The 72,089-nt window shown below is 38.8% G+C and overlaps 3 protein-coding genes and 3 pseudogenes across 3 annotated transcripts; 5 read left to right on the forward strand and 1 right to left on the reverse strand.

Moving 5' to 3' along the window:
• Positions 1 to 5,606: 5,606 nt before the first annotated feature.
• LOC123948820 lies at positions 5,607 to 6,131 on the reverse strand (annotated as a pseudogene).
• Positions 6,132 to 6,285: 154 nt separating this feature from the next.
• On the forward strand, positions 6,286 to 19,703 carry LOC123948821 (olfactory receptor 8B3-like; the record flags this gene model as incomplete). The annotated part of the gene is made up of 3 exons (XM_046015958.1): positions 6,286 to 6,437; positions 11,935 to 12,841; positions 19,686 to 19,703. Coding segments are annotated over exons 1-3 (1,077 nt in total), but the record flags the coding sequence as incomplete, so codon positions are not given.
• Positions 19,704 to 33,233: 13,530 nt separating this feature from the next.
• LOC123949415 (olfactory receptor 143-like) lies at positions 33,234 to 34,190 on the forward strand. Its single transcript, XM_046016848.1, has one exon. It carries the CDS (start codon positions 33,258 to 33,260, stop codon positions 34,188 to 34,190), a length of 933 nt encoding a protein of 310 aa, XP_045872804.1. The 5' UTR covers positions 33,234 to 33,257.
• A 5,159-nt stretch (positions 34,191 to 39,349) lies between these two features.
• On the forward strand, positions 39,350 to 44,524 carry LOC123948822 (annotated as a pseudogene).
• Positions 44,525 to 53,165: 8,641 nt separating this feature from the next.
• On the forward strand, positions 53,166 to 60,093 carry LOC123948945 (olfactory receptor 8B3-like). The gene is made up of 2 exons (XM_046016161.1): positions 53,166 to 53,190; positions 59,156 to 60,093. The coding sequence occupies exons 1-2, from the start codon at positions 53,166 to 53,168 to the stop codon at positions 60,091 to 60,093; spliced, it is 963 nt and encodes a 320-aa protein (XP_045872117.1).
• A 9,801-nt stretch (positions 60,094 to 69,894) lies between these two features.
• Positions 69,895 to 70,704, forward strand: LOC123948823 (annotated as a pseudogene).
• The last annotated feature ends 1,385 nt before the right edge of the window (positions 70,705 to 72,089 follow it).

The following is a 72,089-nucleotide window of genomic DNA, read 5'->3' on the forward strand; positions in this document are numbered from 1 at the left end:
AGAGAGCCCGATGTGGGACTCGATCCCAGGACCCTGAGATCATGACCCGAGCCAAAGGCAGCGGCTTAAACCACTGAGCCACCCAGGCGCCCCTGCCTCCCTGATTTTAAGCTAGTTTTGAATTGGGTTTTCTATAATTTTAACCATGAAATTTGCTATACTTTTAAACTGAAATTATTCACTTGCAAATATTACATACGAAAAAAGTTGATATTAAATGTTGGCCATCACTATTGGTGACAAAAACAGAAACACATAGCTTAAATAGTAGAGGTGAATTTTTGTATTATTGTTTCTCTGGGATTTCTTTGTGTGTTTATGTCAACTTCAGTTAATTTCCCCTAGACTTGAAAAGTGGAGTCAATATAAGTCAAGTTATCTAACACCCAACTCCTATCCTTTGTAAAATTACTGACCCATCTGGCTCAGTATTATGTCTTTGAGGATGCCATGGAAAAATGTGGATGGACCTACTCATACTGATATTAGTGATTAGAGACATGTAACAAAAAACACATAGTAGAAGCGTCTGGGTGGCTCAGTCAGTTAGGCATCCAACTCTTGATTTCAACTCAGATTATGATATCGGGGTTGTGAGATTGAGCCCTGCATTGGGCTCTGGACTCAGAAGTCTGCTCGAGATTCTATCTCTCTCTTTCCCTCCCACACATGCCTGTGCTCTCTCGCTCTCTCTCTCTAAAATAAATAAATCTTTAAACACACACACACACACACACACACATTAGTTTTCTCTAAATACTGATAGATCTGATGAACAAAATATTAATATATTTATATTCAATCAATATTAAATCAATATTAAAATATTGAGCTATATACATTTTTACACAAATACATTTTACTTACAAAGTTTTATAAAAATGTCTCAACTTTTGTTTAATAAGGTCTAGCTTATATATAGTAAAATATACAAATATGCAGTATACACCTTGATGACTTTTTGGCCTAAGTATAAGCTCAATTTAATCACCACCCAGAAAAAGATACGGAACATATCCATGAACTCAGAAATTTTCCTCATGTCTCTTTCTGGCCAACAGCAACCCACATCTACCACTTGAGGGAAACATTGCTCTGAGTTCTATCACTTTAAAATAGTTTTGCCTGTTTTTAAAAATCTTATAAATAAAATCATACTGTTTGTGCTTTTTTGTGTCTGTCTTCTTTCTTTGACATAATCATTTTTATATTTTAACTATATCAGTGCATATATCAGAAAATTACTTCTATCCCATTGAATGTATTTTATCCAATTTACTCATCTATTCTCTTATTGATGGAAATTTGGGTATTATACATAAAACTTCAATAAATATTTTTGTATAATTTCTTTTGGATATACCTTAATTTCTCTGGATATATAGTTAACAGTGGAATGTCTGGATCCAAGGCTACATGTATGTATATCTTTATTAGAAAACTCCAATTTGGGGCACCTGGGTGGCTCAGTTGGTTAAGCCTCTGCCTTCTGCCCAGTTCATTATCCCAGGGTCCTGGGATTGAGCCCCACATTGGGCTCTCTGCTCAGTAGGGAATTTGCTTCCCCTCTCTCTCTGCCTGCCTCTCTGCCTACTTGTGTCGAATAAATAAACAAAATCTTTAAAAAAAAAAAGAAAAAGAAAGAAAACACCAATTTGTTTTCCAAAGTACTTGTACAATTTTACTGTGCACACTGTACTTTGTATGTGTACTGTGTACACTGTACTTTGTACAGTGTACCAAAGTTCTAGCTGTTCCACATCCACAGTACATTTGGTATTTTAGCTGTTCTGTTGTGCATACATTGGTATCTCATAAGAGTTTGAATTTGCATTTCTTTAGGTCAAAGGATGCTGAAATAAAGTCTTTCAGATTTATTCATATTTGAGCCTGTATTGCTTCTTAGAATGACAACTTTAAAAAGTTTGCTAAAAAAATAAATAAAAAGTTTGCTAATTAGACAGATTAGAATAAAAATAAAGCTGTCTTTGTACTCAGATGACATGATTGATTATCTCCATAGACAGTCCCTCAAAATTGATAACAAGAACAACTACAAAAACAGACAAACAAAAACTCAGAATTAGTAGGTGACTAAAAGCAAGTCACAGGACACAAAGTTAATACAAAAGTTAATTTCTTTACTATATATCAGCAATTGGGTAATTGGAACTTGAAATGAAAAACACAGTACTGTTCATACTGCACCCCTCTCACCATCCCTAGTAAAGAAGAAATACCTAGTTATAAACTTAACAAAATATGTGTCAGATCTAGATGTAGAAAACTACAAAACTTTAATAAAAGGAATCATAAAAGATCCAAATCAATGGAAAGATATTCTATGTTAATGGATTGGAAGATTCAATAACATTAAGATATCAATTCTTCTTAACTTCATCTATGGAATCAATGTGATGCCTATCAAAATCCCAGTAAGTTTTTGTGGATAGCAACATACTGATTCTAAATTTATATGGAAAAGTAGAAGAGCCAGAATATCAAATACAATACTGAAGGGGGAAAAAAAGGTTGTAGCACAGACATTGTACAACTTCAAGATCACTGCAAAGCTATAGTAATCAAGACACATAGAACAATGGATCAGAATAGAGAGCCCAGGAATAAACCTACAAAATGTAGACAACTAACTGGTTATTGACAAAGGAACAAAGACAGTTCAATTGAGAAATAGTAATCTTTTTAACAAACAGTGCTGGAAAAATCATTTTATGTCTAAAGGTATTTAGACATAAACTTTATACTTTCAAGCACACAAGCCTCAAAATAGATGATAGACCTATTGTAAACTCAAAATTCAAAGTGTAAACTACAAAACTTCTAAAGGAACTCCTTATAGAGAATTTAGGTGAATTTGGGTTTGAATTTGAGTTTTTAGATACAACACCAAAACATGATATGAAAAAAATTGATAAGTCAAATTTTATTAAAATCAGAAACTTCAGGAAACAGTCAACAAAACAAAAAGGCAACCCACGGAATGGGAGAAGATATTTGCAAATGACAGTACAGACAAAAGGTTGATATCCAGGATCTATAAAGAACTCCTCAAACTCAACACACACAAAACAGATAATCATGTCAAAAAATGGGCAGAAGATATGAACAGACACTTCTCCAATGAAGACATACAAATGGCTATCAGACACATGAAAAAATGCTCATCATCACTAGCTATCAGGGAGATTCAAATTAAAACCACATTGAGATATCACCTTACACCAGTTAGAATGGCCAAAATTAGCAAGAGACACAACGTGTCTCACACAACGTGTGTTGGAGAGGATGTGGAGAAAGGGTAACCCTCTTACACTGTTGGTGGGAATGCAAGTTGGTGCAGCCACTTTGGAGAACAGTGTGGAGATTCCTGAAGAAATTAAGAATAGAGCTTCCCTATGACCCTGCAATTGCACTGCTGGGTATTTACCCCAAAGATACAGATGTTGTGAAAAAAAGGGCCATCTGTACCCCAATGTTCATAGCAGCAATGGCCACAGTTTCCAAACTGTGGAAAGAACCAAGATGCCCTTCAACGGATGAATGGATAAGGAAGATGTGGTCCATATATACTATGGAGTATTATGTCTCCATCAGAAAGGATGAATTCTCAACTTTTGTATCAACATGGAAAGGACTGGAAGAGATTATGCTGAGTGAAATAAGTGAAGCAGAGAGAGTCAATTACCATATGGTTTCGCTTATTTGTGGAGGATATGGAATAAAACGGAGGACATTGGGAGATGAAGAGAATGGAGTTGGGAGAAATTGGAGAGGGAGATGAACCATGAGAGACTGTAGACTCTGAAAAACAATCTGAGGGTTTTGGAGGGGCGGGTGGTGGAAGGTTGGGTGAACCTGGTAATGGGTATTAAGGAGAGCACATATTGCATGGAGCACTGGGTGTGGTGCATAAACAATGAATTCTGGAACACTGAAAAGAATTTAAAAAAATAAATAAAAACTAAAAAATAAAAAAGTAAAATATACTTCTTAGGTTGCTTTTAAAAGAGAAAAAAATAGAAGTGAATAGGTTTGGTTTGGTATATCTGTATAGGGGAATATTATTCAGACATAAAAAGAAATGAGCTATCATGCTGTGAAAAACATGTAGAAGTATTGAAGACGTATTTCCAAGTAAAAAAGCCATCTGGAAAGGCTACATACTATTTTGTTTCCAACTGTATGATATTCTGGAAAAAGATCAGTAACCACTTTTTCAGGTTTTTGGAGGGAGCCGTGAGGGATGAATAAAAGAAAGATTGGGGATTTTTAGGACAGTGAAACTATTCTGTGTGATACTGTAATGATAGACAAATGATGCTATGTATTTCTTAAAACTCATAGAGCATTACAATACAAAGAATGAGGCTTAATGTTTGAAAATCTGTGAAATCATTTATGAAGTCAGGACAATACCAGGAGGGAACACAATAATGAAAGGAGAATCTTAGTGTATTACAAAATTATGAAACTTCAGTGAAGGAGGTAAGGGGAATAGGAGCTAGAAATGAGTGAAATTTGTAAGACTAAAAGCAAAGGAACTGCTCATAAGCACTGTGCTCTGGTTGCTAGGTTAGAACCTTAGCATAAAACTTTTCTTGCAATATGATTTGATATAATATGAACTTCGGAGTGTTTCTTGTTCTTACATCACCTAAATAAGAGTTCTTAACATTTCTATAGAAAACACATGTTTTAATGAATCTCCAAGGTCATCATCACTGCTGCGGCCCAAGGAATGTCTGTCTTGTGGGATATATTTCAAATTTGTACTGAGGAATGTTTAGTTCCCTTGGAATTTTGAGGAGTCTGAACATAATAATTGGAACCCATTTTAGTAATGATTGGGTTTTAAATTATCCTAAGTATAAAACCCATATGAGGGATTTCCCAAATATTTTTCTTTCTTTTTTTTTTTTTAAAGATTTTATTTATTTGTCAGAGAGTGAGCACAGGCAGACAGAGTGGCAGGCAGAGGCAGAGGGAGAAGCAGGCTCCCTGCTGAGCAAGGAGCCCGATGTGGGACTCGATCCCAGGATGCTGGCATCATGACCTGAGCTGAAGGCAGCCACTTAACCTACTGAGCCACCCAGGCATCCCCCAAATATTTTTCTTGACCTTTGCTCTTTTTCTCTTTACTCTCTCTCTGATTGAGTTTACATAATGTCATGGCTTTAACCTTTACAGAAATAATTCTCCAAATCTTTTTTTCCCCATATTCTGGTCTTTTGTCTTGAACTTTATTTAGCCTTCGTTAGGCTGTGTACTTCTACTTGGATGTCCAGTTGGCAACTCAATTCCACCATGTTCAAAACTGAATGTATACATTTACAAGTATTTGTACTCTTCCTAAGCTCTCTGTGTTTATAGTAACACCATAGCTTATCCAAACACCTATGTGAGTATCTTTGGGAATTTCTTGTCTATTTCTATCCCCTTTGTGGGAAGTCCTGAACACATAGTGTAATGGACAAAAACCAGACAATGTCTACCTGGACCTTAACCTAAATGTGAAATTGGGTCCACAGGGATACTCTTCACCACTTTTCCACAGAAATGTGTTGAAAAATTTTTACAACTCAGAGCTATGGCTTCCAGAAGGGTTGTAAATCAGTCTGTACTGATGAACTAGTTTCTGTTGAAGTAGCTACGTTAGGGGACACTGTAGTCGGTCTTGGGAGGGGGGGCTCTAGAGTTTTGTGGTGGGGGAATTCTTCCACACAGGAAGTTGATGAAATCTCTACCAATAGTTCAGAGATTTTTAACCCAAGCCAATGCATCCCTATTGCATAGCTGAGTGCCAGTATGAATTCTAATATCAAAATTTCACTGATGGGTCTCCATGCTTCTTTGTAGAGTCTGGTGATGGCAGTGGCTGTGTTGGAAGGGGACCCAGAGAGAAAGTCCTGGCTTCTGACACATTCAGTCTTTGTAGGGCTGGGCCATGGTGGTGACTGAGTTTCCGAAGACATGTTACAGCTTCTGCTGCTTGTGCTATGGCAGCGTGGTGGCCGCCGCCTCCTCCTGCATTTTGGTTCCCACTTGGAGAACCAGTGCTTGGGCCTCTGCTCCTGGTTCAGGGCCTCACCTTCCTTCTTGTGCTCCTCCATCCCCTGCGACCTCTGGTGGCTTAGATACCACACCTGTGGCCATGTGCTCCTCATGTGGGGCCCCCTCCACAGGAGTGCTGTCATTGAGCAGCCTGGTCATGACTCTTTGTTGCCACCCAGGCCTCCAGCACACCGCAGCCCCACGCAGCCGAGGATGATCCCCACCCTGGGGCTTCCCCACCTCATGGGCCCTGCTGAAGGTCACCTTGGACCTATGGACCTTCACCACCCTCGCTTCCCCAGCAGAGCCATCTACCACACCCGCCATGGTGCTCCTGACCACCAGGCCCACCTGGAAGACTCAAGGTATTGTTTCTCTTTTATTATACTTTTTTTGTCTTTGGTTTTTAGAAATTTGACTATTTTGTGTTTTGGTGTGGATTTCTTTGGGTATAATCCTGTTTGAATCTGTACATTTGTGTCTTTTGTCAAATTTGGGAAATTTTGAAACTTCCCGCAAATTAAACACATTTTTTAGTCCAGTTTCTCTTATCTTTGCAGGACTGTGGTGACATGAATATTGGATTTTTTTGTTATAGTGCTATTGCCTCTTAGACTCTGTTCAGTTTTTTTCCAGTCACTTTTTCATATGCTCTTCAGATTGTGTAATCTCTTTAGTTCTACCTTCTAGTTCATTGATTCTGGTCCATTTTGCTGTTGAGTCCTTTCACAAAGTTACTAATTGGAGCTAAAATTTTTCCTTTTGTTCTTCTTATTTCCTTGCTGACATTTTCTGTTTCTTAGCTGAGACTTTGCATTTTTTAATTTGTTTCAAGTGTGTTCCTAATGTTTATTGAAGCATCTTTATCATGACTTTCAGGTAAGTCTAACATCTCTGACCTCTCATTGTTTGCATCTGTAATTGTCTTTTTATCATTTAGTGTGTAGTCTTCTTGGTTCTTGGTATGACAAATGACTTTTGATTGAAACCTGGCCATTTTCATATTATATTATGAGACTCTGGATCTTATTTTAATCTTCTTTTTAGTCTGTGTTTTTTTGTTTTGTTTTGTTTTGTTTTCCCCTAACACTGCCCCAGTAGTAGAAGGGAGGGATTATCTCATTATTGCAGGTTGAATTAGAAATTTATGTTCCCCTCTCAGCCTTTGTTGACATTCAAAGGAGGAAACCCCTCAATACTACTGAATGGAAAGAGGAATTCTGGCTCCCCACATATTCTTCACGGATGTTGTGGTGAGGGTGGTCTCACCGATGCTGGGTAATTAGAAGTCCTGACTTTCCTCTAGGCCTCCTCTGACCAGTTCCGAGCATGCATGCACCTGTGTGTGTGTGTGTGTGTGTTTTATTGATACAATTTAACATAACCTCATGAGGGTAGACAGGTTCCCACTCGGTCTTTGCCACCATGAGTATAAGTGGAGCCAGTTTTTTTTTTTTTTTAAATTATTATTTTATTTTTTTTAGGTTGTCCCATCCTGGTCTTTTGCCTAGAGAGAGGTGGCTTTTGTCTGGCCTTTATCAATTTGTCAATTTAATTTTTAAAAATATATGTGCTTATTGAAAATATTTGTTGCCGGCTTCTCCAAATTTGGGATGTAGGATGCAAAAAGTAATCCAGGGAACTCACCATGAGTCCTCAGTTCTGTTACAAGTGTATCTCTTCCTCTCTACCTTTACGAAATGTCTTATGTTTGTTTTATATATGTAATGTCCAGGGTTTTTAGTTGTGATGAAAGGAAGAATAAGAGAAAATGTACTATCTCCACCCTCCCAGGAGCAAGAGTCCCATTTGATTCTTTTCAAATTTTCTACCTGTTAAAGTACTTTATTTTATAATTTAAGAATATTTGTCATTGCTTATTGAAACAGTTTTATGTTTATCGCATTAAAATTCTTGTCAAATAATTCTAACATCTGGATTATATATAGAGAGAAAAATATAGAGTGAGAAAAAATTTTCGCTAATGAAAATTTTCTGTTCCTGGATCCTAGTAGGATTCCGCAATGCATATAGTTGTTATTTCTCCTTAGTCTTCCCTGATATCTATTTTTTCAGTCTTTGCCTTTTTTTAATGACTATAATGATTTTGAAGAGTATAGGTAGATATGTTGAATAATGCCCTTATTATTTGGGTTTGTATGCTGCTTTTTGATTATTAGATTGAGATGTATGTTTTGGGAAGAATAATGTAGAGTGAAGCATCTGACATGGTCTATAGATATCAATATGACTTATTGCTGGTGATGTTAACTTTGGTCAATTGCTTAAGGTGGTATCTGTCAGGGAGAAAAATACACTGTTTTTCCCCTTTCCATACTCAGTCCTTTGGAATCAAGTCATTAAGTCGAGGGGAGAGGAATTAAGCTCTATGTCCTTGAGAGGAGTTATTTGAAATTCTTCTCAAGGAACATTTGTTCTTTCTCTCAGTACAATACAATAAAGATTCATGGATATTGAATTTTTTTTTGGGCATCATACTTAGTCAAAAAGCTAAACTCAGGTGTACATTGACAGATGACTGGATAAAGAAGATAAGATACACACACATACAATGGAATATTACTCAACCGTCAGAAAGAATGAAGTCTTCCATCTGCAACAACATGGATGGAAGTAGAGGGTATTAGGCTAAGCAAAATAAGCCAATCAGAGAAAGAGAAACACCATATGATTTCACTCATATGTGGAATTTAAAAAACAAAACAGATGAACATAGGGGACGGGAAGAAAAAATAAAATAAGATGAAAACAGAGAGGGAGGCAAACCATGAGAGAGAGTGAACCCTAGGAAACAAACAAGGTTGCTGGAGGGGAGGGGAGTGAAGGGATGGGGTAACTGGGTGATGGGCCTTAAGGAGGGCACATCATGTAATGAGAACTGGGTGCTATATGCAACTGATGAATCACTAAATTCTACCCCTGAAACTAATAATATACTATATGTTAACTAAATTGAATTTAAATAAAGAATTTTTAAAAAACCACAAATATTCACCAAAGCAAAAAAAACCCCTAAATTCAGAGGTTATATATTATATGATTTCATTTCTATTATATGATTTCATTTCTTGTTCTCTAAAGGCATCAACTATAGAGATGGAGAACAGGTTGGTGGTTGCTGGAAGATAGATGCAGGGGAAGGGGATGGGTGTGACTCTAAAGGGGTAGAATAAAGTGAAGGAACTTCTGTATCCTGATCGCGATGGTCATTATATGAATCTATACAAGGGATCAGATTGAATTAATCTACACACAGTTACTCCCCCACACGCGCGCACGCGCGCGCACACACACACACACACACACACACCAGAAATACTCAGTACATGTAAAACCACTGAAAACTGAATAACATCTGTAGTCCTAAAGTCTAGTTTTTGTACTGAAGTCAGTTTCCTGGTTTTGCTTTTATACTACAGTTGTTGAAGATGTCACTGTGATAGGAATCTGGGTGGAGTTCAAGGGAATCCGTGTATTATTTTTACAATTACCTGTGAATCTATACTAATTTAAGAAAAATTTAGATGCCTTCTCACATGCACAAGTAGAAATTAATATATATGCTGAAATTCTAAGGTAATATTTTCTTGAAATGGAAGCCTACTTACACTTATTTTTCTTATAGATTTACTTTTAAATGTTGAAAGCAAAGACATACTGAGTCAAAATAGTTTCATGGGATAATGGGATAATAGATTGTTAGTCTATCAAATAACTTCTCATTAAACAATTATCTGTGAACACAATTAAAAGTATCCTTTTGTGGGGCCCCTGGATGGCTCAGTGGGTTAAAACCTCTGCCCTCAGCTCAGGTCATGATCCCAGGGTCCTGGGATGGAGCCCCGCATCGGGCTCTCTGCTCAGTAGGGAGCCTGCTTCCTCCTCTCTCTCTGCCTGCTTCTCTGCCTACTTGTGGTCTCCATCTGTCAAATAAATAAAATCTTTTTAAAAAAAGTATCCTTTCGCTATATGCCTATGAAATATGCATAAGCAATGATTAATTATTTGAAGGTTCTCAAAATATTAAAAAGAGCGTAATAAATAAACTTTACTGTTCAGTTCACAAATTCTGGCTAAAACAAATATGTTACCTAGAATGATAATTAGTGACATTTTAAAAAATTCTATTTATCTGCATCTTTATAAGGGACAGCAGAGGGTCCTTCTTGTAAAACCTGGGGAGTATATAATCCCTGGTGGGAAATTAACATTTACTGTCGCAATTAGGGTGTAAACTCAGACATCAATTTCTTCCCTGTAGAATATATCATCATAGGAAGATCTTAGGGGAGAACTATACCTAGATTTCTAATGAGGTCCAAAAGAATTATAAGTCTTATGCAAAAGCCTTGTTCTCTATGACATGGTGTGTCTGATGTCAGATGTGTGGTTTCCCTTCAAACTCTCTTAGTAAATTTACAACTAGAAGTTTGATCTGCTCCTCAGACCGACTCCTAGAACATTCAGTCTGGGAGATCTATGCTATTGCTCTTTTGCCTATAAATGAAGAAGATCCTGTGACTGTATCTGCTCAGTTTTAAAAGTTATAAAAGCCAGTTCCTACGGGACAGTGGAGGTGAAACAAAGACTCCGCACTGAATTCTCACAATGGGAGGAAAGTGAGTTATGCAAGTTTCTGTTTTTCTCCCACTCTGTTGCTGAAAAATGGTGAAAAGTATTTATTTTTAATAACAAGAAACTCAAATATGCAACTCTGACCTTACTGCCTGCATTATTCTCAGCACATCCTTCTTGTGTTGGGTTCATCCTCAGTTTGGTAGCAGGAGACCTACAGCAACTCCGAGCGACATGGTCAGAAAACAGGCACATCGGAGGAAGAAAAGTTTTGTTTTTTTTCCCTAGAAATATTTTTTTTGCTGAAATATACATAGGGAAAAGTTTACATGTCATAATCAGTATACAGCTTGATATATATCCACAAGTGTTACTAATTTAATCAGCATTCAAATTATGTTTCTCTTTCATGCCCTCCTATAAAGCAAAGGAAACTCATCTACGTTGCTTTGTTCATTATCTTTCCAGCTAGGATGGAATAAAGGAGGTGAATGTGTAGAAACAACCAGTGTCTAGTTAACTACAAATCTTAGGCTACCAAGGGTCTCCTCAATGTGTTATCAGTAATTGACTTCGTGGATTCTTGTAGTAAAGTATTTGGAAACCCTCTGAGACACTTCTTCTAGGAAGCAAAACATGTGAATGGTTGCTACCCTAGCAGATTTTTCTCTTTTTTTTAATAGTCATCATAGGGGAACTGACGTATCTGGTAGGGTAATGGAAACATGAGTAGGAATTAGGAAGTGGAGGATAGGATGAGTGGGAAGCAGAGATGGGGATAACTCCCCACTACCGAAGCTCACCAACAGGTAGCCTTTATCCTCAGCTGCTCCATCCCGTATCTTTTGTAAAGGCAGGAGCAGTTGTTTGTCATGTGCTGCTCATGCAATAAGACAGAGTGGTTTTAATGTTGAAGTGTGTGTGTGCCAGTCCACTCTGACCCTGTGGAGCAAAGGAGGGCTTATTTGCTGGTCTGAGTCTTCTTCTCATAAATAAGAGTGTGTAAGGAGAGGGAGACAGCTGGAGTTTCATTCTTTTCTTTTTTTAAATTTATATGGCGCACAGATAGAGAGCACATGTAGGCAGAGCGGCAAGCAGAGGGAGAGGGAGAAGCAGGCTCCCTGCTGTGCAGGGAGCCGATGCGGGGCTTGACCCCAGGACCCCAGGATCATGACCCCAGCCAAAGGCAGTCACGCAAATGACTAAGCCACCCAGGCACCTCAGAGCTGGGGTTTCTATTAACGGGACTTTCTTCTGTCCTCACAGATTTCCAAAGAGGACAATATTGGTTAGAAATGACTCCTTAGTGACTGAATTTCTTCTTGCTGGATTAACAGACCGCCCAGAGCTCCAGCAACTCCTCTTTTTCCTGTTTCTGATGATCTACATTGTCACCGTGATGGGCAACCTTGGCTTGATCATTCTCATCAGTCTCAACTCTCACCTCCACACCCCCATGTACTACTTCCTCTTCAACCTATCCTTCATTGATCTCTGTTACTCTTCTGTTTTCACCCCCAAGATGCTGATGAACTTTGTATCAAGGGAGAACGTCATCTCCTATGTCAGGTGCATGACGCAGCTGTTTTTCTTTCTCTTTTTTGTCATCTCGGAATGCTACATGTTGACCTCAATGGCCTATGACCGCTATGTGGCCATCTGTCATCCATTGCTGTATAGGGTCAGCATGTCCCATCAGGTCTGTTGCTTGCTAACTGTTGCCGCATACATGATGGGATTTGCTGGAGCCTCTGCCCACACAGGCTGCATGCTTAGACTGACCTTCTGCCATGTCAATATCATCAACCATTACCTGTGTGACATTCTTCCTCTTCTCCAACTGTCTTGCACCAGCACCTATGTCAATGAGGTGGTAGTTCTGATAGTCGTGGGCATTAATATCACAGTACCCAGTTTTACCATCCTGATTTCTTATGTCTTTATCCTCACTAGCATTCTTCATATCAGATCTGCTCAAGGACGATCAAAAGCCTTCAGTACCTGTAGCTCTCACATCATTGCTCTTTCTCTTTTCTTTGGGTCAGCAGCATTCATGTATCTTAAATATTCTCCTGAATCTATGGACCTGGGAAAAATTTCTTCAGTTTTCTATACTAATGTGGTACCCATGCTCAATCCTCTGATCTACAGTTTGAGGAACAAGGATATCAAGGTTACACTGCAGAATGCCCTGATTAAAATATGGAGGAGAAACATGCTGTAATTGCAAGGTATAATGTAAAGGAATTTGATTTTTAGAAACTTTTGTTAGTATTTTTCAGGAAGAGGTTTTGATCATTACCAATATTTCTGCAGATTGTGTTATCTGTGTTTTAATAAATTCCTCTTATCATTTCCCTTATGTCATTTCCCTATGTTGTCTCATTTTTTGCTTCCATATTTCTGTACCTGATAGTAGTTTACTAAATAACTAATAACATGTTTATAAAAAGAACAAATATACAGATTCTTTTTTTTTCCATACTGTTTCTGTCTCTGGGCTATTCCTAACCTGGACAAGTATGGTAAAATTCATAAGTGCCAGAAAGTTGAAATTACAGCTTGCTCACCTAAACTCAGAAGTGTGAATTACTTTAGAAACATTCTTTTTCTTTTCCGTATTGTCGCTGGTATAGGCAAAAGGCTTCATTGAGATGTGTTCGTTACAAACTACATATATAGCTTAAAGTATAATCAAATCACTCTGGTCTTTTCATTTTGTTCTATTTTCTTACTAACTTTTCTTTTTATTATTCTGTTCTTTCTTGTTCCCTTTGAAATGGTTAAATGTGTATTACACACCACCTGCATTTGGGAACCTCAGTCAGCCCAGTTCATTTAACACTGAAGTGAATACATATGACTCCACCTTTTATTGCCAAAAATAGTATTAACATAGTATGACTACAGAAATAATACATATGTATCTCAGGATCCAAAATAGGGGATGACTGGTATATCAGATATTTTGAAAAGAGCTTAAAGTTCTCACTGTAGTCTGTTATTTATCACTGAAAAGAAAATAATGCATATTGGGAGAAACATGTTAGACATTATTTTATCTATTTAATGATGTTTATAATGAAAAAAGGGCATATACTAATGATAATCAACTATTCCCAGAAACATTTTGTGAGCTTACTTAAATCTGTGTCTTAGCCCATTTGGGCTGTTATAACAAAATGCTACAGAATTGGTGGCTAATAAACAATGGAAATTTATTTCTCAGAGTTCTGGAGGCTCTAAGTCCAAGATCAGGATGCCAGTGTGAATGGCTGAGGGCCCTCTTTTAAGTGACACACCTCTCATGATACCCTCTCATGGTGGAAGGCACTAGTGATCTATATGGAGCTGTTTTTATAAGGGACAAATCATCCTCATGAGAATTCCATTGTCATAACCTAAGCACCTTCCAAAAGCCCCACATCCTGATATGTTTGTGGGTTAGGATTTCAACATTTGACCATAGCACTTTGTCTCACCAAGAAGATAATAAGGATTTGAAGTAGATACTGTTTCCTATAATTTTCCTGTTTCTCAATGTTTTTCTCATTTGTATATTTAGAACATAAAATATGTTGGGACAACAAGAAATATTTGTTGAATTGGATTATCTTGCTTGAATAACAACAATAATGTTTATTGCTAAATCAATAAATTATATTAATAAATATATAATAATATATTAATTAGTAAAATTAGTATAGTATAATATAATATAATAGCAGTAATAAATCAAAAAGAACTTCAGGGTATAATTTGTTTGTGGGAGTGGACTGTGGCAGTCATAAGGAGGTGCTGCTCAATTCTTCAAGAGAACCAGCTGTGGGAAGCATTATTGACTGAGAGTCTGTAGCTTATACTCCTTTGGATTCACTGTTGTATTCAGGGAGGGTCCATGCTCGCTCTGAGATGTCCCCAGCCAGTGGCTTAGTATGATGCATCATAGAGGAGCTGGCCAATAGCTGTGTAATACAGGTGTCTTCTGATAGGCATTCTTTGCTTAGGTACTTCCTGTCATCCTAACAGAGACATTCTGGAAATGCACTGTAGTCTGAGATTTTCCTACCGTGTCTTTCATCCTCTCTCTTCTTTCTTAGGTGTCAGAGTTTCAACCCAGTTTGAAGACCTTTATCATTGACTCCCTCTCCCTCCCATTTTATCTTTCACAGCTATTTGCCACAATAAATGCCTTGGAGGTTTAATTATTTCTTGGCATCTGCTCCTTGGGGACCTCTAGATGACACAGAAGGTTTACACTAACTGATTTTAACACTTAAATTTAGGCTTTGATAATGAAGACAGATCGGTTTTATTATAAATAAGTCATGGTACAGCACAGAAGGTTCAGAAAGAGATCCTTATACAGTCAATTGATTTTTGACCAGGCAACAGAGTAAATCCATAGGGATAGGAAAATCTTTTAAGCAATTGATTCTGGAAATTCTGTTCTTGAGAAAACAATTAAGTGATCTCTACCTCACACCACATACAATGATTAATTTTAAATGGATCAGACTCTACACGTAAAGTTTAAACATAAATCTTCTAGAAGAAAACATAAGAAAGTATTGGTGTAGACATAGATTTCTTAGACATATTCTGGAAAGCACTAAATTCAAAAGAAAAAAAAAAGACAAAATAAACTTCATTAATATTAGAGTACCAGTTTACCAAAAAAATTCATAGGCAAGCCACAGATTTGAAGAATATTTGCAATACCTGTATCTGAGTCTCTGAAAAAGGTGATAACCATCACATATAACAAGTTAAAAATTAAAAGATACCTCAATAATAAAAGACCATTTCATAAAAATGATTCGAAAGCCCAAAAGTCCTAAAGAAAGGCATACAAATGGCCAATAAACACATGGAAATGTGTTTAACTTTCTGCACCTCCTTAGATGCATAGTCAGTAGCTGGACAACACTTCCAGGGCAGCTGTACTGTCCTCCCTTGCTTCATTGCATGGTCTCTGCCCCTTGAAAGGCTCAAGCACTTATTGGGCCTCCTCATTGGTCTCCCTCCATGTTGGACCCAGCATTGGGGGACCCTCTACTTCAGACGTCCAAGCACTTTTAAATCCTCCATTCCTCCAAGCACTAATCCTAATCTATTCTGAGATTCTAGAATCTGATCATGCTTCCTCTTTGCATGTGTTCTACCAGTTATGAGTGTGGTAGCTATTTTATATACTTTAATAGTCTATATTTTTCAATGTTTTTGTCTTTCTACCTTGCAATATCTGAATAAACCAATTCTTTGTTTTAAATATACTCCATAAGAAGCACATATTATACCATTTGTTTTTCTGACTGTACCTTGCCTGTTACAGGTAGCACATTTTACATGATTTTGATGGATTGATTTGTTCACTTTAGGAGACATTATCTTGCCTATCAGCATATTCCAAACCTCAACAGCAGTGATTTAGTCAGAAGTAGACATTTTACTTCTCTTTTCTACCAACTGTTTTTTTTTTTTTTTTTTAACTTTTCTTTTCTCCCTAGAGTTACTGAGTTGGTAAGATTAAATGTAGGGATTTTGATGGTTCTCTTTTTGCTACATGGGGAGAACTCATCTGAGATTAAAACTGAATAGAACCAAGAAGAACAAGAAGTGGGAAGAGAGACATGCACATGAATGACTTAGTCCTATACAGCTATACAAGGAACCATGTACATCCTCAGCTTAGCAGCTTTACACACTTTTGTGGTATAGGCTGGCTTATCTAGACAGATCCAGCTTGAATTTCTGTCACTTAATTTGAAGGATTCTTAGTGCACCCTCTACAAAATATTCCACATATACTACACAATTCTGCATGGTGTAATGGTAAAAGAAATCAGTTCTGGGTTCATAGATCCTTAAATATAAATGTTGCTCTGGCACTTGCTGTCTTGACCATGGAGCAATCAATGAACCTCTTCCTGCCTGATTTAGAGGGTGGGCATGAGGAGGACATAAGGGAAGGTGAATAGAGAATCTAGCACTGTGACCAGCTAACAATAACTAAGAGTGGTACAAATCTCAGTTTCCTTGCCTGTATTGAGAAATCATTGGTTCAAGACCTGTACCTCATTTTGTGTGTGTTCACTCTGTCTTACAGTCTAGATGCTCAGAAATTGTTCATTAAATGTAGTGAGTCAGGAAAATCTCTAAAGAGAGTCTATTTATGGAGTTTTAGTCCTCATGCACCATCTACTTTGGGTATAATAGGACTCTCAGGACCTGGAACATTACATTTCAGACTCCAGGTTCCTCTGGACTTAGTATGCTTCTAGGTTTCATCCTAGAATTGCAGTGGAGGACTCTGGTTAAAGATGGAAGACTAAGATAAGCAGCTTGTCTCTGTTTCTTCTAGAAACTCACCAACATGACAAAAAAGGGATTAAAAGTGGCATTAACTTACCTACTTTACTATTATAACGATGTAACAGTAGGAATTAGGAATAGAGAGCAAGAAGAGAGTGTGCATGTTTGTACAGTGATGGTACAGGGTAGAAAAGGTTACAAATTCTCATCTTAGTAGGAGTCCTGGTTAGAAACTATTAGAGTAATCTAAATTAGAGATGAAGAGAGAATATAGAAGCTATGTAAGAGGGAAAGCCAAATATTTCAAGGAGTTGGATTCTCTGGGAATTGGAGACTGGATGAACATGGCCAGTGAGAGGAAGTTGCGTAATATTAGTTTGTAGATTAGTTGCCTGGATGATGTCAGAAATGTGCTGACTTAAGTTTTGAGCACTTTGAGCCTGAGGCACATAAGATAGACCTTTTTGAGAGGCATTTATGGAAGTCCACCTACACGTAGCTACATGTAGCTATGGATCTACATACGGATCTGCATTTCTCAAAATGAGTGATTTTACCACCAAGGGATATATGCCAGTGTCCAGAGGACATTTTGATTGTCAGATGTGGTGGTGGGGGATACTACTGGAATCTAATGGGTAGAGGCCAGGGATGGTTTCTTCTTAGGATACACAGGACAGCTTCACAATAAAGAACTATCTAGGGGAGTCAAGATGGCGGGGAAGTAGGAGGAGGCACCATTTCAACCTGTACCCTAAAGTGAGCTGATTACCTACCAAAGAACTCCGACCACCCATGAAATCAGCCTGAGATCAGAATTATACACGTCTGGATCTCTACTGGAGCAGAAGACGCCAGTGGCAGGTAAAGCAGACTGGGAGCGTCGGACTGATATTGGAAGATAAACAAAAGGGGGAGGGAGCCACCAGAGGTGACCAATTGGAAAGTAACACCCCAACAGGAGAGGGCTCTGCGTCTGGGGACCAGCATTAACTTGGAGTCTGGTTGAAAGCACTCAAAAAACAAACAGCAAAGGATCGCGGGGGGGGGGGGGGTGGTAATAGTGGGAACCTGGGCGGTTAGGGTCAGGGACCTAAGTCCCCGGACCCAGGACAGCCTTCCCTGGCGCGGAGCCAGAGAGAGTGCGGCAGAGAAATCAGGTCTCCATCCATGAGCCACCAGTGCCCCTGAATGCCAGTGCGCCCGAGAATGAGTGGGGTCTGTCTGGCTCCCGTGAGGGGCTGGGAGCCTGGCCAGACGGCAATCCTGAAACGCGCGCGTCCCACACCCTCCCTTGGGATAGGTGCTCATAGGCGCTAGCCTGGAGCTCTGGCAGCCGGAAAAACCAGACATTCCCAGCCCGGGACAGTGGGAAAATCTCAGTGTGCTATCTCTGCTCGGAACCTCTCTGGCGGTCTGGAGCTGCCTAGACAGCCACCGCTGCCCTGGTTTTGGGTACAAGGAGGAGCTCCTGCATCCCCAGGGACAGTGACTCAGAACCGACTCTGCCAGCAGCTTTTGCAAAACAATCTGAGGCTTCTCTCTGAGAGGGAGGTTGGGGTGCTGTTTGCTCTCCTCTAAACCTCCAAAAACCATCAAAAGCTGTCAAGGCGAGAGAAAGCAGATGAAAGAACATAAAAACCTCCAGAGAACAAAAGGCTGAAAAAAACAGTTTCCTGAAAAAAAAAAGAGCTCACCCCTTTGAGGGGAGCAGGAGGACCTAACTCAGGGAATATCATTGTCTGAAAACCCACGTGGCAGGCCCCTCCCCCAGAAAACCAACCAGGAAGGAAGAAAAAAGAAAAAAAAAAAGACTACAAGAGAACAACCCCCACTACTTCATAAATACAACTTTTATTTTTAACTCTTTACCAATATTCTGGTTCTTTTTTTTTATACATACAGATAATTTTTTAACCTATTTACCATCACACTGAGATGTCCAGTACATCAAATTCTTTAATAACCTTCTAACCTGAACTTTTTGATACATACACCCGTGTTTTTCTTTTGCTTTTCTATTTTTTTAATTCTTTTTTTAACTTTAACTTAGTTTAGTCTAGTTTATTCTTTTTTAATTTTTATTTTCTACTATACATATAGACTTAAACTTCAAGGTAATCCCCTTTCCCCAATCAATGCTACCCCTATAGGCAAACCAGTTTCTAATCCCCCTGTAACTTAGGAAAGTTGAGTCCCTTAACAAAAACATCAAGATACCTTCAGGAAGAATCAAAATAACCTTCCTCACCCACACTGAGAATCTATAACCACTCTCCCAATTTTTCCTTCTGTCAGAGTTTCTGTGAATTTGTGTTTGTCCTGATAATATATAAATCTTATACTTCGGGTTCTTTTTGATGAGGTTCTTCCCTTTTTTTTGCTTATATATATATATTTTTTTCTCTTGTCATATACTTTTATCACTCTTTTTGTTTGTTTGTTTTTGTTTGTATACTCCCCAAATCTTACCTTGTGGCCCATTTGGGCTGAGCCTTCTCTTTTATCTTCCCTTTTTTTCCTATCTCTCTCTCTCTCTTTTTTTTTTCCTTTTTTCTTTCCCCCTTTTTTTCTTTCTTCTTCTCTATTTCTTTTTCTTTTCTTTTTTCTCTCATTTGGGTGGGGAATCCTGATTGCACAGAAGTGTTCCAGGGTGCACATTGACTGCACCACAATCAATAAGTCCAGCTGCATCTCTTTAGTCATCTCTTACCAAAATGACTAGGAGGAGGAATACCCAACAGAAGAAAAATACAGAGGATGGGCCTTCTGCAACAGAGCTAATGGCTATCGACATAGACAATATGTCAGAAACGGAATTCAGACTAACAATTATCCAGGCAATAGCTAGGTTGGAGTAAGCCATGGATGACTACACAGAATTGATTAGGGCAGAACTGAAAGCCACCAGGGATGATGTTCACAATGTTAGGGCAGAACTGAAAGCCACCAGGGATGATGTTCAAAATGCTCTCAATGAGTTCCAATCCAATCTAAATTCTCTAAAAGCTAGGGTAACTGAGACAGAAGATAGAATTAGTGATCTGGAGGACAAACAGATAGAGAGAAAGGATCAGGAGGAAGCCTGAAACAAACAGCTCAGAAGCCACGAAAACAGAATCAGGGAAATAAACGATGCCATGAAACGTTCCAACGTCAGAATTATTGGAATCCCTGAAGGGGAAGAAAAAGAAAGAAGTCTAGAAGATATAGTGGAAGAAGTTGTCTATGAAAATTTTCCCAATCTCACGAATGGAAACAATGTTCATGTACTAGAGGCAGAAAGATTTCCTCCCAAGATTTTAGATTCTCGAAAGTCCTCACGGCACCTTATCGTTAGAATGGGGAATTATGTTTCAAGAGAGACCCTCTTAAAAGCAGCTAGGACAAAGAAGCTTCTTACGTACAGAGGAAAGCCCATTAGAATAACGTGAGGGTTTTGAAGGGTCAGGGGTGGGAGGTTGGGGGAACAGGTGGTGGGTGATGGGGAGGGCACGTTTTGCATGGAGCACTGGGTGTTGTGCAAAAAGAATGAATACTGTTACGCTGAAAAAAAATAAATAAATAAAAAGGGAAAAAAAAAAAAAAGAATAACGTCAGACCTTTCCACAGAGACCTGGCAAGCCAGGAAGGGCTGGCAAAATATATTCAGAGTACTAAATGAGAAGAACATGCAACCAAGAATACTCTATCCAGCAAGACTGACATTTAAAATGGATGGAGAGATAAAGAGTTTCCAAGACCGGCAAGGCTTAAAAGACTATGCAACCACCAAGCCAACACTGCAGGAAATATTAAGGGGGGTCCTATAATAGAGAAAAAAATCCAAAGAATATCGTTGAACAGAAATATAGAAACAATCTACAGACAGAAAGACTTCAAAGGCAACATGATGTCAATAAAAACCTATCTCTTAATAATCACTCTCAATGTGAATGGACTAAATGTGCCCATAAAATGACACAGGGTTGCAGATTGGATAAAACAACAGGACCCATCCATATGTTGTCTACAAGAGACCCATTTTGAACCTAAGGATACCCCCAGACTGAAAGTGAAGGGATGGAGAAGCATCTTTCATGCCAATGGGCCTCAAAAGAAGGCCGGGGTAGCGATTCTCATATCAGATAAATTAGATTTTAAACTAAAGACTGTAGTCAGAGATACAGAAGGACACTACATAATTCTTAAAGGGACTATCCGCCAAGACGATCTAACAATTGTGAATATCTATGCCCCCAATATGGGAGCACCCAATCACATAAGAAAACTATTAATCAAGATAAAGAGTCATATTGATATGAATACAATAATAATAGGAGATCTTAATACGCCTCTCTCAGAAATAGACAGATCATCGAAGCAGAAATTTAATAAAGAAATAAGAGCATTGAATGAAACATTGGACCAGATGGACCTCATAGGCATATACAGAACATACCACCCTAAAACAACAGAATACTCATTCTTCTGAAGTGCACATGTAACCTTCTCCAGAATAGACCACATACTGGGTCACAAAGCAGGACTCAACCAATACTAAAAGACTGACATTATTCCCTGCATATTCTCCGATGACAATGCTTTGAAACTGGAGCTCAATCACAAGGAAAAGTTCAGAAGGAACGCAAACACCTGGAAGCTAAAGACCACCTTGCTTAAGAATGCTTGGATCAACCAGGAGATCAAAGATGAACTTAAACAATTCATGGAAACCAATGAGAATGAAGACACCTCGGTCCAAAACCTATGGGATACAGCAAAGGCGGTTCTAAGGGGGAAATACATAGCCATCCAAGCCTCCCTCAAAAACATTGAAAAATCCAGAATAGACCAGCTGTCTCTACACCTTAAAGAACTGGAGAATCAACAACAAATCAAACCAACTCCACATGCAAGAAGGGAAATAATCAAGATTAGAGCAGAGATCAATGAGGTAGAAACGAGAGATACAGTAGAACATATCAATGAAACTAGAAGCTGGTTTTTTGAAAGAATCAATAAGATCGATAAACCATTGGCCACACTAATCGAAAAGAAAAGAGAGAAAGCCCAAATTAATAAAATTATGAATGAAAAGGGAGAGATCACAACTAACACCAAGGAAATAGAAACAATCATCAGAAATTATTACCAACAGTTATATGCCAATAAGCTAAGCAACCTAGATGAAATGGATGCATTCCTGGAAAGCTACAAACTCCCAAAATTGAACCAGGAAGAAATTGATAACCTGAATAGACCGATATCTAGTAATGAGATTGAAGCAGTGATCAAAAACCTCCCAAAAAACAAGAGCCCAGGACCTGACGGATTCCCTGGGGGAATTCTACCAAACTTTCAAAGAAGAAATAACACCAATCCTCCTGAAGCTGTTCCAAAAAATTGAAGCAGAAGGAAAACTTCCAGACTCTTTTTATGAAGCCAGCATTACCCTGATCCCCAAACCAGGCAAAGACCCTACCAAAAAAGGAGAATTTCAGACCAATATCACTGATGAATATGGGTGCAAAGATTCTCAACAAGATCCTAGCAAACAGGATCCAGCAGCACATTCAAAAGATTATCCACCATGACCAGGTGGGATTCATCCCTGGGTTGCAAGGTTGGTTCAACCTTCGCAAATCAATCAATGTGATAGAACAAATCAATAAGAGAAGAGAGAAGAACCACATGGTCCTCTCAATTGATGCAGAAAAAGCATTTGACAAAATCCAGCATCCGTTCCTGATGAAAATGCTTCAAAGTATAGGGATAGAGGGAACATTCCTGAACTTCATAAAATCTCTCTATGAAAGACCCACAGCAAATATCATCCTCAATGGGAAAAAGCTTGCAGCCTTCCCGTTGAGATCAGGAACACGACAAGGATGCCCACTCTCACCACTCTTGTTCAACATAGTATTAGAAGTTCTAGCAACGGCAATCAGACAACAAAGAGAAATAAAAGGTATCCAAATTGGCAATGAAGAAGTCAAACTCTCTCTCTTCCCAGATGACATGATTCTTTATATGGAAAACCCCAAAGACTCCACCCCCAAAATACTAGAACTCATACAGCAATTCAGTAACGTGGCAGGATACAAAGTCAATGTACAGAAATCAGTGGCTTTCTTATACACTAACAATGAAAATACAGAAAGGGAAATTAGAGAATCGATTCCATTTACTATAGCACCAAGAACCATAAGATACCTGGGAATAAACCTAACCAAAGAAGTAAAGGACCTGTACTCGAGGAACTACAGAACACTCATGAAAGAAATTGAAGAAGACACAAAAAGATGGAAGACTATTCCATGCTCTTGGATTGGAAGAATAAACATTGTTAAAATGTCTATACTGCCTAGAGCAATCTATACTTTTAATGCCATTCCGATCAAAATTCCACCGATATTTTTCAAAGAGCTGGAGCAAATAATCCTAAAATTGTATGGAGTCAGAAGAGACCCCGAATTGCTAAGGAAATGTTGAAAAACAAAAACAAAACTGGCGGCATCACGTTACCCGATTTCAAGCTTTACTACAAAGCTGTGATCACCAAGACCGCGTGGTACTGGCATAAAAACAGACACATAGACCAGTGGAACAGAGTGGAGGGCCCAGATATGGACCCTCAACTCTATGGTCAAATAATCTTCGACAAAACAGGAAAAAATATTCAATGGAAAAAAGACAGTCTCTTCAATAAATGGTGCTGGGAAAACTGGACAGCGATATGTAGAAGAATGAAACTCGACCATTCTCTTACACCGTACACAAAGATAAACTCAAAATGGATAAAAGACCTCAACGTGAGACAGGAATCTATCAGAATCCTAGAGGAGAACATAGGCAGTAACCTCTTCGATATCAGCCACAGCAACTTCTTTCAAGATATGTCTCCAAAGGCCAAGGAAACAAAAGCAAAAGTGAACTTTTGGGACTTCATCAAGATCAAAAGCTTCTGCACAGCAAAGGAAACAGTCAACAAAACAAAGAGGCAGCCCACGGAATGGGAGAAGATATTTGCAAATGACAGTACAGACAAAAGGTTGATATCCAGGATCTATAAAGAACTTCTCAAACTCAACACACACAAAAAAGATAATCATATCAGGGGAGGGAGTCAAGATGGCGGAGAAGTAGCAGCCTGAGACTACATCAGGTAACAGTAGATCAGCTCGATAGCTTATCTAAACATTGCAAACACCTACAAATCCAATGGGAGAGTGAAGAGAAGAAGAACAGCAACTCTAGAAACAGAAAATCAACCACTTTCTGAAAGGTAGGACTGGCGGAGAAGTGAATCTAAAACGACGGGAAGATAGACCGCGGGGGGAGGGGCCGGCTCCCGGCAAGCGGCGGAGGAACGGAGCACAAAATCAGGACTTTTAAAAGTCTGTTCCACTGAGGGACATTGCTCCAGGGGCTAAACCGGGGTGAAGCCCACGCGGGGTCAGCGTGGCCCCAGGCCCCGCAAGGTCACAGAAGGATCGGGGGTGTCAGAGTGTCGGAGAGCTTGCAGGTATTAGAACGGAAAACCGGCTGCAAAGACAGAGCCGAGGACTGAACTCTCAGCTCGGGGTTACCTTGAACTGGTCGCGGGCTGGGTGAGCTCCGAGCGCGGCTAGAGGCTGGGGATACGGGAGTGATTGGGTGCTGTCCTCTGGGGGAGCACTGAGGAGTGGGGCCCCAGGCTCTCGGCTCCTCCGGGCCGGAGACTGGGAGGCCGCCATTTTCATTCCCGTCCTCCGGAACTCTACGGAAAGCGTTCAGGGAACAGAAGCTCCCAAAAGCGAACCCGAGCCAATTACTTAGTCCGGCCGCCGGTAAGGGCGGTGCAATCCCGCCTCGGGCAAAGACACTTGAGAATCACTACAACAGGCCCCTCCCCCAGAAGATCAACAAAATATCCAGCCAGGACGAAGTTCATCTATCAAGGAGAAAGCAGATTCAATTCCTAAGACAGCAGAGCAATTCCAGAGGAGGAGAAAGCAAAGCACGGAACTCATGGCTTTCTCCCATGATTCTTTAGTCTTGCGGCTACTTCAATTTTTTTTTCTTTTTTCAATTTTTTTTTCTTTTTTCAATTTTTTTTTCTTTTTTCTTTTTTCTTCTTCTGCTAAATTTTTTAAAAACTTTTACCCTTTTCTTTTTTAACATTTTTTGACTAGTTCATCTAAATATATATATTTTTTCTTTCTTTTTTATATTTTTTTATTTGTTTTATTTTTTAAATTTTTTTCTTTTCTTTTTTTTCCTTTTTTTTTCAGAACCTGTTTTTTATCCCCTTTCTCCCCCCCACAATTTGGGGTCTCTTCTGATTTGGTTACAGCGCATTTTTCCGGGGTCTTTGCCACCCTATTAGTAGTTTATTTGCTCCTTCATATCCTCTTATCTGGACAAAATGACAAGGCGGAAAAAATCACCACAAACAAAAGAACAAGAGACAGTACCGAAGGCTAGGGACCTAATCAACACAGACATTGGTACTATGTCAGATCAAGAGTTCAGAATGACGATTCTGAACATTCTAGCCGGGCTCGAAAAAGGCATGGAAGATATTAGAGAAACCCTCTCTGGAGATAGTAAAGCCCTTTCTGGAGAAATTAAAGAACTAAAATCTAACCAAGTTGAAATCAAAAAAGCTATTAATGAGGTGCAATCAAAAATGGAGGCTCTCACTGCTAGGATAAATGAGGCAGAAGAAAGAATTAGTGATATAGAAGACCAAATGACAGAGAATAAGGAAGCCGAGCAAAAGAGGGACAAACAGCTACTGGACCATGAGGGGAGAATTCGAGAGATAAGTGACACCATAAGACGAAACAACATTAGAATAATTGGGATTCCAGAAGAAGAAGAAACAGAGAGGGGAGCAGAAGGTCTATTGGAGAGAATCATTGGAGAGAATTTCCCTAATATGGCAAAGGGAACAAGCATCAAAATCCAGGAGATGCAGAGAACCCCCCTCAAAGTCAACAAGAATAGGTCCACACCCCGTCACCTAATAGTAAAATTGACAAGTCTTAGTGACAAAGAGAAAATCCTGAAAGCAGCCCGAGAAAAGAAGTCTGTAACATACAATGGTAAAAATATTAGATTGGCAGCAGACTTATCCACAGAGACCTGGCAGGCCAGGAAGAGCTGGCATGATATATTCAGAGCACTCAACGAGAAAAACATGCAGCCAAGAATACTCTATCCAGCTAGGCTATCATTGAAAATAGAAGGAGAGATCAAAATCTTCCAGGACAAACAAAAACTGAAAGAATTTGCAAACACCAAACCAGGTCTCCAGGAAATATTGAAAGGGGTCCTCTAAGCAAAGAGAGAGCCTAAAAGTAGTAGATCAGAAAGGTACAGAGACAATATACAGTAACAGTCACCTTACAGGCTAATAATGGCACTAAATTCATATCTCTCAATAGTTACCCTGAATGTTAATGGGCTAAATGCCCCAATCAAAAGACACAGGGTATCAGAATGGATAAAAAAACAAAACCCATCAGTATGTTGCCTACAAGAAACTCATTTTAGACGCGAAGACACCTCCAGATTTAAAGTGAGGGGGTGGATAACCATTTATCATGCTAATGGGCATCAGAAGAAAGCTGGGGTGGCAATCCTTATATCAGATCAATTAGATTTTAAGCCAAAGACTATAATAAGAGATGAGGAAGGACACTATATCCTACTCAAAGGGTCTGTCCAACAAGAAGATCTAACAATTTTAAATATCTATGCCCCTAACGTGGGAGCAGCCAACTATATCAACCAATTAATAACAAAATCAAAGAAACACATCAATAATAATACAATAATAGATGGGGACTTTAACACTCCCCTCACTGAAATGGACAGATCATCCAAGCAAAAGATCAACAAGGAAATAAAGGCCTTAAATGACACACTGGACCAGATGGACATCACAGATATATTCAGAACATTTCATCCCAAAGCAACAGAATACACATTCTTCTCTAGTGCACATGGAACCTTCTCCAGAATAGATCACATCCTGGGTCACAAATCAGGTCTCAACCGGTATCAAAAGATTAGGATTATTCCCTGCATATTTTCAGACCACAATGCTCTGATGCTAGAACTCAATCACAAGACGAAAGCTGGAAAGAACCCAAATACATGGAGACTAAACAGCATCCTTCTAAAGAATGAATGGGCTAACCAGGAAATTAAAGAAGAATTGAAAAAATTCATGGAAACAAATGATAATGAAAACACAACAGTTCAAAATCTGTGGGACACAGCAAAGGCAGTCCTGAGAGGAAAATATATAGCGGTACAAGCCTTTCTCAAGAAACAAGAAAGGTCTCAAGTACACAACCTAACCCTACACGTAAAGGAGCTGGAGAAAGAACAAGAAAGAAACCCTAAACCCAGCAGGAGAAGAGAAATCATAAAGATCAGAGCAGAAATCAATGAAATAGAAACCAAAAAAACAATAGAAAAAATCAATGAAACTAGGAGCTGGTTCTTTGAAAGAATCAATAGGATTGATAAACCCCTGGCCAGACTCATCAAAAAGAAAAGAGAAAGGACCCAAATCAATAAAATCATGAATGAAAGAGGAGAGATCACAACTAACACCAAAGAAATACAGACAATTATAAGAACATACTATGAGCAACTCTACGCCAACAAATTGGACAATCTGGAAGAAATGGATGCATTCTTAGAGACATATAAACTACCACAACTGAACCAGGAAGAAATAGAAAACCTGAACAGGCCCATAACCAGTAAGGAGATTGAAACAGTCATCAAAAATCTCCAAACAAACAAAAGCCCAGGGCCAGATGGCTTCCCAGGGGAATTCTACCAAACATTTAAAGAAGAACTCATTCCTATTCTCCTGAAACTGTTCCAAAAAATAGAAATGGAAGGAAAACTTCCAAACTCATTCTACGAGGCCAGCATCACCTTGATCCCAAAACCAGACAAGGATCCCACCAAAAAAGAGAACTACAGACCAATATCCTTGATGAACACAGACGCAAAAATTCTCGCCAAAATACTAGCCAATAGGATTCAACAGTACATTAAAAGGATTATTCATCACGATCAAGTGGGATTTATTCCAGGGCTGCAGGGTTGGTTCAACATCCGCAAATCAATCAATGTGATAGAACACATTAATAAAAGAAAGAACAAGAACCATATGATACTCTCAATAGATGCTGAAAAAGCATTTGACAAAGTACAGCATCCCTTCCTGATCAAAACTCTTCAAAGTGTAGGGATAGAGGGCACATACCTCAATATTATCAAAGCCATCTATGAAAAACCCACCGCAAATATCATTCTCAATGGAGAAAAACTGAAAGCTTTTCCATTAAGGTCAGGAACACGGCAGGGATGTCCATTATCACCACTGCTATTCAACATAGTATTAGAAGTCCTAGCCTCAGCAATCAGACAACAAAAAGAAATTAAAGGCATCCAAATCGGTAAAGAAGAAGTCAAACTATCACTCTTCGCAGATGATATGATACTATATGTGGAAAACCCAAAAGACTCCACTCCAAAACTGCTAGAACTTGTACAGGAATTCAGTAAAGTGTCAGGATATAAAATCAATGCACAGAAATCAGTTGCATTTCTGTACACCAACAACAAGACTGAAGAAAGAGAAATTAAGGAGTCAATCCCATTCACAATTGTACCCAAAACTATAAGATACCTAGGAATAAACCTAACCAAAGAGACTAAGAATCTATACACAGAAAATTATAAAGTACTCATGAAAGAAATTGAGGAAGACACAAAAAAATGGAAAAATGTTCCATGCTCCTGGATTGGAAGAATAAATATTGTGAAAATGTCTATGCTACCTAAAGCAATCTACACATTTAATGCAATCCCTATCAAAATACCATCCATTTTTTTCAAAGAAATGGAACAAATAATCCTAAAATTTATATGGAACCAGAAAAGACCTCGAATAGCCAAAGGAATATTGAAGAACAAAGCCAAAGTTGGTGGCATCACAATTCCGGACTTCAAGCTCTATTACAAAGCTGTCATCATCAAGACAGCATGGTACTGGCACAAAAACAGACACATAGATCAGTGGAACAGAATAGAGAGCCCAGAAATCGACCCTCAACTCTATGGCCAACTCATCTTCGACAAAGCAGGAAAGAATGTCCAATGGAAAAAAGACAGCCTCTTCAATAAATGGTGCTGGGAGAATTGGACAGCCACATGCAGAAAAATGAAATTGGACCACTTCCTTACACCACACACGAAAATAGACTCCAAATGGATGAAGGACCTCAATGTGAGAAAGGAATCCATCCAAATCCTTGAGGAGAATGCAGGCAGCAACCTCTTCGACCTCAGCCGCAGCAACATCTTCCTAGGAACAACGGCAAAGGCAAGGGAAGCAAGGGCAAAAATGAACTATTGGGATTTCATCAAGATCAAAAGCTTTTGCACAGCAAAGGAAACAGTTAACAAAACCAAAAGACAGCTGACAGAATGGGAGAAGATATTTGCAAACGACATATCAGATAAAGGGCTAGTATCCAAAATCTATAAGGAACTTAGCAAACTCAACACCCAAAGAACAAACAATCCAATCAAGAAATGGGCAGAGGACATGAACAGACATTTCTGCAAAGAAGACATCCAGATGGCCAACAGACACATGAAAAAGTGCTCCACGTCACTCGGCATCAGGGAAATACAAATCAAAACCACAATGAGATATCACCTCACACCAGTCAGAATGGCTAAAATTAACAAGTCAGGAAATGACAGATGCTGGAGAGGATGTGGAGAAAGGGGAACCCTCCTCCACTGTTGGTGGGAATGCAAGCTGGTGCAACCACTCTGGAAAACAGCATGGAGGTTCCTCAAAATGTTGAAAATAGAACTACCCTATGACCCAGCAATTGCACTACTGGGTATTTACCCTAAAGATACAAACATAGTGATCCGAAGGGGCACGTGTACCCGAATGTTTATAGCAGCAATGTCTACAATAGCCAGACTATGGAAAGAACCTAGATGTCCATCAACAGATGAATGGATAAAGAAGATGTGGTATATATACACAATGGAATACTATGCAGCCATCAAAAGAAATGAAATCTTGTCATTTGCGACGACGTGGATGGAACTAGAGCGTATCATGCTTAGTGAAATAAGTCAATCGGAGAAAGACAACTATCATATGATCTCCCTGATATGAGGATATGGAGAAGCAACATGGGGGGGTAGGGGGATAGGAGAAGAATAAATGAAACAAGATGGGATTGGGAGGGAGACAAACCATAAATGACTCTTAATCTCACAAAACAAACTGGGGGTTGCTGGGGGGAGGTGGGATTGGGAGAGGGGGAGCGGGCTATGGACATTGGGGAGGGGAGGCGAACCATAAGAGACTATGGACTCTGAAAAACAACCTGAGGGTTTTGAAGGGTCAGGGGTGGGAGGTTGGGGGAACAGGTGGTGGGTAATGGGGAGGGCACGTTTTGCATGGAGCACTGGGTGTTGTGCAAAAAGAATGAATACTGTTACGCTGAAAAAATAAATAAAATGGAAAAAAAAATGCAAAAAAAAAAAAAGATAATCATATCAAAAAATGGGCAGAAGATATGAACAGACACTTCTCTAATGAAGACATACAAATGGCCATCAGACACATGAAAAAATGTTCATCATCACTAGCCATCAGGGAGATTCAAATTAAAACAACATTGAGATACCACCTAACACAAGTTAGAATGGCCAAAATTAGCAAGAGAGGAAACAACGTGTGTTGGAGAGGATGTGGAGAAAGGGGAACCCTCTTACACTGTTGGTGGGAATGCAAGTTAGTGCAGCCACTTTGGAGAACAGTGTGGAGATTCCTGAAGAAATTAAGAATAGAGCTTCCCTATGACCCTGCAATTGCACTGCTGGGTATTTACCCCAAAGATACAGATGTAGTGAAAAGAAGGGCCATTTGTACCCCAATGTTTATTACAGCAATGGCCATGGTCGCCAAACTGTGGAAAGAACCAAGATGCCCTTCAACGGATGAATGGATAAGGAAGATGTGGTCCATATACACAATGGAGTATTATGCCTCCATCAGAAAGGACGAATACCCAACTTTTGTAGCAACATGGACGGGACTGGAAGAAATTATGCTGAGCGAAATAATTCAAGCAGAGAGAGTCAAGTATCATATGGTCTCACTTATTTGTGGAGCATAACAAATAACATGGAGGACATGGGGAGATGGAGAGGAGAGGGAGTTGAGGGAAACTGGAAGCGGAGATGAACCATGAGAGACTATGGACTCTGAAAAACAACCAGAGGGTTATGAAGGGGCGGCGGTGGGCGGGGGAGTGGGTGGGGTGGGAGGTTGAGGAATCAGGTGGTGGGTAATAGGGAGGGCACGTACTGCATGGAGCTCTGGGTGTGATGCCAAAACAATGAACACTGTTATGCTGTAAATAAACAAATAAAAATAAATTAAAAAAAAAAGATCTAGTCCAAAAAAAAGAATTATCTAGTCCAAAAAAAAAAAAAAAGAATTATCTATTCCAAAAAAAAAAAAAAAAAGAATTATCTAGTCCAAAATGTCAATAGTGCCAAGGTTGAAAAATCTTGATATAATGAATATGAATTGGATACAGGGGAGGGATACCAACACTTAGGCTCCTTTTGTGTGTCAGGCATGTTTCTGATACTTTATATGATTTAACTCCTTTAATCCCCACAACAACCCTATGAAATTTCTCATTTAAAACTCATTTTGCTTCTGTACATAGGTATTAGATAGATATGAAAATATACATACAAGGGCCAGAGAAGTTATATCACTGTCTTCAGTCTCACAATTAAGGATTTTCAAGTCCAGATTTGACTTGTGGGCCCTCTCTCTCTCTTTTTAAGTTTTTATTTATTTAGTTATTATTTTTTCTTTTCAAAATTTTCTTTAAACTTTATTGATTTCAGGAGTAGAATTCAGTGATTCATCTCGTGCATACAACACCCTGAGCTCATCCTATCGATGTGCCCTCCTTAATATCCATCACCCATCAAGCCCAGCTCCAACACTCCCACTCTTTTATTTTTAAGATTTTATTTATTTATTAGAGAGGGTGAGAGAGAGTATGAGAGGGGAGAAGGTCGGAGGGAGATGCAGACTCCCTACTGAGCAGGGAGCCTGATGCGGGACTCGATCCCAAGACTCCAGGATCATGACCTGAGCCATAGGCAGTCGCTTAACCAACTGAGCCACCCAGGCATCTGTAACACTCCCACTCCTTAACAACTTTGCTAAAACATCTTTTTATAGACATGAAATCCACAAGCATGGACAGTGCTAAAGCTATGATTTAATGTTTTACTAACGCCCCAGAGACTTCAGGTAAGTGCTAGAAATGGCAAGTGACTTCCCTCTTAGAACTGTGCATAGATTCCAGGGGGTGTGGAAAGAAGAGACAAAGGGAGACACTCATTCCTCTGCACTGGGGATTAGGAATTCCTATTGTGAAATTATAAACTTAGCAAAACATTGAGTCTCAAAGGATCCAGTGTTGGGTCTGTGACACAGGATATGAATATGGGTTCAATAATTTCTACCCTCAGTGGACTCATTTAACTTGGCAGGAAATAATGAGGGAGAGAATAATTTTCTGTGCTAGGAATCAATTTTCTCGGAACTACAGGTCATGGAATAGATTCCCGTTGGAGTCACCTGATTGTTTTGGAGCTCATATAAGGTTGTTTTCCTCCTTGCAAGTGAAGAGGACTTCTGGGCAAATTCTCAAGTACAGATCATGGTCTGTTCTCCAGAATACCTCTTTTAGCATGTCAAAGACAGAGGGCTCTGCTGATGTATATTGTCTCCTCTCTTGACAGAAACTTTGACACCCCAGGACTGTAGAGTAGAAGTGGCTTTAAGGTCTAGCAGAGTGAGGCCTCCAGGAAAAGGAAAATGAGGGTAACACCACCAATTTATTAATTTATTATTCTTGTCATTTGTAATCCTGAATGGAAACTGGGGAGAAGGGAGGAAATGACATGCAGAGACATTGGGGGTCTTGAGATCAGTATTCTTTCTGCATAAACTGCATGAGTGGGAATAAAGGAGAAAATGAGGAATCATTAGGAATAATCAGAGGAAGTCTTGCTTCTTGGATTCCTTGCATGACAACCCTGTACTTGTAAACCAGCAGATCCATCTCTCCCTCTGGAGACAAAGAGTGAGGGTCCATTGTTAATGCTACCTTCTACCTGTGTTCCTGCAGATCATACCTTTGAAGTGAATGGCTGTGGAAAATGACTCCTCTGTGACTGAGTTTATCCTTCTGGGATTAACAGACCAACCCGAACTCCAGCTACCTCTATTTTTTCTGTTTTTGGTGAACTATGTGGTCACTGTGGTGGGAAATTTGAGCTTAATTAATTTAATTTACCTGAATTCTCACCTTCACACCCCCATGTACTTTTTCCTCTTTAATCTGTCCTTTATTGACCTCTGTTATTCATTTGTCTTCACCCCCAAAATGCTGATAAGCTTTATTTTAGAGAAGAACATCATCTCCTTTAGAGAATGCATGACTCAGCTATTTTTCTTCTGCTTTTTTATCAACTCTGAGTGCTATGTATTGACAGCCATGGCTTATGATCGCTATGTGGCCATCTGTAAACCCCTGATGTACACAGTTACCATGTCTCCTCAGGTCTGTTCTCTGCTGATGTCTGGTTCATATGTGATGGGGTTTGCTGGTGCCATGGTCCACACAGGGTGCATGGTTAGGCTGATCTTTTGTGATTCCAATGTCATCAACCATTACATGTGTGACATCTTCCCCCTCCTCCAGCTCTCCTGCAGCAGCACCTATGCCAGTGAGCTTGTGATTTCTGTTATTGTGGGCACAGTTGTCATTATATCTAGTCTCATTATCTGTATTTCTTATACTTTGATTCTTTCCAATATCATTCACATCTCTGCATCTCAGAGTTTGTCCAAAGCTTTTAGCACCTGTGGCTCCCACCTAGTAACTGTTGGTCTGTTCTATGGGTTTGGGTTGCTCACTCATGTCAAACCGTCATCTGCTGGGTCTGTGGGCCAATGGAAATTTTTCTCAGTGTTTTACACCAATGTGGTGCCCATGCTCAACCCTTTCATTTATAGTCTCAGGAACAAAGATATCAAACTTGCTCTGAGGAAAACCCTGAAGAGAATTTCAAACTGAGCAGAACCTCTATCTCTCCTTTGCTGTGTCTTTTTCTCCACTTTCTGCTCTTCCTTATACTCTTTTTCCTATTCTTTTTCCTTTTCCTTACCTTTCTAAAGTCTTTCTGGCAGGATTTTTACTTTAATTTCTTTTTTCTCTTCTTACTTGATGTTAACATGTAGGCCTATTCTTGGACATGAGGGTCATCCTTGGTTCCAAGATGAACCCAAACTGATCTTTATTCCCCATATGAGTTGAAGACACTAAGATAACCTCCCCTATCTAAGGAGAGTATACCTGTTATTTTTTCTCTTGTCTCTCCCATCCAAGGTAAGCCATCTAGTACCATGCTGTCTTACTAGTTCATTTCCTTTTTTTTTTCTTTTTTGCCTTCTCTGAAACAATTACACAGAGCACTTTCCTGTTTTGAGGGTTTTATTAATTATAATTGCATTAAAACAGAGAAGGTATGATAAAAATTGTGGACACAGTATAATGGTAAAAAAAAAAACCTGCAGAAAATTTTAGGGTTCTTTTAATAATGGTTCTTGATCTTGATTTTTAGTTCCATATAGGTAAAAGAAGTGAATACTCTGTTAAACCTAGCTTCTTTCTTTTATTCTTGAGGATGCTTGGGAATGAATGAGCCACTCTATTCTGCTCACCTTCTTCAATCCCCACTAATAACGAATGCCACTCAGGAGTGGTCAACTGATATTTTGTCATAAATAGAATTGAAATTGCTACCACTTGTCTATGTACCCATGGATTGTGATTGTGATTAAAAACCACACAATAAGGGCTCCTGGGTGGCTCAGTGGGTTACGCCTCTGCCTCCGACTTGGGTCATGATCTCAGGGTCCTGGGATCGAGTCCCGCGTCGGGCTCTCTGCTCAGCAGGGAGCCTGCTTCCTCCTCTCTCTCTGCCTGCCTCTCTGCCTACTTGTGATCTCTGTCTGTCAAATAAATAAAAAATCTTAAAAAAAATCACACAATAATATTATTGACTACAGAATAGAGTGTCATGAGCAATGTCAAGATTCTTTGTCTGTGTTAACAGGGATTCCCTTTGGCAAAGGAAGATCTGTACCTGCTTTCAAAAGACAAACAAAAATATATGGCAAAAACCTTGTCCTGTTGGGGTGTATTCTTTCATTATATAATTTGACTCCTTCCTTTGGTCAAATAAATTCTGCGGCCCATACATGTGCCACATTCTTTACAAATTATATTAAAAGATAAGTCTCTTTAACCTGTTCTTTGGAGGAGGAAATAATTATTCAACTTGCTCAAGATCACCCAGCCAATGATGCAGAACCCAATATTTTAAGATATGTTCATCTCACGAAGAAATGGAAGAGATGAAAGGAGAATTGTGAATGAATAAGAGAACTTCTGGAGAGTTTTGCCAGAACAAGTTTGAAAATGGTAATTTCCTGGAAATAACATCTTCAGCCAAGATGCCTATCCAAAAGAGATTATCTACAGGCTTTGATGCCCAACTAGAAAAATGCACCTGTCCCTGGAGAAGTTTGATCTTAAAGTAGGGGTAAGCAGGGTGAGTTACCAAGAGATGTTTCCTCACAATCCTTTTTTTTTTTTTTTTTTTTTAATTGTGATCATTTCCTGGAATAGTATGGCTTAGGAGTTTGGGAAATGTCACACTTTTCAGAATATTATGTATACTTTAACAAGCTTGTTAGATAATTTGCTATCAATTGGAAAAAAGCAATGAAAAAGAGTTCTTTATAATTAATACAATAGTAAACAGAGCTCTACAAAATTTTATTTTGTGTATTACACAGAGAATAAAATGTCTATTTTTAATTGATAAAAGGATATCACAGGGCAAGTTTTTCAGAATGGACCAACTATATCAGCTAACTTTATTACACGGCTATATCTTACATTTTTTTAAATTAACATATACTGTATTATTTGCTTCAGGGGTACAGGTCTGTGAATCATAAGTCTTACACAGTTCACAAAGCTCACCATAGCACATAGCCTCCCCAATGTCCATAGCCCAGCCACCCTATCCCTCCCCCCAACCCCCAAACAACCCTGTTTGTTTCTTGAGATTAAGAGTCTCTTATGGCTAGAGATCACAAGTAGGCAGAGCAGCAGGTAGAGAGAGAAGGGGAAGCAGGCTCCCTGCCCAGCAGAGATCCAGATGTGGGACTCGATCCTGGGACCCTGAGATCACGACCGGAGCCAAAGGTAGAGGCATAACCCACTGAGCCACCCAGGCGCCCTAAGAGTCTCTTATGGCTTGTCTTCCTCCCTGGTCCCATCTTGTTTCATTTTTAACCTACCTGCCCTGCCTTTCAAATTTCTCATATCAGAGAGATCATATGATAATTGTATTTTTGGATTGTATCTTACATTTTTAATGTGAATCTGTGTTAAAATCCTTGTCCACAATCCGGGAAATTGAGCTATTGATTGGACATTTGAAAGTATTAAGACATTATGATTTTAATTTAGGTGCAAAGCAATTTAATTATTATAATTTTAATAAATACTTATCTTTTGTAAATGCATACTAAAATATGATATCTGGAATTTTCTTCTAAATAACCCAGTTGGGGAGGGGGTTGAGTAATGATGGTAGAGGTAAACAGGATTAACCATGAAATGATAGTTTTTGAAACCTGGTGAAGGGGTCTGGATAGTAAATTATAACATGCTCTCAACTCTTGATTATGTAGGACATTTTTCATATAGTTTAAAACTTTTAAAAAATGTCAAAACTCAGAAATGAAGATATGGATATTATAACCACTTCTGTTGAAATAAGAAAGATTATAAGGGAGTACTATGAACAGTTATATGCCAAAAATTTAGATAACATAGAGAAATGCATAAATTCCTGGAGATTCAAAGCCTACCATGACTAAATCATGAAGAAATAGAAAATTTGAATAGCTTATGACTAGTAAGGACATTGAATCAATAACTAAAAATCTACCAGTAAAGAAAAGTCCTTGACCTCATGACTTCACTTGTCAATTCTACCTAACATTTAAGGAATAACTAACATCAGTCTTTCTCAAGCTTTTTCATAAATGTGAAAATATGGTACAGTTCATAACTCAGTCTTTGAGGGCATCATTACCCCAATACCAAAGGCAGACAGAGACACTACAAGAGTTGACATCTGTAGACCAATACCCTTAATGAATATTAATGCAAACGTCCTCAACAAAATATAGCATATGAAATACAGCAGCATATTTAATGGATTATAAAAAGTGAGATTATTACTGGAATGCAAGGGTAGTTCAACATATGAAACCAATTGAAGTAACATACCACATAAATAAAATGAAGGAAATACGCACACACACAATCATGCCAATTGATTAAGAAAAGATTAAATTCAACATCCTTTCATGATAAAAATTTTCAACAGGTAAGACTAGAAGGAAATACCTTAACAGAATAAAACCTGTGCTTGAAATCTGGGAGCTCTTTCTCAAAGTTCAGGGTCAGGGGAAGGACCCTCACTCTCACAGCCTCTATTCAACACAGCCCTAGAATTTCTAGTCAGGACATTAGGCAAGAATTAGAAATAAATAAATTTCTAACTTGGAAAGGAAGAAGAAAAAAAATACCTCACTTCTCAAAGGTTAGGATCTTACGTGTAGAATATTCTAAAGAGTCAACAAAAATTAAAAGCACAAAAGAACTTAGAAAAGTAACAGGATACAAAGTCAACACACAAAGATCAGATGCCTTTATATACACTAAAAACAAACAATCCTTAAGGGAAATTAAGGATTTATAATTAAGTTCCATTTATAGCAACATCAAATAGAATAAAATACTTAACCAAGGAGATAAAAGACTTGTAAAATGAAAATGAAAAAACATTGCTGAAAGAAAATATACAGAAGACATAAATAAATGGAAGCATACTCTATGATCATGGATTGAAAGACTTAACTATTGTTAAGATGTTGATACTACCCAGAGTGATCTACAGATTCAATACGTTCCAAATCAAAATTCCAATGATATCTTTTTTGCAGAAATAGAATAACCCATCCTAAAATTCATATAGATCATGGATTGGAAGACTTAACTATTGTTAAGATGTTGATACTACCCAGAGTGATCTACAGATTCAATACATCCAAATCAAAATTCCAATGATTTCTTTTTTGCAGAAAGAGAATAACCCATCCTAAAATTCATATGGAAAGTCAAGGACCCTGAACAGCCAAAAACAATCTTAAAAAGGAGCAAAACAGGAAGACTCATATTTCCTGGTTGTAAAACTTATAAAATCTGCATTAATCAAAGGAGTGTAGTATTGCACAAAGATAAACAGAGAGACCAATGGAAAACATAAGAAAACCACAATTAGTATTTACTCCAAAGATACAGATGTCGTGAAAAGAAGGGCCATCTGTACCCTAATGTTTATAGCATCAATGGCCACGGTCGCCAAACTTTGGAAAGAACCAAGATGCCCTTCAGCAGACGAATGGATAAGGATGATGTGGTCTTTATACACTATGGAGTATTATGCTTCCCTCAGAAAGGATGAATACCCAACTTTTGTAGCATCATGGACGGGACTGGAAGAGATTATGCTGAGTGAAACAAGTCAAGCAAAGAGAGTATTTGTGGAAATAACTAATAACATGGAGGACGTAGGGAGATGGAGAGGAGAAGGGAGTTGAGGGAAATTGGAAGGGGAGATGAACCCTGAGAGACTATGGACTCTTAATAACAACCTGAGGGTTTTGAAGGGGCCAGGGGTGGGACGTTGGGGAACTGGTGGTGGGTAATAGGGAGGGCATGTATTGCATGGAGCACTGGGTGTGGTGCAAAAACAATGAATACTGTTATGCTGAAAAGAAATAAAAAATAATTAAAATAATAAAAATTAAAAAAAAGAAAACCACAATTAATTCTTGCATAAGATGGAAGATTTTTTTTGGATATGACACCATAACAAAGGCAACAGAAGCAAAGATTCAGATAAGTGGGATTATGTCCAATAAAAATCTTCTTCAGAGCAAAATAAAAAATCAACAAAATGAAAGGACAACCTATGGAATAGGAGGAAATACTTGTAAACCATATATCTGTTAAAAAGTTATATCCAAAATAAGCAAGGAACACCTAAAACTCAGTAATAATAACAACACAAAAGAAATGACTCTATGAAAAAGTGGGCAAAGGACCAGAATACACATTTCTCCAAACAAAGCACCTATGCGGCCAACAAGTATGTGAAAAGATGCTCAATACCACGAATCACCAGGGATATGCAGATGCAAACAACAGGGAGATACCACCGCATGTCTGATAGAATGGCTATTATCAAAAAGGTAATAGATAACAGGCATTGGTGAGTTTTCAGAAAAAAAGAAATCCTTGCACAGTGTTGGTCAAACTGTACAAGTTTCCTTTGTGTAAGAAGAATAAGTTCTGGAGATTTAATGTACACCAATGTCACTACAGTTAACAATACTTTATTGCATACTTTAAATTTGCTAAGAGAGCAGATCTGAAATATTCACACTATAAAATAAAGGGTGAGCTTGGTGAAGGGTATTGAGGAGGGCCTGGATTGCACAGAACACTGGGTGCTATATGCAAACAATGGATCATGAAACCCTACATCAAAAACTAATGATGTGGGTACCTGGGTGGCTTAGTTGTAAAGCGTCTGCCTTCGGCTTAGGTCATGATCCCAGAGTCCTGGGATCGAGGCCACATTGTGCTCCCTGCTCCTCAAGAGGCCTGCTTCTCCCTCTCCCACTCTTCCTGCCTCAGTTCTCTCCCTCTCTGTGTCTCTTTCTGTCAAATAAATAAATAAAAAATTTCTTAAAAAACAAAACAAAACTAATGATGTACTGTATGGTGACTAATATAACAATATAATATAATAATATAATATAATATTAATTAATTATTAATATTATACTCATATTTAATAATTTAATAATATAATATTAAGTATTATATTAAATATTAAAATAAAATAATAAGAAAAAAGAGAAAAATAAAGGTAACTATGTAAGGTGATAGATACTTTAACTTGATTGTGATGATGATTTGACAATGTTTACAAATATAAAAATCAAGTCACGTATCTTAAATATATAAAATTATGGGGCGCCTGGATGGCTCAGTCAGTTAAGCAGCTGCCTTCAGCTCAGGTCATGATCTCAATCTCCTGAGATCAGGCCTGAGTCTGGCTCTGTGCTCAGTGGGGAGTCTGCTTCTCTCTCTCATTCTACTGCTCCCCTCCTTGTGCTTTCTTTCTCACGCTCTCTCTCTGTCAAATAAATAAATAAAATCTTTATATATATATATGCATATACATGTGCATATATGTATTATTATTTTTACAGTATTTTTATTTAAAAATTTTATTTATTTATTTGACAGAGGGAGACACAGTGAGAGAGAGGGAACACAACCAGAGGGAGTAAGAGAAGGAGAAGCAGCCTTCCTGCCTACCAGGGAGCCCAATACGTGCATACACACACACACACACACACGCACACACACACACACACACACTATTAGTTTAAAATTACACCCTGTAAAGATGAAAAAGAAAAAAAAAACTTTGACTCAATTTCTTTTTTTAGTTATACTGAGATCGAATGACAAATTTTCCGTTGCCCCAGATAATGGAGATTGACTGAAACCTCTTGAACTAGGGAATGACAAATCTGAGCTTTCAGAGCTCATTCTAGCAGCAGTTTAGATGGTAAAAAAAAAAAAAAAGAAGGAGCCACTATAGTTCATTAGTAGAGTTAAAACCTAAAAACTTCCTGAATTTGTGTGGTGGTTGAGGAAAGGGGTGGAGGTCATTGTGGTTGTAGACTCTATTGCTTAGCATGTGGGATATGTGGAAATATTCCAAAGGTTTGCAACCAGAGAACCACATCATTTTCAAAAATATTTATGGACCTCCTAGTATGTACATTATGTACACTTAAGAAATAAATTAGATAAAATGATCCTTATTTTTATAGAACTTACAATTTATTGGAGCACAGAGCAATTAAAGGGGAAAATGTCCAGTGAATGGGATCTCTTCAAATTTATGAGAACCTGTATAAAGACAGCTAACCTTAGTTGACTGTTTATCATGGGACAGGCACTGTTCTAGCCATTTTACTTACCACCATTATAACAATCAAATGAAAGTGGTACTATTTTTACCATTCCTATTTTACAATGGTAAATCAGAGGAAAAAATAAATTAAGTAATTTGCCTGGGTTTTATAAGTAATAGTGAAGGTAGGATTCATACACACACTCTCTAACTCTGTAGCTCCTATTATTTTGTGTGTGTGTGATGAGAAGAAATAGATGACCTCTTACTGAAATATTACATAAAACCCAGGAGAATGGTCTGGTACACATTTCCAATAGATGTTTAGGAGTAAAAACTTTAGAAGGAATATATGACATGGCACATTATTTTAGAGATATCTCAGGAAAGAGACAATTGATGTAGATGCACCCTTTTGAAAAAGGAGTTTCCTTCAGATAAAGTAATAAAGAATCCTGGAGGCAGAATCCTTGCAGAAAAATTTCCATTTAGTGTATGGGAAGAAAGAGGGAAATAAACAATATAGTAGAATTCCATCCAGAGATGAAGATGACAGGGAGATGGGAGTTCATTTTTGGCCCCATCTTGGGAAATGGACAATCCCTAGAGTGATGAAAAACCTTGAGTAAATTTGGAGTCCCTAAAGAACTAAAGACAGATGCATGGTCTAGGGTGTAAATACAATCCTCTTATTTCCTTTTCCACAACGAATCTAATCCCAAGAGGGAAGAGACTAAGCTGGCTTCTGCTCTGTTTATAACCAGGTACATTGAATCATTAAACTCACATTCAGTTATCTGTATGTTATCAAGTGGCGAATGAGATAAAGACTATTTTCCTCTGCTTCTTGAGAGAACTCAAAGTCATAATCAGAAAATATGACCTGCAGTTTGGAAAGGTTTCTGGGGGCATACCTGAAATTAAGTGTATGTAACATCCTTTTAGAACAAAGGGACCAAAACCTCAGAACCTGAAATTGCCCTTCCAGGACAACAGGGGTAAAGACAATGATAAGGGAGTACTGAGATATTGTGATCTAAGGAGGGTGAGTTCTTGAATTTCATTTATGAATGTCCCTCTTGTTATGAGATGGAAATCCGGAGATCAATATTATGTAACGTTCTTTTTAGTTTTTTGCACTTCTGAGATTCAAGTGAGGAGGAATTTGATCAAGGGGAAATCAGGGGATGTTAAGAGAGTTCAGGGGTGCAGGGGTACAATATCTCTGTCAGTAAGTTCCCTTTCCGTGGATGGAACTCTCACTCTTCTGGATTTATGGCTTTTATTCTGGGACATGGAACCTGTCCTAGACTCTAGTTCCTTAATTTTGGGTGGGAAACAATGTTCTTAGTCCCTACCCCCCAAGTCTAATGTGCATTAGAGAACAGTAGCAGGATAGAGGATCTTTGCCTGCATTTTTACTTGATGGGAGGCTGAAGTGAAGGAAGAGATGGTGAGTCTAGAGAAGGACAATTGTGCCTTGGTCTATCCTATGTCTTCCTTCTCCTTTCATTTTTCCAGTGATCATGTTTGTCTATGGTAGGACTAGACTTCCCTTCCTAGGCTAAATTGTGTCGTATTGGTTCTGTTTAGCTTATAAACCTCTAAAGAAGGGGAGAGTTAGTGTTTCCCAGTATCATGATAGAGGTAAAGGCAGATTTTCTGGGTCCAGATTTGGTTAATCTCAGCCCTCAGATATTCCCAGTATATATTCCCTTTTGTAGTTCAAAATACTTTGGGAAGAGCTGGCTTTTTCTCTAATGTAATCCTGTTTCTCTATACTCACAGATCCCCTTGGAGAAGAGTGGCTCCTACAAACTCCTCCTCTTTTGTGACTGAATTCATCCTGGTGGGGTTAACAGACCTACCAGATCTCTGGCCCCCCGTTTGGCTTGTTTCTACTCATGTATGTGGTCACTGTGTTGGGAAATTTGGGCTTGGTAAATCTAATCATGCTGAATTCACACCTCCACACCCCCATGTACTTTTTCCTCTTCAATTTGTCCTTCATAGACCTCTGTTATTCTTCTGTGTTTACACCCAAAATGCTGATTAACTTCACATCGAAGAGGAATATTATCTTCTACAGGGGATGCATGACCCAGTTTTACTTTTTCTGTTTCTTTGCTATTTCTGAAGCTTACGTGCTGACATCAATGGCCTATGATCGCTATGTGGCCATCTGTAACCCACTCTTATGTAATGTTGCCATGTCCCCCAAAGTGTGTTCCAGCCTTATGCTTGGTTCATATTTGATGGCATTTTCAGGTGCCAGGGCTCACATAGGATGCGTGCTGAGACTGACCTGTGATGCAAACACCATCAACCATTATTTGTGTGACATCCTCCCTCTTTTCCAGCTCTCCTGCACCAGCACCTATGTCAATGAGCTGGTGATTTTCATTGTGGTGGACATCAATGTGATTGTGCCCAGTGTCACCATCTTTGTCTCTTATGGTTTCATCCTGTCCAGCATCCTGCGCATCAGCTCCACTGAGGGCAGGTCCAAAGCCTTCAGCACGTGCAGCTCCCACATAATTGCTGTTTCTATTTTGGATCTGGCTCATTTGTGTATCTTAAGCCATCTTCTGTTGGGTCGATGGGTAAGGGAAAACTCTCTTCTCTCTTTTATACCAATGTGGTTCCCTTGATAAACCCCTTCATTTATAGCTTGAGAAACAAAGACATTAAACTTGCTCTGAGAAAAACCCAGAGTAGGAGAATGTTTTTTTTTTTTTTAAAGATTTTATTTATTTATTTGACAGCCAGAGATCACAGGTAGGCAGAGAGGCAGACAGAGAGAGAGGAAGGGAAGCAGGCTCCCTGCTGAGCAGAGAGCCCCATGCGGGGCTCGATCCCAGGACCCTGGGATCATGACCTGAGCTGAAGGCAGAGGCTTTAACCCACTGAGCCACCCAGGCGCCCCAGTAGGAGAATGTTTTGATCAGAATCACTGCATGTGGGTATAGTTACAGGACTGGTATGTTCGATTTCTTTTGTCAGAATAGTTTAGGTGGGAGTTTTCATATCCTGTAAGTTTGTTACCACCATTACGGAAATTTTATTTTTCTGTCAGTTTGTTTCTAATATTTTTTGGTGGATAGAGTGACAAGTAGGGCTCCACAATTCCCCCCTCTACTTCAGAGATTCTGGGATGGAAACTGTCTAGAGGTGTGGAAATTCTCAGTGTGTTAGGGCATGTACTCCCCACCAGCTGAGAGCCTCTTTCTTCTTGTTCTGACTAGGTCTTTTGGTCCAGTAGACTCTATTCCTTGAGAGCCATATAGCCCATAAATTTCACCAACATGTTGCTGTAGCCAAATTCATTACCATACTAGAATATGAACTTCACTAAGTGGTCATTGAAGACAACCCCAGCCCCAGCATCAAAGGTGGAAGATTTGGTGTCATTTTTAACGTTGCAAGTGACTATCTGATCCTCAGTGAAGCCCAGGAAGCTCTTGAGGGGGTCCTCTGATGCCTGCTTCACTGGCTTCTTGATGTCGTAGTAGTTGACAGCTTTTTCCAGGCAGCAGCTCAGATCCATTACTGACACTTTCGGGGTGGGGACATGGAAGGCCAATGCCACTGAGCTTCCTATTCAGCCCAAGGATGAAGATGCTGATCTTCTTGGCTCCAGCTTCATGTAAGGCACAGACTTTTGCATTGGACTCCACAGCATACTCAGCAGCAGCATCACCCCATTTGATGTAGGTGGGATCTTGCTCCTGGAAGATGAAGGTGGGCTTTGCATTGATGACAAGTTACATATTCTCTGCCTTGACAGTGCCTTTGAGTTTGCCATGGATGGAATCATACTGGAACATGTAGGTCATGTAGTTGAGGTCAATGAAGGTGTCCTTGACAGCAACAGCATCCACTTTGTTACAGTTAAAAGCAGCCTTGGTGACCAGGTGCCCAATATCACCAAATATACTTACTCCAACCTTTACCATCTTGTCTTTGGGATTGCGCTGTCACTGCACCAGAAGATGTGGCTGTGTGTCATACAGGGAGGAGCAGAGAGCCCAGTTTGTTTCCAATTTCTTGATAGAAGATCTTCCTTCCTCATCATTTTCACAATGTCTTCTCCTTTTTACCTCTTTAACCATTTACAAATAACATTAATGAATAAATTTATTTGTGATTTTTACATTGTCATTATGGAATTTGATTTTTCCTCTTGGAAAGGATAAACAGTTCTGTAAATGATCATGTAAAGTAACAGTACAGTGATCTTGTAGCCATGGGAGGTTTCTTATACTGCGCTATTGGAATCAGAATCAGGTATCTCTACTCCTGTCTATACACTTACCTGGCCTATAATGTTTCTCCTTGAAATGTCACTGCTTCACAGATATGGCAGATTCCAAAACACCCATTAAATATAATCCACTTTCCAGCTAAATGCTGCATGTTAAGCACCTTTTGGCAGGGTTTCATATTTACCATAGGACACATGAGTGATCCTCAATATACATTTATTGCATAGACGTGATAGTGAAGCTGGGAAAAGTTAATGAATTATGTCATATAGCTTATTACGGGAACATCTAGATAAAGTGTAACCTCCTGATTAAGTCTACTGCTCTTTCAAATATTGTCTACTTAATTTTATTATTTTTATTTTTAGTTTATTTCAATAATCCTAAAATATGAGAACATTTTTTTTTTTTGAAAGTTGTCTGTGCTTTGTTGGCTTACACATGAATATCCCTCAGGGTAATGGTTGCTTTAGGAAAATAGTGTGATAGTTATTTTTCTTGTCCAAGAGAAGTCCTATTAAGCTAGTTGAGAGATGATTGACTGAAACAGGGAGCTTTTTGCAAATTAATTAAAAAATATTTTAGAATGTTTTCAAGTACTAGTAATTCAGAGACAAGGGCATGGGAGAGAAAGGAACCCAGCAACAAACATTAGGCCAGGACCCAAAAACCACATGGACAATAAAGAAATCTCCCTGTAAGAAAGGACTATGAGGTTTAAAACCACCTTTCATCTGACTTTGTCTCCTGCTCTCCAGAGTACTGCAGTTTTCCCCAACCCCGCCCCGTGTCTATACAGCTGTGATAAAACTTACAATGCACAATGATCCTACATTAGGGAATGAAGGCCAAAAGGCCAGATTGGTGTCCACATTTATGAGGAACCATTAACACAGAGGACAGGAGCTTAAATAGAGTTTGGTATTCAAAATTCAAGTCAAGATGAAGGGATTTAGGAAGCAAATGATGGAGAAAAGACATCTCTTTTTGTGACTCTTCCTTTCTGGAAGGCTCTAGAAATGTTATGGGGACCACAGGATTGCTCTGGATAGGATAAAAGCACAAGTCATTTGATATTTAAACCAGGTGATGGGTATTAAGGAGGGCCCGTGTTGTGATGAGCACTGGGTGTAAATAATGAACCATTGAACACTGTATCAAAATCTAGTTATGTACTATATGGTGGCTACATGAATACAATAAAAAAAATAAACAGGTAAAGTAGCAGGGCCGGAGGACCTGGAAACAGCTAAATCACGCCTGTTTTTTGACTTCCGTGTGCAACTCCTCTATGGATTTTAAGTTACAAAAACCCTGAAATGGCAGCTGGGAGAGGAATGACAACGTAAAAGAAACATTTGGTGGATAAGTCAAATTGGGACAGTTTCCTTTCTTCAGCAGGATGTTGGATTATTTTTCTTTTGACAAACACAAATTGATGACTACTCTAAAAGTCCTTAATCCTAAATTATATTCTTGAAACCAATACTACAGTATTTGTTAACTAACTAGAATATAAATAAAAGCTTGAAACAAAAAAAAGTTTAATCCTTAAGTTATGATTTAAATATTTCTTTTTTTACTTTTTATCTCATTATTTTAAATTTTCTTTTATTTTTTCAGTGTTCCAAGATTCATTAAATATTTCTAAGATAACTTTAATAATACTTAGTATTTTACCACTTCTCTGATTTCCACTCAAGATTTAGCTATTGTGAAATTTAGCATAACTTGTTTGTTGTCTTGTTTGTGTTTTAGATGTTTGACTTATTTATGATTTATTTTAAAAATTAATTTTTAATTGAAGTATAGTTGACATACAATATTCTATTAGTTTCACATGTACCACATAGTGATCTGACATTTATATACACAACCAAATGCTCCCCATGAAAAATGTAGTTACGATCTGTCATCACAGTTATTGATTTACTGTTTTTTTCCCTTTTTTTATTTATTTTATTTACTGTTTTAAATGACCTGCCACACCATATCCCCTGACCTCCATATCAACATGCGTGATTTTCATTTGACAAGTTCTGTTTATACAAATAGTTGACTTTTGTTGTAATTTTTAATTTTGTTTTTCTTTTACTTAGTGTCTGTTTTTTTTTTAACTTAATTTTGTCTTTTCAGTGTTCCAAGATTCATTGTTTATGCACCAAAGCCAGTGCTCCTTGTAACACATGCCCTCCTTAATACCCACCCCCAGGCTCTGTTTTGATGAAATGGTATTCCTTATTGAAAAAGGTGTGTCAGTATGTAAATAATTTTTGTGCTATTCAGGGACCCTTATAGACATCTCAAAGGTGCATCCACTTTGTTGTTTATCATTATTTAAGATACCTAAAAGTATATGTTAACCCTGGTCACTAATCTTTCATTTGAGAAGCCTCAAAATTCAAATGAAATCTGCTTCAATTTCAGAAAAAAACTTTCAGAAATGATAATTTCTTTACTGCAGAAAGAATAAGCTTTTGAACTTAATTCCATTTTCTCACATTATTTGGGGGAAAATTCATTAAAATGGTTGCAAAGTTATAAAAACAGTTTATAAATGTAAGATTTACAAAGTTTTCAAAAAAAGCAACTCAGCTGACAGCTTTCTGGTTAGTGATTTAAGCACTGTATATGTTTGGGACTTTTTTCAAAAGGAGGAGAATCAAGTCAGGTGTGTTATACATACAACATAGAATATCCCCTATGGTTTTTGCTTTTTTGTGTTATGTGAATGGCCATAAAAGAAGTTAGGAGAGGAAGTATGAATCTATTGAAATTGTCCCAGCTAGGAGTCAAGCAGGGAAATCATGGGATTGGTCTGTACCTGTCCTAGGACAGACTATCTCTGAATCAGTGTGAAAGCTTGGACTTTCTGGTCAATAATAATAATACAAAAAAATGATCCTCCTACTTAAGGACCAGAAGCAAAGCTGATTACATTCTGAACTTGTTTCATGTAAACTTTCTTTCTTTCTTTTTAAGATTTTTATTTATTTATTTATTTATTTGACAGACAGAGATCACAAGTAGGCAAAGAGGCAGGCAGAGAGGGGGTGGAGGGAAGCAGGCTCCCCGCTGAGCAGAGAGCCAGATACAGGGTTCCATCCCAGGACTCTACTACCTGAGCCAAAGGCAGAGGTTTTAATCCACTGAGCTACCCAGGCGCCCTCATGTAAACTTTCTATAATTGAGCTGCTGGTGTTGCTGGTGTTGCTCAGATCAGGCTTGGAATGGGCATGATCAAGTTCACTGAGGTTCAAGTGTCATGAATAGCAGAAGAATAAGGGGTTCTGAGTTCCATGTCCTTTTAATTGCTGAACCCCTAAATTTATTGAACCTCCTTATCCACTCCTCCTGACACTGCCTCCTTCAACACGCACACACACACAATCTTTAAGTCTTTTATTTTATGAGATTACTGCCCAACTTTGATTGTATGATATGGAACCCACTCTTGAGAAGAGGAGCTGACCAGGATGTACTCACTGAATTGAGGAAAGGAAGTGGTTATTGTTGTAATCATTTGCTTGTTCAATGTAACACACATACATGTGCACAGACATATGTGTACACACACACACACACAGACACACAGCATTTTGTACCTCTGAGTACCTAGCAATGTGCGGCATTGGGGTATATGTCTCAAATATAAATAGGGCACAGTAAGAGAATGATGTAAATGTAGGTTTTCATAATACAACAGAGTAGATAGATTATAATTTCAATTCTATATGATCAAAATTACTTCTGAAATTGATTTTGTGAATTGATATCCATGTTGGGAGACACCCATGGTATTTTTCTCTGAGTCTGGCATAAGTTGGTTTTTCTTTGTGCACTGGGGCATGTCATTGTGTTATCAGCTGACCACCAGGTGAAGAAGTGGGTTTATCTGCAGAGCTCAATTGTATAAAATATGTACCTTTAAACATGAAAATCACACCCAGTGTGAAGTTTTACTTTCTGCAGGGAAGACTCTCATCTTCTTCAGTGAGTACAATGGCTGGGGGCATCAAAAAGACTGGGGAGCCTCTGTCTCTGACATAAAATTAAATGAGCCCATTCAAATATTAATATCGAGATGTGCAGGTGTTACAATTGCTCTTAATGTGTTTTAGTTTTTCTGCTCTGTCACCTCTGTCAGTTCTTATATTTTAAAGGAAAATCAAGTGAGATAAAGAGTAGAGAGAAGCTTAGTTTCATTTCCTTGTTGATGAAATTGATGCTCAGATGTTTTCATGATTTCAGATTACAACTTGTAACTGTTGGAGCTGAGACTAGGACTTGGTGTTTTGATTCTACATATACCAGCTTACTATTTTTATTATTATTGCTAATGTACTATATTTAAAAATATCCATGAAACATGAAAATGGTTTCCGTGAATAAAAAGTCTCAGAACACAAATGAAAGCAACATGCTAATCTAAGCAAATTGTGGAGAGAGTATCTTTCCCACTTTATATTCGGAAGCTCTGTTGCCTAATTTAGAATGTGTGAGTATATTCTTATTTTATATTGGCCTCCACAATATGTGGAAACACATCAGGGTAGACTATAATGATCATTTCCCCATTCTCTTCATCCTTCTTCTGGCTGGACATGGAGCAACATGGGGGCCCACTTAAGAGATGAAGCTGTGAACAAAAGCTGGGGCATGATTGTGTCAGTATCGTGGTGGAGAATGGGAGGACTAGGGACACACAGAGGGCTCTGGGACCTGGAATACTCTGTTTATAGGTTTGTTTGTTCATTGTAAGCTGTTCAGTTTATGATAATGGTTTAAATGTATATTTTGTAGACTTTGATGTATTATGTATGCTAACTCCCATGACAAATTATGGCTGAAAAACTTGGATTCTACCTGGATTTAAATTAAATATTAAAGTAATCAATAAGCCAAGACTCAGAAGAAAGGCTCAGGTGAAGGAAACAGCCTTCCAAGTACAGAATGGAATGGCTCGCACAGAAGAAACCAGAACTAGATTAGTGTGGAGTAATGTAAACCAGTCTGGGGCAGAGACAGTGCTTTTACTACACTCAGTGAAGACCTTCCACCAGGTTCTGCAGGAGGAGCCAAGTCCATAGAGAACCCCATTGTATAGGTCTGTTATAGGTTGTATGTCATTATGTTTATTTAGGTTAATGTAAAGAGGAGATGGTTCTCCTACATATTATGTAATTTCATTTTCTTAACCCTTTCTATATTATTGATAAAGCCTTAAAAAACTTCTTTAGGCATACTTTTGACAATGGTGTGATGATTATAATTTGAGAATGTAGAAAAGATGGACAATTTAGCCAAAGCGAAAGTACTGCTTCAATCGCAAGAGTTAGTATAAAGCATAATGATTGAAACAGACCCAGATACCAAATGCATAACTCAAGTTGAGAGGTGAGTCAGCAGTCAATAAATTTGCATTGAGTCAAGAACATTGGGCTAGAGGGTTTTATATATCACCTGCCTACATAAGCACTGTTCCTGGAAATTGGTGTAGACCTGGGTCTGAAGGTGGAAGTTAGGTTGGCTCAGTTAAGTAAACTGGAGAGTGGATAAGTGGTTGACTGTGTGCGTGTGTGTGTGTGTACTCATTATGCAATTATTCTGGGTTTTATCTTTCTATAAATTGGTCACAGTGTTGAAAGTTGACGTGATTTGGAAATTTTTCAGCCTTTTTTTCTTTGAGTAGTTTTTCTGGTTCTTTCTAACTCTCTTCTCCTACTGGGGCTGCTGAAATGCAGATGTTGATTCACTTGGTAGTATCCAATAAGTCTTTCAGGATTTCTTCAGTATTTTTTTAAAGTGAATACATTTTTTAAAAATTTCCTAATATTATTTTTCAATTCTTTTCGGCATAACAGAATTCATTGTTTTTTTTTTCCCATTTTATTTATTTTTTTCAGCATAACAGTATTCATTGTTTTTGCACCACACCCAGTGCTCCATGCAATACGTGCCCTCCATTACACCACCACCTGGCTCCCCAACCTCCCACCCCCCGCCCCTTCAAAACTCTCAGATTGTAAATAAATTAAATATAAAATTCTAAAAAACCCCCCCAAAACTCTCAGATTGTTTTTCAGAGTCCATAGTCTCTCATGTTTCACCTCCCCTTCCAGTTTCCCTCAACTCCCTTCTCCTCTCCATCTCCCTATGTCCTCCATGTTCTTTGTTATGCTCCACAAATAAGTGAGACCATATGATACTTGACTCTCTCTGCTTGACTTATTTCACTCAGCATAATCTCTTCCAGTCCCGTCCATGTTGCTACAAAAGTTGGGTATTCATTCTTTCTGATGGAGGCATAATACTCCATAGTGTATATGGACCACATCAACCTTATCCATTTGTCTGTTGAAGGGCATCTTGGTTCTTTCCATAGTTTGGCGACTGTGGCCATTGCTGCTATAAACATTGGGGTACAGAAGGCCCTTCTTTTCACTACATCTGTAACTTTGGGGTAAATACCCAGTAGTGCAATTGCAGGGTCATAGGGAAGCTCTATTTTTTTAATTAAATTTTTAAATTTTTTTATAAACATATACTGTATTTTTATCCCCAGGGGTACAGGTCTGTGAATCGCCAGGTTTGCACACTTCACAGCACTCACCATAGCACATACCCTCCCCAATGTCCATAACTCCACCCCCCCTCTCCCGTCCCCCCTCCCCCCAGCAATCCTCAGTTTGTTTTGTGTGATTAAGAGTCACTTATGGTTTATCTCCCTCCCAATCCCATCTTGTTTCATTTATTCTTTTCCTACCCCCCAAACCCTCCATGTTGCATCTCCACTTCCTCATATCAGGGAGATCATATGATAGTTGTCTTTCTCCGATTGACTTATTTCACTAAGCATGATACCCTCTAGTTCCATCCATGTCATCACAAATGGCAAGATTTCATTTCTATTGATGGCTGCATGGTATTCCATTGTGTATATATACCACCTCTTCTTTATCCATTCATCTGTTGATGGACATCTAGGTTCTTTCCATCCTTTGGCTATTGTGGACATTGCAGCTGTAAACATTCGGGTGCGCGTTCCCCTTCGGATCACTACTTTTGTATCTTTAGGGTAAATTCCCAATAGGGCAATTGCTGGGTCAGAGGGTAGCTCTATTTTCAACTTTTTGAGGAACCTCCCAGCTGTTTTCCAGAGTGGTTGCACCAGCTTGCATTCCCACCAACAGTGGAGGAAGGTTCCCCTGTCTCCACATCCTTGCCAGCATCTGTCATTTCCTGACTTGTTAATTTTAGCCATTCTGACTGGTATGAGGTGGTATCTCCTTGTGGTTTTGATTTGTATTTCCCTGATGCCGAGTGATGTGGGGCACTTTTTCATGTGTCTGTGGCCATCTGGATGTCTTCTTTGCAGAAATGTCTGTTCATGTCTTCTGCCCATTTCTTGATTGGATTATTTGTTCTTTGGGTGTCGAGTTTGATAAGCTCTTTATAGATTTTGGATACTAGCCCTTTATCTGATATGTCGTTTGCAAATATCTTCTCCCATTCTGTCAGTTGTCTTTTGGTTTTATTAACTGTTTCCTTTGCTGTGCAAAAGCTTTTGATCTTGATGAAATCCCAATAGTTCATTTTTGCTTTGCTTCTCTTGCCTTTGGCGATGTTCCCAGGAAGATGTTACTGCAGCTGAGGTCAAAGAGTTTGCTGCCTGTGTTCTCCTCAAGGAGTTTGATGGATTCCTTTTCCACATTGAGGTCCTTCATCCATTTTGAGTCTATTTTCATGTGTGGTGTAAGGAAATGATCCAATTTCTTTTTTCTGCATGTGGCCATCCAATTTTCCCAACACCATTTGTTGTACAGACTGTCTTTTTTCCATTGTACATTCTTTCCTGCTTTGTCGATGATTAGTTGACCATAGAGTTGAGGGTCTATTTCTGGGCTCTCTATTCTGTTCCACTGATCTATATGTCTGTTTTTGTGCCAGTACCGTACTGTCTTGATGATGACAGCTTTGTAATAGAGCTTGAAGTCCGGAATGGTGATGCCACCAACTTTGTCTTTCTTTTTCAATATTCCTTTGGGTATTCGAGGTCTTTCCTGTTTCCATACAAATTTTAGGATTATTTGTTCCATTTCTTTGAAAAAAATGGATGGGATTTTGATAGGTATTGCATTAAACGTGTAGATTGCTTTAAGTAACATAGACATTTTCACAATATTTGTTCTTGCAATCCAGGAGCATGGAATATTTTTCCATTTCTTTGTGTCTTCCTCAATTTCTTTCATGAGTACTTTATAGTTTTCTGAGCATAGATTCTTTGCCTCCTTGGTTAGGTTTATTCCTTGGAATCCGGGAAGCTCTATTTTTAATTTCTTGAGGAATCTCCACACTGTTCGCCAAAGTGGCTGCACCAACTTGCATTCCCACAAACAGTGTAAGAGGGTTCCCCTTTCTCCACATCCTCCCCCAACAGATGTTGTTTCCTGTCTTGCTAATTTTGGCCATTCTAACTGGTGTCAGGTGGTATCTCAATGTAGTTTTAATTTGAATCTCCCTGATGGCTAGTGATGATGAACATTTTTTCATGTGTCTGTTAGCCATTTGTATGTCTTCATTGGAGAAATGTCTGTTCATATCTTCTGCCCATTTTTTTATATGATTATCTGTTTTGTGTGTGTTGAGTTTGAGGAGTTCTTTATAGATTCTGGATATCAACCTTTTGTCTGTACTGTCATTTGCAAATATCTTCTCCCATTCTGTGGGATGCCTCTTTGTTTTGTTGACTGTTTCCTTTGCTGTGCAGAAGCTTTTGATCTTGATGAAGTCCCCAAAGTTCATTTTCGCTTTCGTTTCCTTTGCCTTTGGAGACATATCTTTAAAGAAGTTGCTGTGGCTGATATCGAAGAGGTTACTGCTTACATTCTCCTCTAGGATTTTGATGGATTCCTGTCTCACTTTGAGGTCTTTTATCCATTTCGAGTTTATCTTTGTGTATGGTGTATGAGAATGGTCGTGTTTCATTCTACTTATAGCTGTCCAGTTTTCCCAGCACCATTTATTGAAGAGATTGTCTTTTTTCCATTGAATATTTTTTCCTGTTTTGTCGAAGATTATTTGACCATAGAGTTGAGGGTCCATCTCTGCGCTCTCCACTCTGTTCCACTGGTCCATATGTCTGTTTTTATGCCGGTACTACACTCTCTTGGTGATCACAGCTTTGTAGTAACGCTTGAAATCAGGTAACGTGATGCCGCCAGTTTTGTTTTTGTTTTTCAACATTTCCTTTGCAATTCTAGGTCTCTTCTGATTCCATACAAATTTTAGGATTATTTGCTCCAGCTCTTTGAAAAATACCATGGAATTTTAATTGCAATGATATTAAAAGCATAGATTGCTCTAGGCAGTATAGACATTTTAACAATGTTTATTCTTCCGATCCAAGAGCATGGATCGGTCTTCCATCTTTTTGTGTCTTCTTCAATTTCTCTCATGAGTGTTCTGTAGTTCCTCGAGTACAGATCCTTTACCTCTTTGGTTAGGTTTATTCCCAGGTATCTTATGGTTCTTGGTGCTATAGTAAATGGAATCGATTCTCTAATTTCCCTTTTGTATTTTCATTGTTAGTGTATAAAAAAGCCACTGATTTCTGTACATTGACTTTGTATCCTGCCACGTTACTGAATTGCTGTATGAGTTCTAGTAGTTTGGGGGTGGAGTCTTTGGTGTTTTCCATATAAGAATCTAAACATACAATCTTTATTTAATAAGTATACATCAATTAACTTGAGGAAAACCAAGCATTTTAGAAGATTGTATAAGATAATGTATCTGGGTTACTTAAAACATGCTTCGTGTAAGTCATCACTGAACCATAGCTGTGGCACTTTCTGTCTTTATTATCATCATCCAGAACATCAAGAAAGGTATCATCAAACTATTTTCACCTATACACCTGGTATTCCTAGATTCATCAGCAGTATAGTTCCCAAAATAGCTGTGTACTATTTCCATCTGATTTTCACAAAGTATCCAAATTTTTAAACTTTATTTTATTTTTTCAGTGTTCCAAGATTCACTTTTTTTTAATTAATTAATTTATTTTTATTTGCTTATTTACAGCATAACAGTATTCATTGTTTTGGCATCACACCCAGTGCTCCATGCAGTACGTGCCCTCCCTATTACCCACCACCTGGTTCCTCAACCTCCCACCCCACACCATCACCCCCCCGCCGCCCCTTCATAACCCTCTGGTTGTTTTTCAGAGTCCATAGTCTCTCATGGTTCATCTCCCCTTCCACTTTCCCTCAACTCCCTCTCCTCTCCATCTCCCCATGTCCTCCATGTTATTTGTTATGCTCCACAAATAAGTGAGACCATATGATACTTGACTCTCTCTGCTTGACTTATTTCGCTCAGCATAATTTCTTCCAGTCCTGTCCATGTTGCTACAAAAGTTGGGTATTTGTCCTTTCTGATGGAGGCATAATACTCCATTGTGTATATGGACCACACCAAGATTCACTTTTTATGCTTCACATGCAGTGCTCCATGCAATATGTGCCCTCCTAATACCCACCACCAGGCTCATCCAACCCCAAATTCCCTCCCCTCCAAAACCCTCAGTTTCTTTCTCAGAGCCAACAGTCTGTCATTGTTCCTGTCCTCCCCTGATTTCCCCCAACTCCCTTCTCCTCTCTTTGTCCCAGTGTCCTCCGTGTTATTCCTTATGCTCCACAAGTGAGTGAAACCATATGATAATTGACAGTCTCTACTTGACTTACTTCACTCAGCATAATCTCTTCCAGTCCCATCCATGTTGATACAAAAGTTGGGTATTCATCCTTTCTGATGGAGGCATAATATTCCATTGCATATGGACCATATCTTCTTTCTACAGTGATCTTTAATCAAATTAATGCTCCTCTCTTTTGTTCAGTCTCTGTTGCTCTTGAGCCCCTCTGCTGAATTTTTTAGTTCAGATATTGTGTTTCTCAGCTCCATGATTTCTGTTTATTACTTTTAAGTTTTCTGTCTCTGTGTTGAAATTTTCTCTTGGTTTTTGTATTGTTCTGACTCCAGTGAGCATCTTAGGACAGTCATTTAAATTCTCTGTCAGGTAAATCACATATTTTCATTTCATTAGTGTCAGTTTGTGGAGATTGCCCTTATTCCTTTATGGAAAGTATTTCAACTTGTCTTTACTTTCATTGCTTCTCTACACTGGTGTCTGCACATTAGGCAAAACACCAATCTGTCCTGACATTCATAGACTGGCCTTGGGCTAGAGAAGTTACCACCAACAAGCCTGGCCAGGGACTTTGGAGGCCTCTCAATTTTCTTTTTCTTTTTAACAATTTTTTAAAATTTCTTTCAGCATAACAGTATTCATTATTTTTCACCACAGCCAGTGCTCCATGCAATACTTGCCCTCCCTATTACCCACCACCTGGTTCCCCCAACCTTCCACACCCTGCCCCTTCAAAACCCTTAGGTTGTTTTCAGAGTCCGTCGCCTCTCAATTTTCTGCAGTCTAACCCTCTTTCTTTGTTATTAGTTGTAGTGCCCCCCTCACTTCTCCCCATGCTCCCCCCCCACCCATGTCTTCATCCATTGTGTGCTGGATTGTGTCTGTGTTTTAAAACAAGCAGGACTGAAACCAATTCCTCAGGCAGCTCACAGGTAAGTTTTATTGCTTGCTGGATGCATAGCGCACATTTTTTCTCCTTACCAGAGAGAAGCTGCAAAAAGAGCTTTTTAATCACTTCCTCTATGCTGAGCCAGGGGAAGGAGCTCTGGTGGCTTCCAGCCCACACCACCATCTCTTTGTCTCTCTCCCCGGGCAGCTGACATATGCTGTGTCCTATATCCCCTCTACTTTCTGACACAGACTATCTAGAAGCCAGTCTTCTAGGCACATGTTTTAAAAGTTGGGGTATTGGACAGATGGTGCAATTCTTTCCCTCCCCATGGAGAAGCCAGGAACTGGCTTCAAATTGTTCCAATTTGAAGGTGCTGTGCAAGTATAACTTATAAAAAAGGATATCTAGAATTTCCCTAAAATGTTAGAGAATGTGTCTAGATTTGTTGTTTAACTGGGAGCAGGACTATTTAACCACTGTCTGGATTTCTTAGAACGGGAATATGTGTATGTGAAACATTTTTGAATCAGGGTGTCCATGGAGAGTAAGAAGTTCTAGAGCTTCCTCTTCTGCCATCATGTTGATCTGGAAATGGGAATTTATTTTTGGCTCCTCTCGGGGGATGTCTGATCCCAGCGGAGTGTAATTTTGAGTAAAATATTGAGCTCCAAAGGAACTAGAGACACATTGTGGTCCTCTGTGAAAATACAATCCCCTCAAGACCGTATTACCCCAGAAACCATTCCCTGTGGAAGAGACTGAGCAAGCTTCTGCCCTGTTTATAACTGAGGACATTATATCATTGCCCTCACCGTAAGTCTTCTGTGATTTACCAAGTGCAAAATGATCATAATAAAGGCTGTTTATTTTGGTCTGCTGCTTAAGAGAACTCATAATCAGAAATTATTATCTGTGGTCCAGAAGGATTTCCAGAGCTCCTCAGAAATTAAGTGTGGACTGTGTCCTCATAGAATTGAGGGTAGCAAAGCCACAGAGATTGCCTTTTCAGGAACACAGGGATAATACTGGTAAGGAAGGATCAAGGTGTTCTTGCCTAAGTAGGGTGAGTTTCTGAATTCCATTTATACTCATATCTTTCATTTTTAAAAATATTTTATTTACTTATTTGAGAGAAGCAGTGTTTGAGAGAGCAGGAGCAGAGGGAGAGGAAGATGCAGACTCCTTGCTGAGCAGGGAGCTGGATGTGGGGCTTCATCCCAGAAACCTGGAATCATGACCTGAGCTGAAGGCAGATGCCAACTGACTAAGCCACCCAGGTGCCCCTATTCATGTCTTTCTTTTATGATGGAAGTCTAGGGATCATAGATGCCAATTTCTTTCCAGGTCTTTACAGTCCTCAGACTCACATGAAATTGTTAGAAGGGCCTGTTTAGGGGAGGGTGACAAAGCAAGGAAGGTTTAGAAATATTGTTAGGTTTCAAGGATGCAGTTTATTGGTCAGTTCCATTGATTTAACACTCACTCTTCTACATTAATTGTTTTTACTCTGTCTGTACATGGGGCAGGAACTTGAACTCTCCTAGACTCTGGTCCTTTATTTTTGGATTAGAACAATGTTCTTCTTTCCCACCACATGAAGTCCAATCCCCCTGAAAGCCAGTACCCGTTTGATGGGATTGCTGCCTCCATTTTACTGGTTAGGGGAGGAGTTGTATGTACAAAGAAGTGAAATGAGAGAAGGCAATTCCCTTCTGGTCGAATCTTCTCCCTAACCCTTGGTTTTGATAACAGTCCTGTTGGCATATGGAAGCATTGGCCTTCATTTTGTAGGCTAAGTTTTAATGCTCTTTGTTTTACAGCTTATAGAGCTTCTAATAAGAAAATGTTCATGTCACTAGATTCATGATAATGACAAAGCAGATTCTGTGGGTCCAGTTTGCGGTAGACTCAAATATTCCCAGTACAAACCCAACTTCTGTGAGAGGAGATATGGTGGGAAATGTTCAGTTGTTCTCTATGTAACTTTTTTCTCTCTCCTGTGTTCATAGATCCCCTTAGGAAGAATGCCTCCTGAAAATGCTTCCTTTGTGACTGAATTCATTCTGATGGGGCTAACAGACTTACCAGATCTCCAGCTCCCCCTGTTCTGCCTGTTTCTACTCATGTATGTGGTCACTGTGTTGGGAAATTTGGGCCTGGTAACTCTAATCCTATTGAATGCACACCTGCACACCCCCATGTACTTTTTCCTCTTCAATTTGTCCTTCGTAGACCTCTGTTATTCTTCTGTGTTTACACCAAAAATGCTTATTAACTTCACATCAAAGAAGAATATTATCTCCTACAGGGGATGCTTGACCCAGCTTTACTTTTTCTGTGGTTTTGGTATTTCTGAAGCTTATGTGCTGACATCAATGGCCTATGATCGCTATGTGGCCATCTGTAACCCACTCTTATATAATGTTGCCATGTCCCCCAAAGTGTGTTCCAGCCTTATGCTTGGTTCTTATTTGGTGTCATTTTTGGATGCCACAGCTCACACAGGATGCATGCTGAGACTGACCTTCTGTGATGCAAACACCATCAACCATTATTTGTGTGACATCCTCCCTCTACTTCAGCTCTCCTGCACCAGTACCTATGTCAATGAGCTGGTGGTTTTCATTGTGGTGGGTATGAATATCATCGTGCCCAGTGTCACCATCTTTGTCTCTTATGGTTTCATCCTGTCCAGCATCCTGCGCATCAGTTCCACTGAGGGCAGGTCCAAAGCCTTCAGCACGTGCAGTTCCCACATAATTGCTGTTTCTCTGTTCTTTGGATCAGGTGCATTTATGTATCTTAAACCATCTTCTGCTGGGTCTATGGATGAGGGAAAAATCTCCTCTGTCTTTTATACCAATGTGGTTCCCATGATGAATCCTTTCATTTACAGCTTGAGAAACAAGGACATTAAACTTGCTGTGAGAAAAACTCTGAGTAGAAGAGTGAATTGATCAGAAACAGTGTCTCTCTGTGTAGTTAGTTTTTCCCGGTGGGATTTTCTATGTTTAAAATAAAATACCTTTCGTGGCAATATTCCTAGCATTTTCTCCTAATATGGTTAAGGAAGTTCGAGTCTCACAATTTATTTTTAAAGTAGGTCTTCCTTTTTCCTCACCAATACCATAATATCTTCTCTGTCTTTTTGTTTGTTTAGTAATAGCATTAAGTAATGAACGTGTTGGGGCGCCTGGGTGGCTCAGTGGGTTAAAGCCTCTGTCTTCAGCTCGGGTCATGATCCCAGGGTCCTGGGATCGAGCCCCACATCGGGCTCTCTGCTCCGCAGGGAGCCTGCTTCCTCCTCTCTCTCTGCCTGCCTCTCTGCCTAGTTGTGATTTCTCTCTGTCAAATAAATAAAATTTTAAAAAGTAATGAACGTGTTTTCTTTTTTCCCTACCCATTTTCATTACCAACTTTTTTATTCCCTCTGGAACATGAAATGCTCTTTAAAGCATTAAATTAGAAGAGTGACATTTTATTATTGTGGGTGTTTTTATCTGCCGCTCGGTATTAGAAAATGTATCAGAAGGATGACATTTCATTGTTGTGGATGTTTTTGTCTGTCGCTTGGTATTAGAATATGTATCAAGGTAATAGTATATGTATATGGGTGGCTCTGTTAAGCGTCTGCCTTTGGCTCAGGTCATGATCTTGGGGTCCTGGGATTGAGTCCCACATTGGGATCCCTGCTGAGAAGGGAGCCTGCTTCTCCCTCTCCCTCTGCTGCAACCCCTTCTGTTGCTCTCTCATCCTCTCTCTATTTCTCTCAAACAAATAAATAAATAAAGCTTAAAAAAAGAATACGTATCAGATCATCTGTTTGTAATCCCATTTTTCCATCCTCCAATTGGTGAGAATGTGTCTCCTTTCAATGCCAGGAGTTGAAGAGTCCATAATGACAATCAAGATTAATCCATTTTAATTATGTAGACATCAGATATGAAGAGTCTTTTTTTAAATTTGTTTATTTACAGCATAACAGTGTTCATTGTTTTGGCATCACACCCAGTGCCCCATGCAGTACGTGCCCTCCCTATTACCCACCACCTGGTTCCTCAACCTCCCCCCCCACCCCGCCCCTTTAAAACCCTCTGGTTGTTTTTCAGAGTCCATAGTCTCTCATGGTTCATCTCCCCTTCCAGTTTCCCTCAACTCCCTCTCCTCTCCATCTCCCCATGTCCTCCATGTTCTTTGTTATGCTCCACAAATAAGTGAGACCATATGATACTTGACTCTCTCTGCTTGACTTATTTCACTCAGCATAATCTCTTCCAGTCCCGTCCATGTTGCTACAAAATTGGGTATTCATCCTTTCTGATGGAGGCATAATACTCCATTGTGTATATGGACCACATCTTCCTTATCCATTCATCCGTTGAAGGGCATCTTGGTTCTTTCCACAGTTTGGAAACTGTGGCCATTGCTGCTATGAACATTGGGGTACAGATGGCCCTTTTTTTCACAACATCTGTATCTTTGGGGTAAATACCCAACAGTGCAATTGCAGGGTCATAGGGAAGCTCTATTCTTAATTTCTTCAGGAATCTCCACACTGTTCTCCAAAGTGGCTGCACTAACTTGCATTCCCACCAACAGTGTAAGAGGGTTCCCCTTTCTCCACATCCTCTCCAACACACGTTGTTTCCTGTCTTGCTAATTTTGGCCATTCTAACTGGTGTCAGGTGGTATCTCAATGTAGTTTTAATTTGAATCTCCCTGATGGCTAGTGATGATGAGCATTTTTTCATGTGTCTGTTAGCCATTTGTATGTCTTCATTGGAGAAGTGTCTGTTCATATCTTCTGCCCATTTTTTGATATGATTATCTGTTTTGTGTGTGTTGAATTTGAGAAGTTCTTTATAGATCCTGGATATCAACCTTCAATAAATGGTGCTGGGAAAACTGGACAGCGATATGTAGAAGAATGAAACTCGACCATTCTCTTACACCGTACACAAAGATAAACTCAAAATGGATAAAAGACCTCAACGTGAGACAGGAATCTATCAGAATCCTAGAGGAGAACATAGGCAGTAACCTCTTTGATATCAGCCACAGCAACTTCTTTCAAGATATGTCTCCAAAGGCCAAGGAAACAAAAGCGAAAATGAACTTTTGGGACTTCATCAAGATCAAAAGCTTCCGCACAGGAAAGGAAACAGTCAACAAAACAAAAAGGCAACCCACGGAATGGGAGAAGATATTTGCAAATGACAGTACAGACAAAAGGTAGATATGAAGAGTCTTTTTGCAGATTTTTCTCCTTTACCCCTTTACAGTCAAACCAACATATAACTGATCATCAAGATATATTTATTGTATTGCTGGGAAAGTGAAGCTCAGAGTAGTAAGATTTACCTAATGTCACACAGGTTTTTAAAGTAAGAGTTTAGGCTAAATTCTTAGCCTTCTGATTTTATTTCTACCACTCTTTGTAGTCTATTTTGCTTTATTTTTTTTTATTTTTTTTATTTATTTTTTTCCCATTTTATTTATTTTTTTCAGCGTAACAGTATTCATTCTTTTTGCACAACACCCAGTGCTCCATGCAAAACGTGCCCTCCCCATTACCCACCACCTGTTCCCCCAACCTCCCACCCCTGACCCTTCAAAACCATCAGGTTGTTTTTCAGAGTCCATAGTCTCTTATGGTTCGCCTCCCCTTCCAAATTTTTTTTTTTTAATTTAGCTTCAAGTTTTTATTTAAATTCCAGCTAGTTAATGTATGGTGTATTATTAGTTTCAGGGGTATCACTTATATCCAACACCCAGTGCTCATCATAGCAGTTCCCTTGTTAATCTCCATCTCCTATTTAACTTATCTCCCTGCCCACTTCCCCTCCACCACCCTGTTTGTAGTCTTTAGTCCAGAATCTGTTTCATGGCTTGCTCTCTTTTTTTCCCCCATGTTCATTTGTTTTGTTTCTTAAGTTTCACATATAAGTAAAATCATATGGTATTTGTCTTATTCTGAGTGACTTATGTCACTTAGCATAATACTCTCTAGCTCCATGCACATCTTTGTAAATGGCAATATTTCATTCTTTTATGGCATATATATATGTACATATATATACCTCACATCTTCTTTATCATTTCATCATTCAGTGACTATCTGGGCTCTTTTCATAATCTGGCTGTTATTGATAAATGCTGCTGTAAATCGGAGTGTGTGTATACCTCGAATCAGTATTTTTGTATCCTTTGGGTAAATACCTACTAGTGCAATTGCTGGATCATAGGTTAGTTCTATTTTTATCCCTTTGTGAAACTCCATACTGTTCTCCATAGTGGCTGCACCAGTTTGCATTCCCACCAACAGTGTAAGAGGGTTCCCCTCTATCCTCATCCTCATCAACATCTGTTGTTTCCTCTGTGGTTGATTTTATCTATTCTGACAGGTGTGAGATGATATCTCATTGTAGTTATGATTTATATTTCCCTAATGATGTGTGATGTTCAGCATCTTTTCATGTGTCTGTTGGCCAACTGTGTGTCATGTTTGGAAAAATACCTGTCTTATTCATGTCTTTTGCCCACTTTTTTCACTTTTTTAAAATTTCTTTTCAGCGTAACTTTTTTCACTTTTTTAAAATTTCTTTTCAGCGTAACAGTATTCATTGTTTCTGCACCACATCCAGTGCTCCATGCAATACATGCCCTCTCTATCACCCACCACCTGGTTCCCCAACCTCCCACCCCCCGCCCCTTCAAAACCCTCTTTTAACTGGGTTATTTGGTTGGGTATAAGTTTGATAAGTTCTTTATATATTTTGGATACTAACTCTTTATCAGATAAGGTCATTTGCAAATATCTTCTAAACATTCAGAATGGTTGCCTTTTAGTTTTGTTGATTGTTTCCTTCATCGTGCAGAAGCTTTTTATGTCGATGAAGTCCTAAAATTTCATTTTTGTTTTTATATTCCTTTCCTCTGGAGACATGTATAGTAATGTTGAAGAGGTTACTACCTGAGTTCTCCTCTAGGATTTTGATGGTTTCCCCTCTTATATGTAGATCTTACATCCATTTCAAAATTTTTTTTGTACGATACAAGAAAGTGATCCAGTTTCATTCTTTTGCATGTTGCTGTCTTGTTTTCCAAACACCATTTGTTGAAGAGACTGTCTTTTTTCCATGTGATTTTCTTTCCTACTTTGTCAAAGATTAGTTGGCCATATTGTTGTAGGTCCATATCTGGGTTTTCTATTCTGTTCCATTGATCTGTGTGTCTCTTTTTGTACCACAACAGTACTGTCTCGACCACTACAGCTTTGTAATGTATCTTGAAGTACAGACTTGTGATGCCTTGCACTGTACTTTCCTTTTTCAAGATTGCTTTTTCTATTGCTTTCTTTGAGGTTCCATACAAATTTTAGGATTGTTTGTTCTAGCTCTGTGTAAGATGCTGGTGGTATTTTGTGAGAGGTTGGATTAAATATGTAGTTTGCTTTGGGCCATACATTTAACATATTTGTTCTTCCAATCCACGAGCATGGAATATTTTTCCATTTGTTTTTGTCATCTTGTATTTCTTTTATCAGCGTTTCATAGTTTTCAGCATGCAGATCTTTTTACCTCTTTGGTGTGGTTTATTCCTAGGTATCTTATGGCTTATGGTGCAATCGTAAATGGGACTGATTCCTTGATTTTTGTTTTCTGCTGCTTCATCATTGGCAGATAGAAATGCAACAGATTTCTCTATATTGATTTTGTATCCTTCATCTTTAACTGAATTTTTGTGTCAGTTCCTGCAAATTTTTGGTGGATTCTTTGGGTTTTCTATGTAGCGTACTATGTTGTCTTCAAATAGTGAAATTTAGACTTCTTCCTTCTAGATTTGGGTGCCTTTTATTTCTTTTTGTTGTCTGATTACTGAGGCTAGGACCTCTAGTTCTGTGTTAAATATTAATGGTGAGAATAGACATCCCTGTCCCTGTTCCTGACTGTAAAGGAAATTCTATGTTTTCCCCCCATTGAGGATGGTATTATTTGTGGAGTTTCATAGAAGGCTTTTAATCTTGAGGTGTGTTCTCTCTACCCTAACTGGTTGCGGGTTTTTTTTTTTTTTTTTTAGATTTTATTTATTTCGCAGAGAGAGATCACAAGTAAGCAGAGAGGTAGGCAGAGAGGGTGGAATGCAGGCTCCCTGCTGAACAGAGAGCCCAATGTAGGGCTTGATCCTAGATTCTGAGATCATGACTTGAGCCAAAGGCAGAGGCTTAACCCACTGAGCCACCCAGGTGCCCCTGGTTGAGGGTTTTTATAAGGAATGGATTTTGTACTCTGTCAAGTGCTTTTTCTGCCTTTATTGAGAGGGTTATATGGTTCTTATCCTTTCTTTTATAAATGTGGTGTATCATGCTGGTTGTTTTGCAAATATTGTACTACCTCTGAAGCATAGGAATACATCTCACTTGATTATGATGAATGATTCTTTTAATGTACTGTTAGATTCTATTTGCTGATATTTTGTTGAGAATTTTTGCATCCATGTTCATCAGGGATATTGGCCTGGAGTTCTCTTTTTTAGTGGGGTTGTTGTCTAATTTTGGATTCAGAGTAATGCTAACCTCATAGAGGAATTTGTAAGTTTTCCTTGCATTTGTATTTTTTTTGAATAGTTTGTGAAAAATAGGTATTAACTTTTCTTTAATGTTTGGTAGAATTTCCCTTTGTAGCCACCTGGCCCTGAATTTTTGTTTTTTGGGAGATTTTTTTATTACTAATTCAATTTCTCTGTTGGCTATTCATCTGTCCCAGTTTTCTATTTCTTTGTGTTTCAGTATTCATAGCTTTTATATTTCTAGGAATTTATCCATTACTTCCAGATTGCCCAATTTGTTGGCATATAATTTTAAATAATATTCTCTTGTAATTCTTTGTTCTATAGTGTTGTTTCGAGTGTGCCTATATAATTCATGATTTTATTTGTTTTGGTCCTTTCTCTCTCTCTTTCTCTCTCTTTTTTTGATAAATCTGGCTAAGGGGTTGTCAATTTTATTTATTTTTTTCAAAGTACCAACTCCTGGTTTCATTGATCTGTTCTATTTTTATTGTTGTTGTTAATTTATTTGTTTCCATATCATTTATTTCTGCTCTAGCCTTTATTATTTCTCTTCTCCTACTGGCATTAGGCTTCTTTTATTGTTCTATGTCTAACTCCTTTAAATGTAAGGTTAGGTTTCATAGTTAAGACTTTTATTGTTTCTTGAGGTAGAAACTGTATTGCTATATATTTCCCTCTTATGACTATTTTCACTGCCTCCCAAAGGTTTTGTGTTTTCATTTTCATTTGTTTCCATGGTTTTTAAATTTCTTCTTTAATTTTCTGTTTGATCCATTCATTCATTCTTCAGTAATATGCTGTTTAACCTTCATATATTTGTGGTCTTTTCAATATTTTTCTTGCGGTTGACTTCAAGTTTCCATAGTGTTGTAATCAGAGAATATGCATGGTATAATCTCAGTCTTTTTGTATTTGCTGAGGCCTGATATGTGACTCAGTATGTGACCTATTCTGGAGAATGTCCCATGCACACTTCAAAGGAATGTGTATTCTGCTGCTTTAGGATGAACTATTCTGAATATATCAATTAAGTCCATCTGGTCTAATGTGTCCTTCAAAGGCATTGTTTCCTGTTTTATTTCCCGCTTAGATGATCTGTCCATTAATGTAAGGGGGGTGCTAAAGTCCCCTATTATTGTGTTATTATCAATGAGTTCCTTTATATTTGTTATAAATTGTTTGATATATTTGGGTGCTCAAATGTTGGGGCATAAATCTTTACAATTGTGAGATCATTGTTGGGTAGTTCCCTTTCTTATGATTTAATACTCTTTTTCATCCTGTGTTACATCTTTGGTTTAAAATCTAGTTTGTCCTTTATAGATCTTGGATATCAGCCCTTTATTTGTAGTGTCATTTGCAAATGTCTTCTCCCATTCCATGGGTTGCCTCTTTATTTTGTTGACTGCTTCCTTTGCTGTGTAGAAGCTTTTTATCTTCTTATCTTAACTTTATCTTAACTTCTTAAACTCAAAACCCAAAAACAAATAATCAAATCAAAAAATGGGCAGAAGACATGAACAGACATTTCTTCAAAGAAGACATACAAGTGGCTAACAGACACATGAAAAAATGTTCATCATCATTAGCCAACAGGGCAATTCAAATCAAAACCACACTGACATTGCTATTTGGCTTTCTTTTGATGTCCATATGCATGGAAATATCTCTTTATTCCCTTTTGTGTGTGGGTGTTTTTAGGTTTTAGTCTCTAAAATGAGACTCTAAATTGAGGTAGCAAATAGATAGGTCTTGTTTTTTTATCCATGACACACCTACATCTTTTGATTGGAACATTTAGTCCATTTACATTCTGAGTAATTATTGATAGATACGAATTTAGTGCCCTTTTCTTACTTGTTTTTTCATTGTTTCTGGAGATATTGTTTGTTCCTTTCCAATTTTTCTCACTTTTGTTCTTTCTTTCCAACTCAAATATTCCTCTTTAACGTTTCGTGCATTGCTGGTTTAGATCATGAACTCCTTTAGTTTTGTTTGTCTGGGAAACCCTTCATTTCTTCTTCTATTCTGAATGATAGCCCTGCTGGATACAGAATTTTTGGCTGCATTTTTTTTTCTCATTCAGCACGTGGAATAAACCATGCTATTTTCTTCTTGCTGTCATGTTTCTGTGGTGACATACGCTGCTAAACTTACTGGTCTTCCATTCCCTTCTTCTTTTGTCTTGCTGCCTTTAGGATTTTTTTCTTTATTACTGTATTTTGCAACTTTAGTTACAGTATGTTTTGGTGTTGATCTCCTTTTGTTGATTTTCTCTCTCTCTCTCTCTTTTTTTAATTTCGTTTCAGTGTTCCAGCATTCATTGTTTATTCACCACACCCAGTGCTCCATGCAATACGTGCCCTCCATAATACCCACCACCAGGCTCACCCACCCCCCACCCCTCCAAAGCACTCAGATTGTTTTTCACAGTCCACAGTCTCTCATGGTTTGTATCCCCCTCCAATTTCCCCCAAGTCCCTTCTCCTCTCCATCTCCCCATGTCCTCTGTGTTATTCCTTATGCTTCACAAGTAAGAGAAACCATATGATAATTGACTCTCTCTGCTTGACTTATTCCACTCAGCATAATCTCTTCCAGTCCCGTCCATGTTGCTACAAAAGTTGTGTATTCATCCTTTCTGATGGAGGCATAATACTCCATAGTATATATGGACCATATCTTCTTTATCCATTCATCCACTGAAGGGTATCTTGGTTCTTTCCACAGTTTGGTGATTGTGGCTATTGCTGCTATGAACATTGGGGTACCGATGGCCCTTCTTTTCACTACATCAGTATCTTTGGGGTAAATACTCAATAGTGCAATTGCAGGGAATTGGGAAGCTGTATTTTTAATTTCTTAAGGAATCTCCACTCTGTTTTCCTTTTGTTGATTTTGATGAGAATTCTCTGTGCCTCCTGAATTTAGATGCCTATTTCTTTCTCAGATGGGATGTCTCCAGATCTAATTTCCTCAAATAAACCTTCTGCCCCCTTTACCCTCTTTTCTTCTTCTGGTACTTCTATGACATGAATGTTATTATGCTGTATGGATTCACTGAGTTCCCAAAGTCTGCATTCATGATCCATTATTTTCTTTCCATCTTCTTTTCAGCTTCATTATTTTCCATAATTTTCTCTTCCATATAATTTTTTGGTTCCTCTGATTGATCCATCCTTATGCTCATTGCATTCAGTCAGTTTTGAATCTCTGTTATTGTATTTTCATTTCAGTCTGACTAGTTTTTAGATCTTTATCTTTGGAATAAGGGATTCCCCAGTGTCTTCTCTAGTTTTCTCAAACCAGGCTAGTATACTCTTAATTGTTGTTTTAAATCCTGGATCAGGCATATTACTTATATCTGTTTTGATTAGATCTCTGGCCGTGACCTTTATTTGTCCTTTCTTTTGGGATAAATTCCTCCATCTTGGCAGTTAGATGAGTAGGTCTCTGTCTTCCTATGTGGAAAGCCTATTATGTTTCCTATTCCTGAGAATGATTGGTTTATGAAGAGAATGTTATCTACTATTCAGGGTCTGGCATTCAGGAAGTGTCTCTGTTGTATGTTGTGTGCACTCTGCTGCTGTGTTTTGGCTATTCTTTCCTTCAGGTCAGTGCTTTGCAGAGTTTCTCCTTGCCTGTAGTGGGGAGTTTTTGGACCTTGGCTAGTGTATGGTGAGTTTTAACTAGAACTGCCTGCAGTTTTGCTTGATGGGAGGTTGAAGTGAAGGAAGAGAGCAGGAGTCCAGAGAAGGTCAATTTTGTTTTGGTCCATCTTGCTTCTCCCTTTTCCTTTCATTTTTCCAGCAGTCATGTTTGTATATGGTAGGACTAGCCTTCCCTTTCTCAGCTAAATTGTGTAGTATTTGCTCTATTTAGCTTATAAACCTCTAATAAAGGGAAGAGTTAGTGTTTCTCAGTATCGTGATAGACGTAAAGGCAGATTTTCTAGTTCCAGATTTGGTTAGGCTCAGCCCTCAGATATTCTTCTTTTGTAGGTCAAAATACTTTGGGACGAGCTGGCTTTTTCTCTAATGTAATCCTGTTTTTCTATACTTACAGATCCCCTTGGAGAATAATGGCTCCTACAAACTCCTCTCTTGTGACTGAATTCATCCTGGTGGGGCTGACAGACCTACCATATCTCCAGCTCCTCACTGTTCTGCTAGTTTCTACTCATGTATATGGTTACTGTGTTGGGAAATTTGGGCGTGATAATTTTAACCAGGCTGAACTCACACCTTCACACCCCCATGTGCTTTTTTTTCTTCGATTTATCCTTCATAGATCTCTGTTATCCTTTTGTGTTTACACCCAAAATGCTGACAAACGTCACGTCAAAGAAGAATATTATCTCCTACAGGGGATTCATGACCCAGTTTTACTTTTTCATTCTTTCTTTCTTTCTTCTTCTTCTTCTTCTTCTTTTTTTTTTTTTTTGCTATTTCTGAAGCTTATGTGCTGACATCAATGGCCTATGATCGCTATGTGACCATCTGTAACCCACTCTTATATAATGTTGCCATGTCCCCCAAAGTGTGTTCCATCCTTATGCTTGGTTCATACTTGGTGTCATTTTTGGATGCCATGGCTCACACAGGATGCATGCTGAGACTGACTTTCTGTGATGCAAACACCATCAACCATTATTTGTGTGACATGCTCTCTCTCCTCCAGCTCTCCTGCACGAGCACTTATATCAATGAGCTGGTGTCTTTCCTTGTGGTGGGCATAGATATCATTGTGCCCAGTGTTACCATCTTTGTCTCTTACAGTTTCATCCTGTCCAGCATCTTGTGCATCAGCTCCACTGAGGCAGGTCCAAAGCCTTCAGCATATCCAGTTCCCACATAATTGCTGTTTCTCTGTTCTTTGAATCAGGTGCATTTATGTATCTTAAACCATCTTCTGCTGGGTCTGTGGATGAAGGGAAAATCTCTTCTGTCTTTTTCACCAAAATGGTTCCTTTGATGAACCCTTTCATTTACAGCTAGAGAAAAAAAGATGTTAAACTTGCTCTGAGAAAAACTCAGAGTAGGAGAGTGTTTTGATCAGAATCATTGTCTGTGGGTGTAGTAATGGACTGCTATATTCTGTTTCTTTCATCAGAATAGTTTTAGGTGGGAGTGTTCATGTCCTATATCTTTCTTACCATAGTGAAGGAAATTTGAGTCATCTGTCAGTTTGTTTTCAGTTATTTTTTTTTAACTTGGTAAAATATACTTTACTGATGTTATATGACAAGTTAGGGCTCTCCAAGCCCCTCCTTTATAGGCATAAAGGATGGAAATTATATAGAGGTCAGGGTATTCTCAGCATGTATGTGGATATGTTGGGGCAAGGACTCCCAAGCAGCTGGGGGCCCTGCTCTTCCTCTTTTTATCTCTGGGGCTGGTCATCCACGGGGCTCTTACTCCTTGGAGGCCATGTGGCCCATAAAGTCCACCACCAGCCCTGTTCATGTCATACCAGGAAGTGAGCTTCACACAGTGATCATTGAATGTACTGCCAGGATCGACATGGAAGGTGGAAGAGTGAGCATCACTATTAAAGCCTGAGGAGACAACCTGGTCCTCAGTGGAGCCCAGGATGTCCTTGAAGGGGCCCTCCCATTCCTGCTTCATCACCTTCTTGATGTCATCATATTAGGCAGCTTTCTCTAGGTGGCAGATCAGGTCTACAACTGACAATTTAGGGGTGGAAACATGGAAGGCCATGCAGAGAGTTTCCTATTCAGCTCAGAGACTGCACAGCATACTTAGCATCAGAATCACCCCATTTGATGTTGGTGGGCTCTCACTCCTGGAAGATCGAGATGGGCTTTGCTTTGATGCCAGGATTCCTGTTCTCAACCATGACTGTATCTTTGAGTTGTCCTGGTTGGAATTATACTGGAATGTGTAGATTATGTACTTGAGGTCAAATGAAGGAGTCTTTAATGATGACAGTGTCCACTTTGTCAAGTTAAAAGCAGCCCTGGTGTCCAGGTGCCCAATATGGCCAAATCCACTTATTCCAACCTTCATCATTGAGTTTGGGGATAGTGCTGTAACTGCACCAGAAGATGTGGCTATGTGTCAGACAGGGAGGAGGAAAGTCCACTTTCTTAATGATAGATCTTCCTTCCTCATAATTTTCATGATGTCTTCTGCTTTTTACCACTTTAACCATTGAGAAATGAGGTTAATCAATAAATTTATCCTTGTTTTTCACATTGTCATTATGGAACTTGTTTTTTTCTCTTGGAAAGGATAAACAGTTCTGTAAATGATCATGTAAAGTAACAGTATGGTGATCTTGTACCTATGTGGGGTTTCTTATACTGTGCTATTGGATTCAGGAATCAGATAATTTGTACTCCTGTCTGTACACTTCCTTT

The sequence above is a fragment of the Meles meles genome, chromosome 8 (assembly GCF_922984935.1).
Source record: "Meles meles chromosome 8, mMelMel3.1 paternal haplotype, whole genome shotgun sequence".
Lineage (NCBI taxonomy): Eukaryota > Metazoa > Chordata > Mammalia > Carnivora > Mustelidae > Meles > Meles meles.

What these genes read in the sequence shown, in the direction of transcription:
- LOC123949415 (XM_046016848.1), top strand. Translation starts at nt 33,258, where the DNA reads ATGGCTGTGGAAAATGACTCCTCTGTGACTGAGTTTATCCTTCTGGGA.
- LOC123948945 (XM_046016161.1), top strand. Translation starts at nt 53,166, where the DNA reads ATGTTACTGCAGCTGAGGTCAAAGA. An exon ending in ACTGCAGCTGAGGTCAAAGA is followed by an intron (nt 53,191 to 59,155) that starts GTTTGCTGCCTG and finishes AGATCCCCTTAG; the next exon opens with GAAGAATGCCTCCTGAAAAT.